This window comes from Pecten maximus, chromosome 15 (genome assembly GCF_902652985.1).
Source record: "Pecten maximus chromosome 15, xPecMax1.1, whole genome shotgun sequence".
NCBI classification, from domain to species: Eukaryota; Metazoa; Mollusca; class Bivalvia; order Pectinida; family Pectinidae; genus Pecten; species Pecten maximus.
This window is the reverse complement of record NC_047029.1, coordinates 11,696,604-11,768,692: the sequence shown is the minus strand read 5'-3', so window position 1 is coordinate 11,768,692 and position 72,089 is coordinate 11,696,604. Positions and strand designations below refer to the sequence as shown.

General features: G+C 38.4%; 3 protein-coding genes across 4 annotated transcripts; 2 read left to right on the top strand and 1 right to left on the bottom strand.

The window, feature by feature from the left end:
- Positions 1-12,072: 12,072 nt before the first annotated feature.
- On the bottom strand, positions 12,073-26,776 carry LOC117343642 (26S proteasome non-ATPase regulatory subunit 10-like). 2 transcript variants are annotated; one of them, XM_033906089.1, is made up of 3 exons: positions 26,686-26,747; positions 16,878-17,055; positions 12,073-13,409 (listed from the first exon to the last, which is right to left on the bottom strand). In XM_033906089.1, the coding sequence occupies exon 3, from the start codon at positions 13,176-13,178 to the stop codon at positions 12,315-12,317; it is 864 nt and encodes a 287-aa protein (XP_033761980.1). In that variant the 5' UTR covers positions 13,179-13,409; positions 16,878-17,055; positions 26,686-26,747; the 3' UTR covers positions 12,073-12,314. The 2 variants fall into 2 exon arrangements, with proteins under 2 accessions (XP_033761980.1, XP_033761981.1); XM_033906090.1 differs by lacking the exons at positions 12,073-13,409; positions 16,878-17,055 and adding exons at positions 18,901-19,791; positions 23,609-23,795 and having other exon boundaries at positions 26,686-26,776.
- An 8,605-nt stretch (positions 26,777-35,381) lies between these two features.
- LOC117343257 (coiled-coil domain-containing protein 177-like) lies at positions 35,382-57,307 on the top strand. The gene is made up of 20 exons (XM_033905602.1): positions 35,382-35,492; positions 37,657-37,802; positions 38,426-38,540; positions 38,933-39,085; positions 39,950-40,052; positions 40,796-40,874; positions 42,956-42,975; positions 43,223-43,387; positions 43,626-43,836; positions 44,868-44,897; positions 45,927-46,112; positions 46,329-46,448; positions 46,595-46,648; positions 47,564-47,689; positions 48,449-48,522; positions 48,769-48,876; positions 49,208-49,310; positions 50,054-50,163; positions 52,066-52,174; positions 54,645-57,307. Exons 1-20 carry the CDS (start codon positions 35,459-35,461, stop codon positions 54,789-54,791), a joined length of 2,193 nt encoding a protein of 730 aa, XP_033761493.1. The 5' UTR covers positions 35,382-35,458; the 3' UTR covers positions 54,792-57,307.
- Positions 57,308-58,759: 1,452 nt separating this feature from the next.
- On the top strand, positions 58,760-64,929 carry LOC117344072 (leucine-rich repeat-containing protein 4-like). Its single transcript, XM_033906723.1, has 2 exons — positions 58,760-58,874; positions 62,479-64,929. The coding sequence occupies exons 1-2, from the start codon at positions 58,821-58,823 to the stop codon at positions 63,520-63,522; spliced, it is 1,098 nt and encodes a 365-aa protein (XP_033762614.1). The 5' UTR covers positions 58,760-58,820; the 3' UTR covers positions 63,523-64,929.
- Positions 64,930-72,089: the final 7,160 nt, after the last annotated feature.

Sequence of the window (72,089 nt, the reverse complement as noted above, 5' to 3'; positions counted from 1 at the left end):
AGCTTAAAATCGAGTAACTTCGAAGACTTTTGCTTCCGTTTACAGGTAAGCACGTGTGGCACATGCGCTGATGTGATTTCTATCTCCGAGTCGACTCATGTAAACAAGTTAAAGTTCTTTATTGACTTTGAGTCTTCCGACTCATCAGTATCATATACATATATAATATACAAATTTTACATAACATTGACAACATAAAACAAAAAACAAACAAAAAACATCAAACAACTATGCAAACCAAAATGTGGTTTTTGTTTGCAATGCCTATCACTAGCCTTTTCATCTCTGGGTTACGAGTTCGAAACCTACGAGGGGCAGTTGCCAGGTACTGACCGTAGGCCGGTGGTTTTTCTCCGGGTACTTCGGCTTTCCTCCACCTCCAAAACCTGGCACGTCCTTAAATGACCCTGGCTGTTAATAGGACGTTAAACAAAAACAAACCAAAGTTTACAATGCCATTTCAATAGTTTAAATGTAGTTTACTTGGAGCTGAGTGGCTTTTAAAATACGCTTCAGTTCTAAAACACGTATGTTCAAAGTCTATAATTTTGCGTTGATTATTTATACCCAAAATCAATTATACGTGCAGCGATGCTGGCGATAGTTGAAGGCCATACGGTGGCTTCGGCGGTGGTTGCTGCTGTTGTTATTTACTAAAAGGGTCAAAATAGTTCGATCACAAAATGTTTCTAATTATAACCAAGAGCTAAAAATAATGTAACAAGGAAACCCCTAAATATATAATAAATGAGAAACCCCTATACCTGTAGCAACATCGATTCATAGCCCCTACCGAGGTGATACCAATAAGGCGCTCTGTGACATCATTGATCAGTACCCCCTACCGAGGTGATACCAATAAGGCGCTCTGTGACATCATCGATCAGTACCCCCTACCGAGGTGATATCAATAAGGCGCTCTGTGTCATCATCGAACAGTACCCCTTACCGAGGCGATACCAATAAGGCGCTCTGTGACGTCATCAATCAGTACCCCCTACCGAGGGGATACCAATAAGGCGCTCTGTGACATCATCTACCTGTACCCCCTACCGAGGTGATACCAATAAGGCGCTCTGTGACATCATCGACCAGTACCCCTACCGAGAGGATACCAATAAGGCGCTCTGTGACGTCATCAATCAGTACCCCCTACCGAGGTGATACCAATAAGCCGTTCTGTGACGTCATCAATCAGTACCCCCTACCGAGAGGATACCAATAAGGTGCTCTGTGACATCATCGACCAGTACCCCTACCGAGGGGATACCAATAAGGTGCTCTGTGACGTCATCAATCAGTACCCCCTACCGAGGGGACACCAATAAAGCGCTCTGTGACATCATCTACCTGTACCCCCTACCGAGGTGATACCAATAATGTGCTCTGCGACATCATCGATAAGTACCCCCTACCGAGGGGACACCAATAAGGCGTTCTGTGACATCATCGATCAGTACCCCCTACCGAGGGAATACCAATAAGGCGGTCTGTGACATCATCGACCAGTACCCCCTACCGAGGGGACACCAATAAGGCGCTCTGTGACATCATCAATCAGTACCCCCTACCGAGGGGACACCAATAAGGCGCTCTGTGACATCATCAATCAGTACCCCCTACCGAGGGGACACCAATAAGGCGCTCTGTGACATCTATCATGCAGTACCTCTACCGGGGGGATACCAATAAGGCGCTCTGTGACATCATCGAACAGTACCCCCTCCCGAGGGAATACCAATAAGGCGCTCTGTGACATAATCGATCAGTACCCCTTACCGAGGTGATACCAATAAGGCGCTCTGTGACGTCATCAATCAGTACCCCCTACCGAGGGGACACCAATAAAGCGCTCTGTGACATCATCTACCTGTACCCCCTACCGAGGTGATACCAATAAGGTGCTCTGTGATATCATCGACCAGTACCCCTACCGAGGGGATACCAATACGGCGCTCTGTGACGTCATCAATCAGTACCCCCTACCGAGGTGATACCAATAAGCCGCTCTGTGACGTCATCAATCAGTACCCCCTACCGAGAGGATACCAATAAGGCGCTCTGTGACATCATCGATCAGTACCCCCTACCGAGGGAATACCAATAAGGCGCTCTGTGACATCATCGATCAGTACCCCCTACCGAGGGGACACCAATAAGGCGCTCTGTGACATCATCAATCAGTACCCCCTACCGAGGGGACACCAATAAGGCGGTCTGTGACATCATCGATCAGTACCCCATACCGAGGTGATACCAATAAGGCGGTCTGTGACATCATCGACCAGTACCCCCTACCGAGGTGATACCAATAAGGCGTTCTGTGACATCATCAATCAGTTCCCCCTACCGAGGTGATACCAATAAGGCGGTCTGTGACATCATCGATCAGTACCCCCTGCCGAGGAGATAACAATAAGGCGCTCTGTGACGTCATCAATCAGTTCCCATCCCAAGGTGATACCAATAAGGCGTTCTGTGACATCATCAATCAGTTCCCCTCCCGAGGGATACAAAAAAGGCCGAAGGGGAGTGCCACTAGTAGGGAGGCGCCATGGAGTTGGTACTATGCTACTATGGTGATTTAACAAGAATCTCGTCCAAACGAGTGTTAAAGTGTTATTGGCATTGTGTGTTTTACCCGTTTCGGTTCATAGTCCTATTACCCGAAACGAAACTTACTGGGTTGATAATATAATGTGACACTGCAGTCGTGTATAGCGTGTGATGTTATGAAAATTAGTTAAAAAGTGGTTATATCTGCGGTGTTTACCAATCATCTAGGATTATCATTGTCTTTATATATAGGACCAACACTTTTTAGCAAAGGGTCTGTCCACGACAATGGTACATAAAGTAGGACAATGGACAATACAAATAAACATTATCCATTTAGCTTGCTACTTTGACCTGGTTTAGATAAATGATCAAATCATAATTTCAGAAATTAATTAGAAGATAGTCCAAAAGATAATTAACTGCAGACAGGTTTGTTTGTTTGTTTTTTAATTTATACGTACCATACATGTGATGACGTCAATCAATTACCAAGGGATATAATAAACAGGCCTAATTACAAAAACAGAGGATTATAATAATTCATAACATATTAATCTAATTTCTGATATATGACGTATGTCGTGAAAATCAGAGAGAATATTAGCAACAACTAATCATGGAGGATTAAAAGTCTAAATTACAACAGCTCATATGTGTTGTAGAAAGTAGGAGGGGGTGCAACGAGCAAGGGAGGTGCCAGGAAGGTGTAATTAATATGGTAACACTGAGCGTAAACGTAAATATAATATATATTCGGTCTATAACCTCATTTGTAGTTGTTTTTGTTTGGATCGTGCTGTTGATTTTAAATTATTCAGAAGTCAACATTTCCTGTAACATATTTGATAAGAGACTGGTAAAATCACTATTGTCCTGAATCGCATTGGTTACGCGTTACAGCCTTGATTCGGACATTTAAATTTATTTTTTTTAATTTTTCTGGGTTTTTTTTTGGTTTTTTTTGTATAAAATTTAAAATATGTATATATGTGATATCATGTCTACTACAAAAGCTTTGGACCCTGGCTTATTTACCAGGTTACGGTCATTACCGTACAGTAGATACCTAACACATAATCACTAAATAATTGAACGTATGTTACTTTTGACTCAACATATATTGAAGCTTCCAGCTATGACATGTAAAATAAAACTGCAGTTACACAGTGCATTGATTGTGAGTTTATTACTCTGATAGCATCAGATTATACTGAATTATTTATACTGCGATCATTTTGCAAAATCCAGAATCATACAAAAAAATTGTGATTATTGACCTACGATATCGTCGTCAAAATCACTTACCAGATTATTGGTCAAAGTATCAAATCACGTGCAAAAAGCATGTGCATGCCACATGTACGTTTGTGATATAGTGTTCGAGAACGCTTACTCTACACTTGTTTTACATATGTCACTGTAGTATATCGACGGAACTTTTCCCTAACCTTATCGTGACCGGCATCTCTCCGTGGAAGTGGTGCGCACGCAACCGACAAGAAAAGTGAAAAACGTCATTTCCGAGTTCACTTAAAAGATGCACGAGTACACACATGAGCGAAGCTGTCAGACTTATTTGCACTACCGTGATTTCTTTTTTGTTTGCTGGGTTTATCGCCCCGTGAACAGCAGGGTCATTTTGAGGCGGGGTATCTTTGTAGTAGTTAGTGACTACCTCACTGAACAACAATAAGGGAAGCCAGTCGCATGTTATTCAGAGAAATTATGGTAAAGTATCTTGCTCAGAGACACATTCACCGTACCACAGATCGGCCCGTTTCTTGGCTTACTATTTGACGGAATTCTACTAACATTTTCATTAATCGTATTATCTAAGTACTACAACATAATGCGTTGAAGTTTTATTACAGTTTCGAAAACACTTACAGAAGTAACAAATAAAGCGAGATTAGCACCCGGATATGTCTATGTTAAGACATAGGGCAACAATATAAACATAATGTAAATACAAAATTAAAAATACGTAAATGAGAGAACTCGTTAAGTTTAAACGTGAACCCAAAGTGTCCCTTTTTAGCCTTTTCAAAAATGGGAGAACAAAAAAAAACAAAAAAACACACCAACAACAATAAAATATAATAAAACAGTTTATTTCAAGTAAAGATGCCTTTTTTTTCTTTTTGGCATATTTTCTATTTTCTATTTCTTTGTTCTGTGAAATGGCTTCGCATTTTTAAAGATTGAGATCGATTTAAAACTGGAATAGGATGTATATTCTATACACGTGCTATTATCACCCTCCAACAGTTTCAGCTTGTTATTGTATCTTGTAAATTTCAAGTTGAAAAATGATTACTTGCATTCCGAAGAAATTCGATCGTTCTCCTCCTCTACCAACCTGTCGCGTTGACTTTTTTAATGGGATAAGCAAAATAGGCGATCCCATTTGTTTGTAGGTATATATGTATCGGTGCATTGAGTACATAAAGAAATGTACATGCTGCGGAGAAGCTGGCAACGAGAGTACAAACATGCGATTTGGGAAGAAAACAGCGACCAGTGACGAGTCTTTAAAACAAAAACAAACAACGTGGTGAGTTAATGTTATATTATATAATAGTATTAAGCTTACTGAGCATGGTCCCAGGGTCACACACTCAACGTGCCTATACCAACAGGTCAAATGAAAAATAAATAAATAAATAAATAACAGGCTGTAGACGCCGTAGCATTTTTGTGACAGACAGTGTAAAGCTGTCGACGCCGTAGCATTTTTGTGACAGACAGTGTATAGGCTGTCGGCGATGTAACATCTTTGTGACAGGCAGTGTATAGGCTGTCGGCGCTGTAGCATTTTTGTGACAGACAGTGTATAGGCTGTCGGCGCTGTAATATTTTGTGACAGACAGTGTATAGGCTGTCGGTGCTGTAGTATCTTTATGACAGACAGTGTATAGGCTGTCGGCGCTGTAGTATCTTTGTGACAGGCAGTGTATAGGCTGTCGGCGCTGTAGCATCTTTGTGACAGACAGTGTATAGGCTGTCGGCGCTGTAGTTTCTTTGTGACAGGCAGTGTATAGGCTGTCGGCGCTGTAGTATTTTTGTGACAGGCAGTGTATAGGCTGTCGGCGTTGTAGCATCTTTGTTACAGGCAGTTTATAGAATGTCGGCGCTGTAGTATTTTTGTGACAGACAGTGTATAGGCTGTCGGCGCTGTAGTATTTTTGTGACAAACAGTGTATAGGCTGTCGGCGCTGTAGCATCTTTGTGACAGGCAGTGTATAGGCTGTCGGCGCTGTAGTATCTTTGTGACAGGCAGTGTATAGGCTGTCGGCGCTGTAGTATCTTTGTGACAGGCAGTGTATAGACTCGGCGCTGTAGTATCTTTGTGACAGGCAGTGTATAGGCTGTCGGCGTTGTAGTATCTTTGTGACAGGCAGTGTATAGACTGTCGGCGCTGTAGTATCTTTGTGACAGGCAGTGTATAGGCTGTCGGCGCTGTAACATCTTTGTGACAGGCAGTATATAGACTGTCGGCGCTGTAGTATCTTTGTGACAGGCAGTGTATAGGCTGTCGGCGCTGTAGTATCTTTGTGACAGGCAGTGTATAGACTGTCGGCGCTGTAGTATCTTTGTGACAGGCAGTGTATAGGCTGTCGGCTCTGTAACATCTTTGTGACAGGCAGTATATAGACTGTCGGCGCTGTAGTATCTTTGTGACAGGCAGTGTATAGGCTGTCGGCGCTGTAGCATCTTTGTGACAGGCAGTGTATAGACTGTCGTCGCTGTAACAACTTTATTGAAGACAAAATAAAACTACATAGCCTATTGGAACCATTCTTGTAGACACACAACTAAGCAAGTGTTCACATAAACATTTATCTTACAGAAGACTTAAAACGAGTATAGATTTCTAAAAGTACTGGTACCGTTTTACCCGATATTTAACATATACACTGTATAGTTTTGTCATTATCCTGATACATTCTCACAAACATCGGCAATCACAGTGACAAAAGAGCAACTATCTTTGATTACATAGAAACTTGGTTTACTAAACTCCAATGAAATAGTGAATGAAGTACATATCAATGAAACTGTTAGATAGGATTTAAATTGGACGAGTCTGTCTATCAATGTACATGCCGGCTCCGTGATCACTGCATGGACATAAATCTGACAGCGCTGACAGAGTTCTGTATTGATAAAGCGGATTTGCTCCTTATGTAGTAAGTAGTGTGGGACATAGGCCAGACATGGATTGGCGGGATAATTGATTATATCTGTACAATTCAGCATAAACACACGTGCTACATCAACGAGGTGTCTTTCTCAGGCATACAACATAGGTTACATACGCATTATCATATTAGAAATGATGAATAACCCATTTTGATGCGGCTTTAAAAGTTATTTAAAAGCATCCTGGTTATCAATCTTAATCACACATAGAGGGGAAAGTATTTATTCTTCAGTATTTCAATCTAAAAATATCACCAAGTGATAAGGATGAGGATCTACCTTGTTCCAACCTTATTGCTACTTTCCTAGTGCCATTAAACCAACAAGTTGTAGCCTATTTGGGTACTGTTTATTCTAGAAGTGGAATAACCGAAATGTGGATTTTAAAGAAATACAGCTATTTATCTTGAATACTCGCTCCCTTAAAAACATATCAGTTTGCCGCTCTTTGCACCATGCCATGCCAAATCCAAACTTAAGAAATGCCTTCATTCTTTTGTCACTATCCTGCTTCCTTTTCCAAGAACGGCTAACGTCGTAAGAAGTAGACGAATGGACTATGGTGGATATTATTCGTTAGTATATACCAGTAAGGCCCAGAGGAACTACGCCAAGGATGGAATGGCTGAATTTCTGGTCGACAACGTCTTTGTTGGGTTCGGCGACAGGATCCCCCAACAGCCTTGTCGCATACCAATGAGAAACTGTGGCCCCCTCATTGCCGGCTTGTTTTCGTTTTCATGCGAGGTTGATTATAAATGTATTCCAGAGCTTATCAGAACAGGTAATCAAGGCATACTACACAGAACTATTTACCTCAATCTTTACCTACATCATAACCAGCATGGGAAGTCTATAAATAAGCTGAACGTTTACCGCGGTGATTTCAATTAACAAATTAATTTTCCATTGCCAGATAATAACATCCCCACGTCGACAGCATGATCTCGTCGGGGTTATTTCATTGTGCAATAGGAAATAAGATGTGCTCGGTGCTCGTTTATATGCAAAGTAGTTCCTCTGTAGTTACGATGCAAATCATGAAATCATGTGGCTGTTCTAGATAATCGAACCTTATCCTGGTCCTTGAAAATTGAAATATCGGCTAGAATAAACGCTATTTATTTCTTTTTTACGAGTGAATTATCGATAAATTTTCAATCTATAAAAGTGATATTTTTCACTAGTAAAAAATGTCACTTTTTATCATTTGACCATTCAAATCACTGCTTACACACGACAATGGTGAAAATAAAAATCTTATCCGGTATATTTTGCTATATAAATGTAATGAACAGAATATCTAACAATATCTTCAGTAATACCAAATATATTTCAATCGTGTGGCTAATATTTTGATATTTTTCACTCGTGAAATGCGCACTCATGAAAAAAAAAAAATATTAGCATTAGTCGTGAAATGTGCACTCATGAAAAATATCGAAATATTAGCCCAACTCGTGAAATATATTTATCACTGAAGACAATGTTAGATATCCTCCATTTCCTCTCGATTCCATGATGGCCACGGTTCTGGTATAAACGTTAATTCACTGCATCAAACTGTCTCAACACATTCTGGTTTTGATTTATTTATTGAGAAAACAATAGGTTTTGATGTATTCTTCGCGGAAGCCAAGGAATGATATTATTTCGTTATCTATATTGTAGATGAATCATTCTAACACAAAGGCCAACTCTTATTTATTAGACTGCGTAAAAGCCTTAATGGCAGTTGTGCAACTCGGTCCTAACATCTTTATGGCACTTTAAACTTTTCAGTACATTATTTTTATCTTTGAACCTTATCTTTGACGACCATGAAAATGTTTTCTCTGAAACTGCCATAAACATAGTCATTGATAGTGGTATATGTACCAGGAATGACTGAGTTCTGATCGATTCTGAGTCAGACAAAATTGACATATTTTCCTGTACCCAGATACCTCACACGAGCATGTCTACCTCAATCTGTTTACCGATCTCCAGCTAAAACAAGGATTCGATTATTGGGTACTTCCGGCGTGTTTCCATCCCTATAAAATGACACGTTCGCCGAACGACTGTTAATTAGGCATGGTAGGGTTTCTACTGCAGACGATGTCTTTCCGAAACGATAGTTCAACGTTACATCCAAAATACGTTTCCATTTGAACATCCATTTTTGTCGAACGTATTTGTACAAAAATAGCTATTGTAACGGTTCTATGAGCGATGTACAGTCTATGCAATGCATTGTTTTCATTAAGATAACAATAGGGTAGCGGGCGTCAATTGTTGTAGTTACTATAAGTAATTATATATATATAATGGTTACAATGTCCTTGTGAGGTCAGTACTCGAGCACTAACCACAAAGAGGCAATCTGCTGGGTTACCATGGGGTCAATATCGTCAGTGATTAATTATACAATGTTCATTGAACTTTCGCTCGTGGTTTGGTCACTTTGCTTTAAAGTTTTTTTGTTTTTTGTTTTTTGTTTTTTTTTCTGTATTTTCGTATAATGTTAGTGTAAAATGTTGTTAATGTACGAAATATCGGTTCATGAGAAATATCACTGAATTACAGTCATACCTGAGTAATATGAGAGATGTAACGGTAGATAGTTTGAAGCAGATTGCTTGAATTCTGTACCCGTGAACATTTACTTTTAAGGGGCATTTAAATAGCAAATCCAGTAAACAGTGATATTTTACAAGCCTATAAATCTCTACTATAGTGTGATTTAACAGAAGAAGCTCGATCAACTTTTAGTGGTCATCATGGCAAACATTGGGCCTTGCTGTTGACATGTAATTTGTTAAGTTGTTGTAAATTTCAAGAAAACGTGCGAAAAATGTGTTACAGTGGACACAATTAGCTCATTTGTATCACAAATAACCGCGCCGTTTTGCACACAAGTGTTCATAGCACACAATAGGAGCATTGGTTTGACAAGAGTATGTATGTACAGTGGCGTAGGAAGTCGTCAAAAAGTGGGGGGGCAAAATTTTTTTTAACCTTAAATTTTACGCACTAAACAAATCGTATGCCATCTCCGCAAAATTAGGCAATAATTATCATTTCAACATCCCATGATAATTTTGATAATTTATGTAGTACAAATTAAGTTATTAACGCAAATCAGGATATATTGTTTATGGCAAAACATGAATCACCAGGCCCGGCCAGGATTTTCGAAAGGGCGGGTGGTCCAGTAATTTAGTAATAATGCGAGCGCCATAGGCGCGAGCCAATTTTTTTTGCTTTTTTTTTTTTTTTTTACGAGGGGTCTGAGGGGCCGCCCAGCGGGTCCAGGGCAGCACCCTGATAGGGGGTTCAAGGGGGTCTAAGCCCTCCGCGGAAAATGAATATAGCACATTTCCAATAATTCGGGATCAGGCGCGGATCCAGGAGTTTTCGAAAGGGGGGTCCAGTAATTAAGTGATCATGCGAGCGCCGTAGGCGCGAGCCGATTTTTTTTCCCCTTTTTGCGAGAGGTCTGGGGGCCGCCCAGCGGGTCCCAGTGTGGCGAAGCCCCCCTGTGGATCTGCAATCGAAAGGGGGGCAGTAATTTAGTGATAAAGCGAGCGCCGTAGGCGCGAGCCGAATTGTTTTTTGTATTTCCTCGTACCTGTCGGTAATTAGTATCACTCTATTCACGTTAAAACCGCGCATTCTTATTCATGTTGTGTTTCTGTCTTGTTCTCATTATGAACTCAATTAACTTCACAAATTATCATCAACTTATTGAATCTATGTGATGAAGTTAAGCAAAATTTCGTATTAAGATATAAATATTGACTTACCAGGCTATTGCAGACGACCGACACACAGGTCTGAGGATTGATATACTAGTATAAAAGTCGGAATGTTCCGGATGTACAAGATACAGTTTTTATCGTTGCCTTAAAGAAAACATTATCGGTTCGAAAATATACAGATATTTATCGAAATGAATATATAAATTCGTGTTTTTTCCCCTTTTTTAGATTTTGGATGTCAAAAAGTGGGGGGGCAAAAAGATATGTTTGCCCCCCCACTGAAAAAAGTGGGGGGGCAATTGCCCCCCCCCCCCCCCCCCTGCCCCCCCGCTTCCTACGCCACTGATGTATAAACACCGATTCTATTTCGACAATGAAATGCAAATGGTTGTCGTGAATAATATCACACAAATATGACATATAAGGAGGCATTTCAAACAATAAAAACTGCTCCGATTAGACACTTTCAACAACCCTAGACATGACAAGAAGACTGATTTTAAGAAAAAGTCTCCAGCCACTTGGTGATTCTAAGAAGTTACTTATCCAAACAAACATTTTGGTATATTGCACAACCATTGTTGTGCAAATTTGTCGATTTTTACTCGTGTTTGAAATTCAACACTATTCCCCTATATAGGTGACCCTTAATATTGGCGCTTGTGTCAACACAATACGACTGGTTCGCCCGTTGTCAGTATAATGTGACCGGGTGGGGTGTGCTGCTGGGTGTCTGCGGCAGTATGCTTCAGTGAGGTAGCACTATAAATCGGCAAAAGTTCCGGCCTATCACAACGAGACTTAACACGAGCATACCGCAGCCTCCTAAAACACACATACGCACTCACCACACGCATGCATGTCGCACGCACGGGAGGCCGTCCTTAAATGACCTTAGCTGTTAATAGGACGTTAAACTAAATAAACCAAACCAAACCAAACCAACACAATACAGTCTCCGGATTTGTCGGCTAATAGATTGAAGTGGTTCTGCGATTGACTAGCTACAGCCAATCTCCGACACAGGTCTAACAGCACGTACCTTCGGAAATTGGCGGGACTGGTGGCATGCGAGAACAAAAAGTGTAATATTTGTATTATAAGACCATCTGAAACTAGCTAACCAGTTAAGTTTACGGTGTTAGTGTGACGTACTGTGTATTTTGAGAACTTAAATTGATGAAGAGTATATTGGTTTTTGGTTTTGTTTTTGTTTAACGTCCTATTAACAGCCAGAGTCATTTAAGGACGTGCCAGGTTTTGGAGGTGGAGGAAAGCCGGAGTATCCGGGGAAAAACCACCGGCCTACGGTCAGTACCTGGCAACTGCCCCACGTAGGTTTCCAACTCGCAACCCAGAGGTGGAGAGGTAGTGATAAAATGTCGGGAAACCTTAACCACTCGGCCACCGCGGCCCCTAACGAAGAGTAGATATCTATGGGTTTAGATCACAAACCCACCTGCTGCAAACAATAAGTCTCAAACTACTAACCGTTGAACCTTTCGTTAAACCGAATAGCGTATGCTTGTGAAGGGGTGCTGTACATAGATACCATTCACTAATAAAATATTTCTTAAACACTATTTAATACTAAGTTGTGTATAATGTAACATTGATTACTGGCTATGCTATTTTTTTCTGGACAACCCTAAACTGTACAGAAGATCTTTAAACAACTGTGAATACCAAAGTATTCATCAGATCATTAACGGTACTCCATATTTTAAAAGATTCCCTGATATTTTTTTTGAACACTGATAAATGCATAACAAAAATATAAAGTTGAACACAGATCTTGATCTGTGAAGGTCAAACGTCCATCTCATTGATCAGGAGGTAGCGATGGAGAAGGGGAGGCAAGCCTATCTGTCTCAGTTTTTGAAGAAATCCGGGTTTGAGAAGGTGACGTATCCGGACCCGACAATGTTGTTGTAGATACACCGGACGAACCTCAAGCTTCAGTTCTCGCTCCAGTGTTGCGTAAAACTCGCCGTATGTAAGCGTCTGAGAGATAGCAGGCCTGTCGAACCGGGCTCCCGCGAGAACGAGAACACGCGTGATCTCGAGATCACCACTAGCTAAAGCTTGGAGCAAAGGTGATACACAGACACCATCCACCCACCCGGTCAGAGTGACGTCACAGTTGTAGTAGACAAGCAGTTTCACGCACGAGATGGCTCCGCGCTGCACTGCATGCATAAGTGGCGTCTTGTGTAGGTAGTCACGTGAGTCAAGGTTTGCCCCACCTTCCACTAGAGCGCTCACAAGCTCGACTTTCTCGCGTACTACTGCGGCATGCAAAGCCGTCTGTCGACGTTTTGCGCTTGAATGGTTGACGTCGGCTCCAGCGATAATGAGATTCAAAACGGTTTCAACTGTTGGTGCATAAATTGTTGCCCAAATGAGAGGAGTAAACCCACCCCATACCTCAGCGTTCGGATTGGCGCCGTTCTGCAACAGGAGCGACACCATTTCAACATCGCCATAACGACTGGCCCAGCAAAGACCCGAGTCCAACGTCACTTGCTGGCATCCTAATTCCAGAATAACGATGGCGCGGTCGGTATCTTTGGCGTGTATAGCCGATATTAGTCCCACGTGACATGTGTCGTCCGGACATCCTTCTTGTTCCTCCCTGATCTCCCCTGGGACGATAAGCTCATCCACATCCATAGAGCAATCCACATATACACTCAGTAGCCCTTTCTACTCAGTAATTTTTCAGTTACTTCCCTCCTTGTGACAATTCCTTTCAGTGGCCGTTTTAGCTGGGTGATTAGTGTCTGTTCTTCATTCATGTGTTGATATTTCCTCTTTATAGCTCTTTCTTTTTAATAGGCCTACTTAATATTTCCTCCTCTAAATTTACACAATAGCATCCCTTTTGATGAGTTCTTCTCCAGCCTGAAACAAAAAAAAAACAGCTTTACAAGTGGTGGTTCACATATATAAAATCTCTCACAAATTATTTTTATAATTTTATACAAACAGAACAGGTAATGCTTTAGGTATCTAAGCTATACATGTTGCTAAAAAGTTCAATTGGCTGGCATACCATCCACTGGTTCACATGTCACATCACGTGTTGTATACGTCACAGACGTCCGCACACACACACACACATATACATATATATATATATGTGTGTGTAAACATAAATGACACAACAAGGCAATTCCGGTTGAATATCGCTAACGTTTTCAAGCCGTGTATCGGCTTATCTTCAGGCGATTACTTTTCAATGCTTAGTAACAACATTATGACGTAATACAATCAATAACATAATGGGGAGGTAATAATTACGTTACTGTATTTTAAGGTGTAACGACACCAATTTCTAACCATTGTGTGCCGGTTTGAAAAGTTAAGTCACTGTTTGGTTTTATTGTTTTCCGTTCTTTAAGAGTAAACTTTGCCCCTGATGAATATATGCACATGTTCCACATCGTGAATCCCCGCATGCAGACACCATAAATTCCCGTTGTTCTGAAGTATCAAACTTCGCCCTTGTTAGGATTTTCTTTAGGTTTTCCGGTTGTCGCTTGCTTTGAAGGATGTCCGATGTGTGTACTAAATTGCGCATCTTCTGACTTTTGTGTAGTAGTGGACTAAAATCCTTTGCTACTTTCACCATGTTGTTGTGACGTTGGTTATGCGTCAGAACAAATGGTACAATGTCTTCCTCTGTCGATGTGTCTTTCGGTTTCCTTAATTCGTCGACCGGTATAACGTTGGCGCGTTCAATACCCTTCGCTATTAACATGGAAGTGTAATGTTGTTTTAACAGAAATGATTTAAGTTCATCAAGTCTTTGTTTCCGTTTATCGATATCTACTACAATCGCACATATTCTCCTGGCTAAGCAGAATGGTATATTTCGTTTTGTGTGCGATGGGTGACAAGAACGGAAGTCCAGATATTGGTGTGTATCCGTTGGTTCATAGTAAATATCGGTTATGATACATTTTCCCGATTTTTGAACTAAGACATCTAAAAACGCTAGCTCTGTGTCGCTATATTCCATTGTAAATTGAATAAATGGATTGATGTTGTTCAATATATCCTTGAATGTTATTAATTCATCTTTGGACTTGGTCCATATAATGAAACAATCGTCCGGGTATCTTTTCCAGCACTTCCGTATATACTTACTGAATGATTCATCATAGGTTAGTGTTAACTTATCATTTAGTTGTTGTTCCAAAAATCCCATCACAAGATTTGCATACGTCGGTGCTACTTAAGTTCCCATTGCGGTTCCAAGTATCTGTATGAAATATTTCCCATCGAAATAGAATGAATTATTTTGCAAGATAATTTTTAAAGATTCAATGATGAATTCCAAATTAAATCTTGATTGTATTGCCTCAGGGTGTTTGTTTATCCAGAAGCGTATAGCTTCAATGCCTAGTTCGTGCGGAATATTCGTATATAAACTGGTGACATCGAAACTTACGAGTAGGGATTCTTCGTCAACCTCTGTCGGCAGTTATGCAATAAAGTCCATATCATCTCTGAGGTAACTTGGAATAAATTGACATAACGGCTTCAAAATAATATCAATAAGGTTGCTCAGACGATCTATACGACATGCAGGACCGGCTACTATTGGTCTTAACTTTATATCCGATGGTTTCAAGATTTTTATATATTCGGAATTTTGTAAATTAATAGCCTCTTGAATCAGTTTACTTTTATGGATTTTTGGTAAACCGTAAAAGTTGCTGCATTTCATTTCAAATACTGTAAGGTATTCTATTTCCTTCCGTGTAAGTAACCCGTTTTGTGATGCAAGTTTGTTGATTTTCGTCATAGTAGTTTTGTCCACATTTGCGGTAATTTCTGAGTAATATTTCGGATCGTTCAATTGTTCCTTTCCTTATAGTATTCAGCGTCCATTATTACTATGGCCCCGCCTTTGTCGGCTTGTTTAATTACTATGGATTTATCATTTTTCAACTTGTTCATTGCATCTTTTTTCAGCGCGTGTTATGTTATGTCGAGAATTATCTGATGTTTGTACCAGATCTGATAATGTGTCAATATATTTATCCAGATGTACGTCCCTGCCTTTTGGAGGTGTAAATTTAGATTTATTCATGACCAGTGAATTATCTTCATTAATTTCTTTATCGTCAAAAAATTCCTTTAGACGCAATTTCCTTCCAAATTCTTGAATATCAACATGTAGTTCCTGTGTGTTTTTACGTGGAGTAGGTGTTAAACTTTAATCCGCGTTTCAGGAGATTTAATTCATGTTGGTCGAGATCTTTGCTGGATAAATTTATTACTTTAGGATCTACTCTAATTCTATTACCTTCGGTACTGTTTCCTGCGCTATTGGTTTTTCCCGGGACGGGTTTGGTTGGTCCGCTTCTAAAAAATGAATTAGGCGTTCTGATCTTTTTCCAAACGAATTAGAGGGTGGTTTGTCCCGCCTTCTTTCTTTATTTTGTACATATTTTCGACCACTTGGTTTTTGGTTGGTATTGTTTTGTTTTACCAAGAAGTCCGAGTGTAATGCTACAAAGAGTATATGCAAGGAAGAAATGTTTGTTAAAACTTTCAAACCGGCACTCAATGGTTAGACATTGGTGTCGTTACACCTTAAAATACAGTAACGTAATTATTACCTCCCCATTATGTTATTGATTGTATTTCGTCATAATGTTGTTACTAAGCATTGAAAAGTAATCGCCTGAAGATAGCCGATACACGGCTTGAAAACATTAGCGATATTCAACCGGAATTGCCTTGTTGTGTCATTTATGTTTACATATTTAAGCGATACACAATATCATCATCAAGTTGAACTATATATATATACATTGTATATATATATGTAAACATAAATGACACAACAAGACAATATATATATATATATATATATATAAACACTTTGCATAGACAAGTGTGCAGTTACAGTCCTTTTTCGGCATAGCCGTATAATATTCTTTTGGCCCCGGATATGACGCGACAGGTGGCGTTACTGGTCAAGATGATCTTATGAAGTATGTGATTGGTCAATGTAGCGGTAAATGCAAATTGCAGATATGCAGTTAAACAAGAAACAAAGTTGAGATAGAATGCAAGCTGAATATACGTGGATGTATCTTTTCAAATGACACATTAATAAAATTATATTCCTGATTCAAATGCAGTCTTATTATCACCAAAAATGATTCAAACTGATATAATTCTGTTATCCGCGCTGAAACGCATTAGTTCGTTAATTTATTTCACCAGCACTGCAGCAGTTTTACATTATAACCACCAGCATTAAAACTATGCCGTTTATCTTTTTAAAAGATATTTCTTGTTATAAGTACTTTAAAAAGACTATTCTCTATCCGATGAAATTACTTATAATACCTGAATGCACTTTTTTATTTCTGCCTCGTCTACAAGATATCTGTTCTTTTCAAATTCCTTCCTGATCCTCTTCAGGTAGAAATTCTTGTCGGTCAGACGCAGGTGATGTCCCCTTCTGATTAAGGCACGATACAGACTTAAAACCTGGCTATACTGGAAATTCATATCTCACGTCACCCTGAAAAGAAAGCAAATCTCCAATCAAATTATATCTCACGTCACCATAGAAACGTTACACAATTACCAATCAAAATATATCTCACATCACCCTGGCAACAGAGCAAAATTGATCGGAATGGACCATAACTTTCAAAATAGTTTTCAATTTTAAATTTATTTCCCGTCATTCTGCAGTCAATTGGAAATATTTCGCTAGTGTTTAGTAAATTTGGGCTCTTCATCAGATCTAGTGGTCACGTAGACATTTTGGACTTAAATATGCTCCACAAACATAGACAAGCGAGACCAAGCAATACATACAGGGCCTAGGAAGGAGTAATAATTAAGAACAGGCTATATAGCTATAACATCACAGATAAATATAATTATAATTGCCTAATTGCTCGGCAAGGTCAGGACGAGAGAGAGAGAGAGAGAAAAAAACTTCCGTTAAAAAGTCAATGCTTACAATCAAAACTTTAAAAGAAGTCGAAGGCCACCATGACAGTGAACTTTGGCCTTAATAGCAAGAGGTCAAATTGTATTGCATGTTTTACGGCCCAGCGTACAATTTGAGTCGTTTAAGGTAAAAAAAAAAACCAACAACACCAGATTAGAATGGCGTTCACAAGAAGAAAACACATCATCTGTCACGAAACGCCAGGACCGTGGGTTACCGACGACGAGTAAAATGTAAAAGTTAAAAATATAAAATCCACTCGCATCCTAGGATAATTGCAGGGCAAATCTTATTTGATTGTGTAGTTTTAATGCAGGTAATTATCAAAATATAGGCGAAGCAGAAATTGTATAGAATAAGCTTTTCATAGGCGTACCATTAATAAAGGTCGCATGAGTCTGTTTGAAATCGGACCAGTCAGTCATAAAATGCTTCACAGTTAAAGTTTGGCTCGCATGCATGACTAAAAGGGAGAGGTGTTCTTCCTTTCGTGAAAATATATCTGTGGAAGTATGGCCGACATCCCGCAGAACGTTGTGTATGTATAGCAGTAAAGTATACCGTATCTCCATCTACCATGGATTTGCCTAGCCCGAGTTTCCTCTGGCCCTGGCACCATGTCTGGTGTCAGGGCCAGAGGAAACTCGGGCTAGGATTTGCTTGACCGTGCAATTAGCCTTTCATGATCATTTCGCATTAGATAAGCATGCTTTAACCTCCCACTAACGTTTAATTTGTTTGGGTTTTTTAAAATAATTTATTGTCAAGTTAAAGTTTTGAACTTGTCTTTGTATAATGAAATTATTTATTGACAAGAGTCCCAACGGACCTGTATTACCCACATGGTATTTACTGCTTTGATGATTACCTGCATTTCACTTAATCAAAAGAAGTTTGAAAGTAACTTTGAATATATAGGTAAGTATTTGTGTAGAGTTTCTTGGCTGTGATAGCTTAGTCAATAGAGTACTGTCTAACTAATGCTTCACTAGGTGGAGATCTGAAGTGTGTTTTTCATCTTTACAACCCCAATTAGATAGCATGAACTGGGTCATCGGTATGTTGTTAAGTATGGTAGCCACCAGCTGCTACAAGTAGACACTGCCTCAACATGACACTGCCAATTCACAGGATAATTAAACCTAACAAAGAAATAGTTCTGGCACTTTAACATACAGTGCAAAGTTTACCAGATAATAAATATGTCCTTCAATCAGAAATCGTTCATGTCCAATTAAGGAGCCTTCTTTAAAGTCTGTAATATTTTCCTATGAAATTAAAGTTTAGGAACTTCCCTGAGTTGTGGAACTGTGAACAAACTCGCCCCAGGTGTTCTGTTTAAATTGACTAATGACAATATTTCTCCATTACCTTATCGGTAGTAAATCATAATTAACAATCACGTATATTATGTAAATATAATATTTATTATAGAAATCAACAACATGAACACATGCACAGAAGAGTTATTTCTTAATGTTATAGTTCCAATTCAGCACTAAAAAGGTATGTCAGCTGAACATCTCGTGTCAGGCAAGTTTTCTGGAAACTGACTTTCTGTCAAGTGTTGACACTCTCACCCAGTTGTGAAAAGTGTCAAAATGTTGTGTTTTTCATTGGCTTTTTTAATTTGTTTTCTAGTTGTGGTTTTTTTTCATCTGAACAATGATTCTAAACTCTGAACAATTTCTATGCATAAGTTTTTCTCATTGGCCTCACGTATATAAAGTTTACTTTCAAGTTTTTTTATGAGAGCACTCTTTATGTCATTTGATTTATCACATTCTCTGACACTCATTAGAGGTTTCAAATGTGATGGAATGTCATTACACTCAACACCATCAGCATAAACTAGAACTAGACTGTCTTCTTTTCCTTCTTGTAAGAGACAATCCTGTTGTAGAGAGCGATATTCTTTATCATTCAAGGATTGTTTTGATATATACAGAAAGATATAGGTAAATCTTTTTGAAACATCGGCAAATCCAGCAAATTTTCTACTCCCAGAAATAACTTCATCAATCTCCATTGATGCTTTCACAGTGACTCCGGATTGCTCTGGTCCTCCACGCATTTCTAGTGTCTTCAGAAACTCGCAGTATTTCTCAGCATTGTCGAAATCTTCTCCAGTGCACACCATCAGAACATCACCAAATTCTTGAAAATGACTAAGGAGTGCTGAATATTTTGGTTTGGCTTCATTGATGCATTTGATCTTGCAGATATATTTTTCACGTTCCTTCGGTGAAAATAACTGGTTGATAAAGCTGTAAGTCATACCAGTCGGTAAATTTCCTGCAAAAAAATACATACATGTACAGAACAATTTATATAATTAGGACAAACAGTGATCGGATGTAGTAGGAAGGGGCATAACTCCCATTGATAAAAAAAATAATTTCCAATTGTACAAGCATGGCAGACGTGGCACTGACAAGGTTTAGAGATATCTAAATCAGTTGAAAAGCTTACAGTAAACACATAACCTCATGATCAGCCAACACCCCGCAATAAAATCAGAAAATGACATATCCCAATACTTTACTCAGTAATCAAAGGGCCAAAGGCCCTGAGAAACGTCAGGGTCTGAGGTCATATAATAAGAAATTTAAAATTGGATTTTATAGTCAGTTACATTTGTATCAGATGAAATGTCTTAATCTGGTTATTCCTATTCTATATATATTCAAGAAAGCATGTATAACATATTTATCTGCTGACAACTTTCCAATAGCTGAGTATATATATAGTTCTTTCCCCTTTTCTTTAATGCTTGTGGAAGATTATTGATATACTCCTGAATCAGTAAAGCTGCTTGTAAACTTTGAAAAAAATCAACTGAACGACAAATTAGTCTATTAACAGAACATGTTGTACAACCAAAGATAAAATCCAAGATGTACACAGCCTAAGTTTTTTTAAATTTTATTTATACTATAAGATGTTAATTAGGCCTAGCAAACATCTATTTTATGACCCCTAGTAACATATTTTAACTCCGATAGAAAATTGCGGTCGCGTTGTCCGACGAGACATATCTAGTTTTGACATCGACACCAGTACATCAGTCACGGATCATAATCATTAGATTCTTTAATTTTCAAATAAACAAATAATAACCTTATTTAATAAAATCCTCACGAAAAACGGCAATGTAGTTTGTTACAACTTGCCCTCAATTCCTGGTGATATTTCTTGCGTATTCTAGCGACATACAAATGAATATGAAACTGCGAACGGTTGTTGGTTTCGTTACATTAGACATAACCGCCATTTTGGCCGATTAGTGATGAGTCACGTGACAGCTGAAGTTATCTCGTGGAATATTCGGGTGCATTTGACTACGTAAATATGGTTGGTTTTAGGCTTATATGAAATATTCCGGCATATGAACTCAGGATGAACAAATGAGTCTTAAACATGTGGATAGTTTCTCTGTGAATGCATGTAAATTTCCACGACGATCAAACAGATTTTTTTTTTATTGCATATACTGACGAGGAAAATGTTTATATTTATACTCTAAAATAGTCTAGAACACTAAACATTCATATTTCATTTTAAATAATTGCAGTAAACATGGTTTGCATCAGTTAAATCGTGTCAATAATTGCTATCAAAATTGGAACTATATTAGGCTGCGGATATATATCATTTGTATAACAGAAACCGGAAGTTGTTAGCCGGAAACATACCGGTAAGTGTCACTAACAACATTTTCCTACCACGACTATAACGGCAGGAACGGCAGGTGCCAAAGGCATCCTGACGTTAAAAATTACAACCACATATACAGTTGTAAGATGCTGACCAATTGCAATATGAGTTATAAATAATAAATAAATTTGGCTTATTATAAAAAAACAGAATTTATAAAGTGAAATAAAGAAAGTAAGTTGCATAAATAGCTTTTTGTACAAACATCAAACCAATTTTACCAACTCGAGTGGATACAAATTGTTAATTATTTCACTTATTATATACTTTCAAAACTGTCAGTCAATTATCAAATCATATTATTTTAATGGATCAATACACATGTATCATGTTAACACAGAAAACCACACTAGCAACAGTTCACAATTATCTATAATTAGTGACAAAGCAATCTAATTAAAATCTAGATTGTCATTCTCACTACGTTACATAAACATCTAACAACATCCCATAAGGGGTCACGTCGGGATGACCTTTCGAATTAGCCAATCAAATGACTACTTCCAGAATCTTGGAAGTGAATTTTTTGTGCGAATGAGCATGACTAGAGTGCATGGCTTGAATAATGTTTCAAGTCATTTCGTCCCACAAAGCATATACATGTAGCTATACACATGTACATGCTGTGACGATATGGTTTGCTTCGATGACATCAACAAATTGACATTTCGACCAGAAAGTGAAATACACACATCTCATTATCAATGGTCATCAGAACGTGACCCCTTATGGAATGTTGTTAGATGTTCATGTAAACTTAGTGAGAAAGACCATCTGGATTTTTATTAGATTGGTGACAAAGTTAATGTCATTTCCAGTGGCGTAGGAAGTCGTCAAAAAGTGGGGGGGCAAAATTTTTTTTAACCTTAAATTTTACGCACTAAACAAATCGTATGCCATCTCCGCAAAATTAGGCAATAATTATCATATCAACATCCCATGATAATTTTGATAATTTATGTAGTACAAATTAAGTTATTAACACAAATCAGGATATATTATTTATGGCAAAACATGAATCACCAGGCCCGGCCAGGATTTTCGAAAGGGCGGGTGGTCCAGTAATTTAGTAATAATGATTTTTTTTGCTTTTTTTTTCTTTTTTTTTTACGAGGGGTCTGAGGGGCCGCCCAGCGGGTCCAGGGCAGCGCCGTAGGCGCGAGCCGATTTTTTTTCCCTTTTTGCGAGAGGTCTGGGGGCCGCCCAGCGGGTCCCAGGGTGGCGAAGCCCCCCTGTGGATCTGCAATCGAAAGGGGGGCAGTAATTTAGTGATAAAGCGAGCGCCGTAGGCGCGAGCTGAATTTTTTTTTGTATTTCCTCGTACCTGTCGGTAATTAGTATCACTCTATTCACGTTAAAACCGCGCATTCCTATTCATGTTGTGTTTCTGTCTTGTTCTCATTATGAACTCAATTAACTTCACAAATTATCATCAACTTATTGAATCTATGTGATGAAGTTAAGCAAAATTTCGTATTAAGATATAAATATTGACTTACCAGGCTATTGCAGACGACCGACACACAGGTCTGAGGATCAATCGGAACACCTCGCCTCCGTCTGCGAACGTGACGAGGGGTTCCGATTGGTCTGAGGATTGATATACTAGTATAAAAGTCGGAATGTTCCGGATGTACAAGATACAGTTTTTATCGTTGCCTTCAAAAAAAACATTATCGGTTCGAAAATATACAGATATTTATCGAAATGAATATATAAATTCGTGTTTTTTCCCCTTTTTTAGATTTTGGATGTCAAAAAGTGGGGGGGCAAAAAGATATGTTTGCCCCCCCACTGAAAAAAGTGGGGGGGCAATTGCCCCCCCTCATTATGAACTCAATTAACTTCACAAATTATCATCAACTTATTGAATCTATGTGATGAAGTTAAGCAAAATTTCGTATTAAGATATAAATATTGACTTACCAGGCTATTGCAGACGACCGACACACAGGTCTGAGGATCAATCGGAACACCTCGCCTCCGTCTGCGAACGTGACGAGGGGTTCCGATTGGTCTGAGGATTGATATACTAGTATAAAAGTCGGAATGTTCCGGATGTACAAGATACAGTTTTTATCGTTGCCTTCAAAAAAACATTATCGGTTCGAAAATATACAGATATTTATCGAAATGAATATATAAATTCGTGTTTTTTCCCCTTTTTTAGATTTTGGATGTCAAAAAGTGGGGGGGCAAAAAGATATGTTTGCCCCCCCACTGAAAAAAGTGGGGGGGCAATTGCCCCCCCTCCCCCCCCCCGCTTCCTACGCCACTGATTTCTATTTGAAAAATTTGTAGCATGTCATGATCACATTCCATCACAAAACTGATAACAGTTCTCCACCAACAGTACCTGTTTTATTAATTATTAGACCAGCTACAGTCTACTTACCACTATAAAGATGTCCAGCTGTGGAAACATGCTGGTCTGCAGACTCATTTTCCTCATCACTAATTGGAGCAGCATCAATATCCAAGGACAAGCTTTCATCCATGTCACTATATACTGTATCACCCAATAGCTGATAAAGTCACGTTTATATTGGCTTTGTTCATCAATGTAAGAACTAAGGATGTGTCTGTAATACATGGATTTTTTTTTTTTACAATTTTTTTATTTTATTCTGTATGCATCAGCATATAGGATTATAGTATATACATACAAATTATAACATATTTCATTTTACAAGATGGGGAAGAACACAGCCAGCTTAATTAATTCGAAACATTTTATGCATTGAACTGCTTTCAGTTGGAAGTTATGGGCTGATGAATGCCAACTGGACAAAGGCAAATTTAATGAAGTGTGCTAGCACTTCCTGTTGAATTTGCCTTTGTCTAGTTGGCATTCATCGGCCCATAACTTCCAAATGAAAGCAGTTCAATGCTTATATATGCATTTGACAACGATTTTTAAAGACTATATCCAGGAATTTTGCTCCGACAAATGAACAAATTATTATTGTCAAAGGCGGAACAGCCTTTTCAACAGCCATCTTTCGTTATCGCCGACGTGACAATTATTATGTCACTATAATAATGACGTCATAATAAAGATTTGGAAGTAATGGACTTGTAACCTTCAAGTGAGCTTGGTAAAGTTATATAGTGGGGCTGCAGCGTAAATTTAAATATAGCTCAATGCATCTTATCATTATGACGTCATCATGAAAAAGTACATATAAGGATTGAGTAATATAAACCCTCGTTTTGGACAGTAGGGAAAATATGTTCTTTTGATATTTATGATCACAGATAACAAAGAAACTGATGATGTTATATCTGTACTTGTAAACAACAAGACAAACAAAAGCTAAAACATAACATTAGAAAGATATCGATGGCAAATATGAACAATATCTTAACTATCTGAAAGTAATTTTCTCTTAGCTGTAGCATGAATCAAGTATTTTCCATCCATGGATATGGACCCAACAGTCATATTGAATAAAGTGAAATAGCGAGTTGATTAACTTTGCTGTTATTATTATCCTTTATAAGTATACTGTATCAACATCAGGAGGTCAAGCCAATGTTTACAAAATAATGCAGGACTTCTTCAAGATTTAGGAAGATTTATATAGTATAGCTTGCATATGGCATACAAAGTGCTTTCTATTTAGGTTGAATATCGGGAAATATTCCTTCATGCACCATCTACACTGTAGTTGCCACTTGGTATACAACTCTAGATATCTCATGCACACAGCTCTCAGTCCTTGATAAGGACTTATCAAATTCAATCATCATGATCACAGGAATCGGCCATTTGATCAGTGAATATATAATGGATGTTACTATACTGTTATTAATGTTAGTGTTATTGACATGCTCCATCGCAGTCTGCACAACAATGTCAGATAATAAATTGGCAAACTTGTGACCTCTTAAAGGAGTATATTGATCATGATTCACTTGATGATCAGAATCGACTACACTAGCCAAGGGTGTCCAATACAATACTCTAACAGATTATATTGAATAACCTTAACTAGAGAAGTATGAGCATGCATGATCAAGCTAAAAACACAACATTTGAATTACAAATCACCATTACAGTTACTCCGTTAAACCTGCGATGTCATAGACTGAAGAGTTCCAAATCAGTGTGAATGACCGATATGCTGATTAGCAGTCGACTGACAAATGAAATCGCGTATCGTACTTCGATGTGCGATATCTCAGTACTCACGATCAGCCAACCGATTTTGATGCGATTTGCGACATTCTTATTTGGTGGTAATTACATAGAATAACGTATTTGAATATCGTTTTTCATTCTGGGTACACTTCAATATAGACAACCAATCCAACAATTACTTCATACAATCCCTGTATGAATTAGCTTGCTCATATTCTCTATTATATATTATATATTAGTGGCCATAGTTTTCATATAATCTTATCAACTTTTTTATAGATATATCACATGTGAACTTTGACCCCTATCTCCCGAGTTGCAAACTTATTAGTGTTATCACTGATTAATCTATGTATGCCTAAAATATACACTACCAGAGCAAGGGAACATGTACATGTAGACCTATATACATTTTTGTATATACACATATGCATGTATACACGTAGTACATGTAGCATACATGTAAGACAACCTGTGTGCAATCTCTAACAGTCTTGACATGGACAGGTCACAAAATTGTTTTAGAGTCTATTAAATTCCTATTGTGATATATCATACTTTACATAAACTGTCTTAATTAACACCATCATGTAATACATTTATAACACATAACAGTATCTTCTTGTTTCCAACAGGTATACATGTAACTAGTAAAGTTTTCATGAATAATAATGCAATTAAAGATATTTATACAAGAGGACCTCATTGGAAATAAGCTACAGCTATATTTAGACTTGTACATATATGGGATAAAGAACCCCATGTAAATTTAAAGCCACTACAAAGCATGTGCCAATAAATTTGCATTGCATTAAAAATCTGATACCAAAAATATACTAAAATAAATGTATATTTGTGTAAACAGTTTGAATGTTGAGTAAATATATTATATGCAACCATTATAGTATGACCATGTTTTTAACCGAATAAATATTATTAGATTTTTAGAGGTCCGGGATCCCTTGTAGTTTGGTTTGTAAATTTATAAAATAATACTCTATTATATGATTATCTCCCTTTAGTTTTAAACCGAGAACTAGAATCAGAAATAGGACCTTTCCTACAGGGACCAAACTTACGAAGCTCAAGTTTATTCGTAATTTGACAATTCCAGAAACAGGGACCACTCTAATAGCAAGAGGGCGATGATCTGATGAGCATATGATTGACAGCTGCATGTACATTTACCACGCCTAATAAACGCACGCATTTATATAAGAAGGTCAGGGGTACTTTGATGTAGTTTGTCCTACTATCAATCACTGTAACTGTTTAAGATCACCTTATCTAACTGGTTAACACAGAAGGAAGTACAAAATGCTACGAACCTGCCAGTGCCTTTCGATCACGAGCCTATCGTGTGTTTCTTGAATTGTTTACATTATGTCTGGTGATATTAATTACAGCCCTGGAAATCAATATACCGCCAGGGAGAGGCCGGTTTTCGCTCCATGTCGTACGCACTTTTCTTCAACCCCAACACTACGCACGCCTTCTCACTACTCACCCAATTTTCATACTCACACTAGTCTCACTACACACCCTCTCACCTCTCACAAATTCTTACTGCAAACTCTGTCGATCACCTGTACCCACATCATCTCATTATCACACCTGCTACATGTATTATATCCTCTCACTACACACTCTCTATCCACATCCTCTCACTCCCTTCACTCCCATATAGTACTCACACTCTCTGTCTACCCATATACCCTCTCACTACTCACACCCTCTGTCTACCCATATACCCTCTCACTACTCACACCCTCTGTCTACCCATATACCCTCTCACTACTCATACCCTCTGTCTACCCATATACCCTCTCACTACTCACACTCTCTGTCTACCCATATACCCTCTCACTACTCACACCCTCTGTCTACCCATATACCCTCTCACTACTCACACCCTCTGTCTACCCATATAACCTCTCACTACTCACACCCACTATCTACCCATATACCCTCTCACTACTCACACCCTCTATCTACCACTATACCCTCTCACTACTCACACTCTCTGTCTACCCATATACCCTCTCACTACTCACACCCTCTGTCTACCCATATACCCTCTCACTACTCACACCCTCTGTCTACCCATATACCCTCTCACTACTCACACTCTCTGTCTACCCATATACCCTCTCACTACTCACTCCCTCTATCTACCCATATACCCTCTCACTACTCACACCCTTTGTCTACCCATATACCCTCTCACTACTCACACCCTCTGTCTACCCATATACCCTCTCACTACTCACACCCTCTGTCTACCCATATAACCTCTCACTACTCACACCCTCTGTCTACCCATATACCCTCTCACTACTCACACCCTCTGTCTACCCATATACCCTCTCACTACTCACACCCTTTGTCTACCCATATACCCTCTCACTACTCACACCCTTTGTCTACCCATATACCCTCTCACTACTCACACTCTCTATCTACCCATATACCCTCTCACTACTCACACTCTCTGTCTACCCATATACCCTCTCACTACTCACACTCTCTGTCTACCCATATACCCTCTCATTACTCACACCCACTATCTACCCATATACCCTCTCACTACTCACATCCTCTGTCTACCATATACCCTCTCACTACTCACACTCTCTGTCTACCCATATACCCTCTCACTACTCACACCCTCTGTCTACCCATATACCCTCTCACTACTCACACCCTCTGTCTACCCATATAACCTCTCACTACTCACACCCTCTGTCTACCCATATACCCTCTCACTACTCACATCCTCTGTCTACCCATATAACCTCTCACTACTCACACTCTCTGTCTACCCATATAACCTCTCACTACTCACACCCTCTGTCTACCCATATACCCTCTCACTACTCACACTCTCTGTCTACCCATATACCCTCTCACTACTCACACCCCTATCTACCCATATACCCTCACTACTCACACCCACTGTCTACCCATATACCCTCTCACTACTCACACTCTCTGTCTACCCATATACCCTCTCTCTACTCACACTCTCTGTCTACCCATATACCCTCTCACTACTCACACTCTCTATCTACCCATATACCCTCTCACTACTCACACCCACTATCTACCCATATACCCTCTCACTACTCACACACTCTGTCTACCCATATACCCTCTCTCTACTCACACCCTCTGTCTACCCATATACCCTCTCTCTACTCACACCCTCTGTCTACCCATATACCCTCTCTCTACTCACACTCTCTGTCTACCCATATACCCTCTCACTACTCACGCTCTCTGTCTACCCATATACCCTCTCACTACTCACACTCTCTGTCTACCCATATACCCTCTCACTACTCACACTCTCTGTCTACCCATATACCCTCTCACTACTCACACTCTCTGTCTACCCATATACCCTCTCACTACTCACACCGACTATCTACCCATGTACCCTCTCACTACTCACACACTCTGTCTACCCATATACCCTCTCACTACTCACACTCTCTGTCTACCCATATACCCTCTCACTACTCACACCCACTGTCTACCCATATACCCTCACTACTCACACCCACTGTCTACCCATATACCCTCTCACTACTCACACCCTCTGTCTACCCATATACCCTCTCACTACTCACACTCTCTGTCTACCCATATACCCTCTCACTACTCATAGTCTCTGTCTACCCATATACCCTCTCACTACTCACACTCTCTATCTACCCATATACCTCTCACTACTCACACCCTTTGTCTACCCATATACCCTCTCACTACTCACACTCTCTATCTACCCATATACCCTCTCACTACTCACACCCTTTGTCTACCCATATACCCTCTCACTACTCACACCCACTATCTACCCATATACCCTCTCACTACTCACACTCTCTGTCTACCCATATACCCTCTCACTACTCATACTCTCTGTCTACCCATATACCCTCTCACTACTCACACTCTCTATCTACCCATATACCCTCTCACTACTCACACCCTCTGTCTACCCATATACCCTCTCACTACTCACACTCTCTATCTACCCATATACCCTCTCACTACTCACACCCTCTGTCTACCCATATACCCTCTCACTACTCACACCCACTATCTACCCATATACCCTCTCACTACTCACACCCACTATCTACCCATATACCCTCTCACTACTCACACTCTCTGTCTACCCATATACCCTCTCACTACTCACACCCTCTGTCTACCCATATACCCTCTCACTACTCACACTCTCTATCTACCCATATACCCTCTCACTACTCACACCCTCTGTCTACCCATATAACCTCTCACTACTCACACCCACTATCTACCCATATACCCTCTCACTACTCATACTCTCTGTCTACCACTATACCCTCTCACTACTCACACTCTCTATCTACCCATATACCCTCTCACTACTCACACTCTCTGTCTACCCATATACCCTCTCACTACTCACACTCTCTGTCTACCCATATACCCTCTCATTACTCACACCCACTATCTACCCATATACCCTCTCACTACTCACATCCTCTGTCTACCATATACCCTCTCACTACTCACACTCTCTGTCTACCCATATACCCTCTCACTACTCACACCCTCTGTCTACCCATATACCCTCTCACTACTCACACCCTCTGTCTACCCATATAACCTCTCACTACTCACACCCTCTGTCTACCCATATACCCTCTCACTACTCACATCCTCTGTCTACCCATATAACCTCTCACTACTCACACTCTCTGTCTACCCATATAACCTCTCACTACTCACACCCTCTGTCTACCCATATACCCTCTCACTACTCACACTCTCTGTCTACCCATATACCCTCTCACTACTCACACCCACTATCTACCCATATACCCTCACTACTCACACCCACTGTCTACCCATATACCCTCTCACTACTCACACTCTCTGTCTACCCATATACCCTCTCTCTACTCACACTCTCTGTCTACCCATATACCCTCTCACTACTCACACTCTCTATCTACCCATATACCCTCTCACTACTCACACCCACTATCTACCCATATACCCTCTCACTACTCACACACTCTGTCTACCCATATACCCTCTCTCTACTCACACCCTCTGTCTACCCATATACCCTCTCTCTACTCACACCCTCTGTCTACCCATATACCCTCTCTCTACTCACACTCTCTGTCTACCCATATACCCTCTCACTACTCACGCTCTCTGTCTACCCATATACCCTCTCACTACTCACACTCTCTGTCTACCCATATACCCTCTCACTACTCACGCTCTCTGTCTACCCATATACCCTCTCACTACTCACACTCTCTGTCTACCCATATACCCTCTCACTACTCACACCGACTATCTACCCATGTACCCTCTCACTACTCACACACTCTGTCTACCCATATACCCTCTCACTACTCACACTCTCTGTCTACCCATATACCCTCTCACTACTCACACCCACTGTCTACCCATATACCCTCACTACTCACACCCACTGTCTACCCATATACCCTCTCACTACTCACACCCTCTGTCTACCCATATACCCTCTCACTACTCACACTCTCTGTCTACCCATATACCCTCTCACTACTCATAGTCTCTGTCTACCCATATACCCTCTCACTACTCACACTCTCTATCTACCCATATACCCTCTCACTACTCACACCCTTTGTCTACCCATATACCCTCTCACTACTCACACTCTCTATCTACCCATATACCCTCTCACTACTCACACCCTTTGTCTACCCATATACCCTCTCACTACTCACACCCACTATCTACCCATATACCCTCTCACTACTCACACTCTCTGTCTACCCATATACCCTCTCACTACTCATACTCTCTGTCTACCCATATACCCTCTCACTACTCACACTCTCTATCTACCCATATACCCTCTCACTACTCACACCCTCTGTCTACCCATATACCCTCTCACTACTCACACTCTCTATCTACCCATATACCCTCTCACTACTCACACCCTCTGTCTACCCATATAACCTCTCACTACTCACACCCACTATCTACCCATATACCCTCTCACTACTCACACCCACTATCTACCCATATACCCTCTCACTACTCACACTCTCTGTCTACCCATATACCCTCTCACTACTCATACTCTCTGTCTACCCATATACCCTCTCACTACTCACACTCTCTATCTACCCATATACCCTCTCACTACTCACACCCTCTGTCTACCCATATAACCTCTCACTACTCACACCCACTATCTACCCATATACCCTCTCACTACTCATACTCTCTGTCTACCACTATACCCTCTCACTACTCACACTCTCTATCTACCCATATACCCTCTCACTACTCACACTCTCTGTCTACCCATATACCCTCTCACTACTCATACTCTCTGTCTACCCATATACCCTCTCATTACTCACACCCTCTGTCTACCCATATACCCTCTCACTACTCACACTCTCTATCTACCCATATACCCTCTCACTACTCACACTCTCTGTCTACCCATATACCCTCTCACTACTCATACTCTCTGTCTACCCATATACCCTCTCACTACTCACACCCTCTGTCTACCCATTTACCCTCTCACTACTCACACCCTCTGTCTACCCATATACCCTCTCACTACTCACACTCTCTATCTACCCATACACCCTCTCACTACTCACATCCTCTGTCTACCCATTTACCCTCTCACTACTCACACCCTCTGTCTACCCATATACCCTCTCACTACTCACACTCTCTATCTACCCATATACCCTCTCACTACTCACACCCTCTGTCTACCCATTTACCCTCTCACTACTCACACCCTCTGTCTACCCATATACCCTCTCACTACTCACACTCTCTATCTACCCATATACCCTCTCACTACTCACACTCTCTGTCTACCCATATACCCTCTCACAACTCACATCCTCTGTCTACCATATACCCTCTCACTACTCACACTCTCTGTCTACCCATATACCATCTCACTACTCACACTCTCTGTCTACCCATATACCCTCTCACAACTCACATCCTCTGTCTACCATATACCCTCTCACTACTCACACTCTCTATCTACCCATATACCCTCTCACTACTCATACTCTCTGTCTACCCATATACCCTCACTACTCACACCCACTGTCTACCCATATACCCTCTCACTACTCACACTCTCTGTCTACCCATATACCCTCTCACTACTCACACTCTCTGTCTACCCATATACCCTCTCACTACTCACACTCTCTGTCTACCCATATACCCTCTCACTACTCACACCCACTATCTACCCATATACCCTCACTACTCACACCCACTGTCTACCCATATACCCTCTCACTACTCACACTCTCTGTCTACCCATATACCCTCTCACTACTCACACCCTCTGTCTACCCATATACCCTCTCACTACTCACACCCACTATCTACCCATATACCCTCACTACTCACACCCACTGTCTACCCATATACCCTCTCACTACTCACACCCTCTGTCTACCCATATACCCTCTCACTACTCACACTCTTTATCTACCCATATACCCTCTCACTACTCACATCCTCTGTCTACCCATACACCCTCTCACTACTCACACTCTCTGTCTACCCATATACCCTCTCACTACTCACATCCTCTGTCTACCCATATACCCTCTCACTACTCACACCCTCTGTCTACCCATATAACCTCTCACTACTCACACCCACTATCTACCCATTTACCCTCTCACTACTCACACCCACTATCTACCCATTTACCCTCTCACTACTCATACCCTCTGTCTACCCATATACCCTCTCACTACTCACACTCTCTGTCTACCCATATACCCTCTCACTACTCATACCCTCTGTCTACCCATATACCCTCTCACTACTCATACCCTCTGTCTACCCATATACCCTCTCACTACTCACACACTCTGTCTACCCATATACCCTCTCACTACTCACACTCTCTGTCTACCCATATACCCTCTCACTACTCACACTCTCTGTCTACCCATATACCCTCTCACTACTCACACTCTCTGTCTACCCATATACCCTCTCACTACTCACACCCACTATCTACCCATATACCCTCTCACTACTCACACTCTCTGTCTACCCATATACCCTCTCACTACTCACACTCTCTGTCTACCCATATACCCTCTCACTACTCACACTCTCTGTCTACCCATATACCCTCTCACTACTCACACTCTCTGTCTACCCATGTACCCTCTCACTACTCACACCCACTATCTACCCATATACCCTCTCACTACTCACATCCTCTGTCTACCATATACCCTCTCACTACTCACACTCTCTGTCTACCCATATACCCTCTCACTACTCACACCCTCTGTCTACCCATATACCCTCTCACTACTCACACTCTCTGTCTACCCATATACCCTCTCACTACTCATACCTTCTGCCTACCATATACCCTCTCACTACTCACACCCTCTGTCTACCCATATACCCTCTCACTACTCACACTCTCTATCTACCCATATACCCTCTCACTACTCACACCCACTATCTACCCATATACCCTCTCACTACTCACACCCTCTGTCTACCCATATACCCTCTCACTACTCACACCCACTATCTACCTATATACCCTCTCACTACTCACACTCTCTGTCTACCCATATACCCTCTCACTACTCACACTCTCTGTCTACCCATATACCCTCTCACTACTCACACTCTCTGTCTACCCATATACCCTCTCACTACTCACACTCTCTGTCTACCCATGTACCCTCTCACTACTCACACCCACTATCTACCCATATACCCTCTCACTACTCACATCCTCTGTCTACCATATACCCTCTCACTACTCACACTCTCTGTCTACCCATATACCCTCTCACTACTCACACCCTCTGTCTACCCATATACCCTCTCACTACTCACACTCTCTGTCTACCCATATACCCTCTCACTACTCATACCTTCTGCCTACCATATACCCTCTCACTACTCACACCCTCTGTCTACCCATATACCCTCTCACTACTCACACTCTCTATCTACCCATATACCCTCTCACTACTCACACCCACTATCTACCCATATACCCTCTCACTACTCACACCCTCTGTCTACCCATATACCCTCTCACTACTCACACCCACTATCTACCTATATACCCTCTCACTACTCACACTCTCTGTCTACCCATATACCCTCTCACTACTCACACCCACTATCTACCCATATACCCTCTCACTACTCACACCCTCTGTCTACCCATATACCCTCTCACTAATCACACCCACTATCTACCCATATACCCTCACTACTCACAACCTCTGCCTACCCATATACACTGTACCCTCTCACTACTCACACCCTCTGTCTACCCATATACCCTCTCACTACTGACATCCTGTCTACCCATATACCCTCTTACTACTCTCATCCTATATCTACCCATGTATATCCTCTCACTACTGACTGTTAAAATCAACTCACTACGCTCATCCTCCCACAACTCAAACCATCCCTCTATCATTTCCCTCTCTTTATCCATGCCCTCTCAACATTCTATCTCAATATCATAGCCCACGCCTTCTCTTCTCTTTACCATCGTACCCGTATAATGTACTACCCACGTTTTTCTACTATCCACACCCTCTCACTACTCACACTCTTGTAAATACGCCCTACTCTGATCCGCTTACTTAAACTCTTAAATCACACACCCATATCTTATACCACCTACCCTCTCACTACTGAAATATTCTCCACCTGTGCACGCTTTCTTCACACAACACTCATTGATAACCCGCATATTACACAGATAGTAGTTTTGCTACAGTACTTATTTTATTTTATTTTTAACACATTTTAAGTGTTTGCAAAATAAATCGGCACCTCGCGGATCGGAGTTGTCTGCCCGAGCCGTGTCCTAGGTCACTGAATTTCTCTTTTGCGGATTTTATGACACCGTATTACGCACATCTCGTTAAAACGAGATTTCACCTGCGTTTTGTTTAGACATGGCGGCCACTGAATGACAATTCCAGGCAGACGCCTACTTATTGTGTTTTATCGAAATACTCAGTTGTCATGGATCCCAGTTATCTATCAGAAGCGGCCAATGGTTTGTATCTTACTGATTTGCAATGATTTTAGCAGGAAGATTCTCCTTCTACCTTAAATGAGCGTGAATCTACCATTTGTGTTTTAAGTTGCACAAACATGTTTTTGCAAGTTTGTCCTGCTCGCGGCAGAGAAATTTGTGAATATTGTAAATATCAAAAAAACAACTTTATGTATCATATGGAACATATCAGTGTAATGTATGCTGCAGTTTATACTCCTTGTTTTCATGATGGATTGTTTATGCTGGGGAAGCTTGTCGAAATATTTACAGATTAATTAAATCCTGTTCACGGTCCGTTGTTCATATAGGCTACTGTACATATACAGTACGGACCATTTATCAACACATTTCATTCATTGTCATTGCTATATTTATAACAACTGTATTAGCAATTTTCTGCAAAAATACTCTTGTGAAGAACAGGAGAACACATTCCTGCCGACTAGTACACCCCGTCAGGAATGTGAACTGACATATATATACCGACGCCGGCCCACTCCTTTTGCACTCTGTATCATTTGCACAGGAGAAAATAATTTACGAAGTAAATAGTTATTCTGATGAATTTATTAATAGTTGCAAATGACACAACAAAGATAATTTCACATTCTAATGATCATTATATTATTATGTGATTTAATTATACACATTTTATTCCCCACAAAAGTACACTTAATTGTTTGTTTCATTCACATATTAAATCCAAAGTTTCTTGACATGACGGTCATGATCTAAACTAGAATACTGCTTTTCCCACACCCCTATTCAGAGTGAGTGATATAGGGCAGATTTTGTTTGTTTACTTGGTTTATCGCCTGTACGTGAAGCAAGCCAATTGTAAGGTCATTTTGATGCAGGGTCTGAAATTGTAGTACATTTAGTTGATGACTATATGATACCTTTTGCATGCCATCCAGAGATTTAGAGTAAATATAAAGTGTCATGCCCAAGGACACAACTTCAGCACAGACCGGCCCATTTCTCAGCTTCCCCAGAAACATGTATATAAAGACACTTGCACCTCATGATCAGATCTTCACCTCAGGTTATGTGATCAGTGCTCTATAACCAACTGAGCTATTGTGGCCCCTCTCCTGAAGAGTTGGCCTGCTATATCGGACTATGAAAGTCAGCATTTATCTCTGTTTGTGCATAACATTTTACACCCCAGCCCCAGGTCCTTTAATGCAACTTGCATCTCTGCATTGCACACCCATTCAGATTGGGGCTGATAGTGAGGTATAAATATTTTCTAGCGACTCGCCAAAATCTGGTTGTCTTCTAAGTGAACACCTCATGATCAGTAAATTTGTAGACTGCACCAGTAATAGCAACTATAATTATATAATGCATGGTCCTATAATATAACCTTACCATTGGTCGCAATAAAAGGATGGTATATATCACTGTTTCTACCACAATACACTGTGTTATTCCACTCTCAGGCCATTGTATAAATGACTCGACTGTTGGATAAATATGTGTTATATACCACTAATGGTATATGACGTTCCGGTCTTTTGATTGGTCAATAATTCGAACTATGACCCGAGCTGCAATTGTTATTGACGTCATCAATAATCGAATGACGTCACATCATCGGGTCCCGGCCGTTACCTGTACACCTTATTTGTATACGCGAAATAAGACTTGGTAACGTTTCCCCTCGATTCTAGCCAATATCATTGTGGTAGAAACAGGCCACACGACTTGTGATTTTTAGATATATATATAGCTTGTGTCTTTTGTAACTTTTAAAAAATAACTTACTCGTGTGAAATAAATTCCATATCCAACAATCACTCATTGTGTAACCTCTTTATATATATATATCATTAAACAATCCCACAGTGATGACATTATGGACATTGATGCTGAATTACTGATAAACCACATAGTGAGCTTAGACTTTAGTAACATGTTTTCTGAACTTTTCTCACTTGTATGTGTCAACATCTTTCGAATTTCCAATATTTGATATAATGTAACTTGACACAGCATTGTGAGACATTGACACCAACTATGAATAAGTTGAAACATGAAGAAATGGATATCTCCAATTTTTCATTTTTTAACCAGTATCTGTATACCTTGCTGCTACATGCAGAGTTGGCATTTAGAGTATATATATACATTAAGATATATGCATTGGTATTGACAGAGAGCCCTAGAGTAAGTCAGCTGGCCAGTCAGTTGAATGAACTGAAGATTGACCTCTATAACTTTGAGGATCCCCACTACGAGGACGGCAAATATGTCCTGACAAGTCCTAGGTCACTGGAGGCATGTGCAAAGCTGGGCGTCAAGGTTAGTATATAGAGTATTTGACTAAATGATTTTGTATCTGTAATGTTCCTCTCTGTTTGGTGATTATGTGTTTGTGAGACTCTTTTGGAAGTTACATAAAAGTTGACCTGTTGTATAGGAGTAGTGTGACCTGCAGTGTATGAAAGTATATATGAAAATTCCTTAGACAATTTGTCTACAGAAAAATGAAATCCCATAGCTCAAGTCGTTTTTCCATAGACCAATTTTGTAAACATATTGTTGAAAGCTCTGATTTCATATGATCATTTGTCAGAAAATATAGGAATGTTGTTTACATCAATTGTAATGTATGTCAGGACTCAAATTTTCATAGCCAATCGGGCCATTTATAACACTTAGAAATTTTACATAGACTGACCAGGTTTTCTATAGCCTCAGGCCATCGGACCATCAAACACTGGACCTGTAAGTCATACTAGTATTACACTATATGAATTGTATCTGTCCCTGTGTAAGTGATCTGTCACATGTCTGTGTTGGTGACACTGGTACAGCAAGTTGACCTGTGAGTCATACTAAGAGACTTTATTAAATTGTGTTTGTCCCTAGCTTTCTATGTGATAATATCTGTGTGTTTGTAACACTGTTTTTGGATGTTACAGCCAGTCGACCTGTTGTACAAGCCACTGGCAGAATTCCAAGAGGAATTACTTCCTCAAGATGTTCCTCTCCGCACAATCTACAACATCTACGATGACCACGAACAACAACGACAACGTGAGTTATTACATTGAGATCAACATGTCACTACAGTAGTTACGAAAAATCAGCTGTGTCCACATGAGACTGAGTAAGATAGATTATACTGAAGTGATACAAACTGTTGACTGAAGCACTTTCTGATTTAGAGAGAAATTTGCTTTTAAAAATCCAGTCTGAAACTCTGCAACAGTTGCTACAATTTATACAAGGTATTCCATTAAGATATTCAGAATAGTATCCAATCAGAAAGCAGATTCAGTTATATCAACATATTTAAAAGTTTATAGCAGATGACAATGATAAATCAGTGTGCAAAAAGATAAGAATTGATGGAGAACAATTCTGACATTTCAGTGATTGGTTTCTTGTTTATTTGTTGACGTTTTCACTCATGTGTGCTGTTGTAGTAAAGCTGAAAACGGCTCGTGATGAAAGGAACAAACTGAAGGACCAGGAGAATCAAGTCCGCAACAGAAATAAAAAACTTAACTCTGGGAACAAATACTCTGGCCTGGCTAAAAAGTCCCTGAGAAAATCTAGATTGTTCAAATCTAATTCTGGTAAGAAACACTAAACTGATTCCTGTGAATCACTTAGATTTTGTGATACTTTTTTTTCGCAAACTGACTTTTTCAGATGTAATTGTGAATACATGATTTTGTGAACGCTCATCTAAAAATGACTTTAAATTTGGGAATGATGAATTGTTGGGGTCATGGACCCCACAAGACTTATATTGATAATCTAGAAATCTTGAAATCTAGATTGTTCAAATCTAATTCTGGTAAGAAACACTAAACTGATTCCTGTGAATCACTTAGATTTTGTGATACTTTTTTTTCGCCCCCCCCCCCCCCCCCCCCCCTTCCAAGGTGTTATTCACATCATAAATAATCACAAAGGATTTAAATTCACGATTGACCCTCACTCCCATATGAATGCAAAAATAAATCCTACACGAAAAATGACTGATTTAAAAATAAAATTATGACTCTAATTTCTTATTACAATGAACAAAGCAATTCTCATATATCATGAGTACCAATACAATCAGGTCCATGGTAAATTCTCATACAGTCAGTTCCAAGGAAAAGTATATTCCTAATGTACTACTGTAGCAGTCATTTAAAGGGAAATGTACAACAACCAGGAACTAGATTAATGACTTCTCTTGCTATAAGTGGTTAGGCTCTTCACTAGTAACACATTCAACAAATTAAGGTGAACAGGGTTCAGATCCCAATTTGATGTGATAATGCTCAGGGTCACCTGCTTAACTAAGTGCCCTGGTTTGCTCCCACTACATAACCCCTCTCACATTCAACCAGACTAACAAGCATGATAAATATAAGCTGATATAATCTGTTTCACAATTGTTATAAAATAAAATTTATGATAATTATATTTTTTGTATAATTTATAAGATGAGGACCTGAGCCAGGTGAGAGGAAGCATTCAGCGTCAGAGGACAGCCTGGGCCACGTCTGTGGGGCATAAACGTGTCTCTGACACAGACATCAACAAAAGGTATATCGCTAGGTATCAGTATTTCAAACATAAAACTGTTATCGTTTATGAAAGATAAATTTATCAGCACAAGATATCTAGCGATTAGCATTTAAAGCTAGCTGATGAACTCTAACAGAAAGATTTTTATGACTATAAGGTAACCAGTTACATGTAAAATGTTTTGATTGACAAAACCTTTCTTCTCAATTGAAAATTCATTCAAATTTTTTACATCATAATTGGAAAAGTAATAACATGTGGAAAGGAACTTCAAAGTATTTTTAAAGGTTGAACACTCAACTACAGACTATGTGCACTGTAATAGTTGCTTAGAGACATTACATGTATCTGAATCATTTTGAAATATCTTTTTTGTTCAAAATATTTATATTTATGTGATTCCTGAATTTTGTTATCAAAAGTGGCTTTCACCATTCCAATCGTTTGATTTATAAAAACATATTTAAGGTTGTTGTACTGGTAGTTGTTTTTTAATTTTTACTTTGATAAAAAAAACAATTAAATATAGCAATGATTTTACATTGATATTTTCATATAACAGTAAATAATTTAAGTGGTAATTTCATTTCATTGTTTTTCGTGCTTGAAGCATTCCCCAAAATTATGATTGTGCCAATTGTAGTTAATTTACATTGGTTTCTATGGTAATCATTGTTGGTGCACCAAAGTAAGTTGGTTGAGTGTGTCAAATTAAGAATGTTTACAATATTAATGCTGATACCTTACATACACTTTCTCAGAGCCAATGAACTACATGAGGAAAGTCTTAAGTTACGGAATGAATTGTTGTCAAAGAAAGACAGAATAAGACCCAGACCAGTCACCTGAGACGAAGTCTCAGTTGACCTATTGCAATCGCCTTTTGTCCGGCGTCGTGCGTCGTGCGTCGTAAACAATTTACATTTTCAACTTCTTCTTAAAAACTGCTGAACCAAATTCAATGAAATTTTACAGGAAGCTTTCATGGCTGAGGGTGAACCAAAATTGTGAATTATATGGTCCCCACCCCCCAGGAGCCTGAGGGGCAGGGCCAAAAAGGGTCAAATTGACTAAAACTTCAAAAATCTTCTTCTCTACTCTCAGATAAGGTGGAATCAAACACTCTTCATAGATGAAAGGGTCTTAAGGTGCTTTACCACAATTGTGAATTTCATGACCCTGGGGTCTCATGTTTGCCCCTGGGGAGGGGGTAAACTTTACTATAGTTTATATAAGGAAATCACATTTTTGACTATTATTTGTTGGATTTGTATTGGAATTCATTCTAACTTGTATCACATTATCAGCATGGGATGACACTTTGATGGTATGTACATGTTGGCCCTAGTTGACCCCCAGGGGCTGGTGGGCGGGGCCAAAAAGGGTAAAATTGACAAAAATTTCAAAAATCTTCTTCTCTACTCTCAGATATGGTAGAATCAAATACTCTTCATAGATGGAAGGGTCTTAAGGTGCTTTACCAAAATTGTGAATTTCATGACCCTGGGGTCTCACGTTTACCCCTGGGGAGGGGGTAAACTTTACTATAGTTTATATAGGGAAATCACATTTTTGACTATTATTTGTTGGATTTGTATTGGAATTCATTCTAACTTGTATCACATTATCAGCATGGGATGACACTTTGATGGTATGTACATGTTGGCCCTAGTTGACCCCCAGGGGCTGGTGGGCGGGGCCAAAAAGGGTAAAATTGACAAAAATTTCAAAAATCTTCTTCTCTACTCTCAGATATGGTAGAATCAAATACTCTTCATAGATGGAAGGGTCTTAAGGTGCTTTACCAAAATTGTGAATTTCATGACCCTGGGGTCTCACGTTTGCCCCTGGGGAGGGGGTAAACTTTACTATAGTTTATATAGGGAAATCACATTTTTGACTATTATTTGTTGGATTTGTATTGGAATTCATTCTAACTTGGTTCAAATTATCAGCATGGGATGACACTTTGATGGTATGTACATGTTGGCCCTAGTTGAACCCCAGGGGCTGGTGGGCGGGGCCAAAAAGGGTCAAATTGACAAAAATTTCAAAAATCTTTTTCTCTACTCTTAGATATGGTAGAATCAAATACTCTTCATAGATGGAAGGATCTTAAGGTGCTTTACCAAAATTGTGAATTTCATGACCCTGGAGTCTCACGTTTGCCCCTGGGGAGGGGGTAAACTTTACTATAGTTTATATAGGGAAATCACATTTTTGACTATTATTTGTTGAATTTTTATTGGAATTCATTCTAACTTCGTTAACATTATCAGCTTGGGATGACAGTTTGATGGTATGTACATGTTGGCCCTGACTGACCCCCAGGGGCTGATGGGCGGGGCCAAAAAGGGTCAAATTAACAGAAATTTTAAAAATCTTCTTCTTACAGCCCAAATAAGGTAGAATTAAATACTCTTAACAGATTGAAGGGTCTTAAGGTGCTTTACCATAATTGTGAATTTCCTAGCCCTGGGGTCTCGCGTTTGCCCCATGGGAGGGGATAAACTTTACTATAGTTATAGGGAAATCACATTTTTGACTATCATTTGTTTTATTTGTTTTGAAATGCATTCTTTCATTCAAATTTACTGAAATATTTCAAAAATCAGGTGACCGTTAAGGCCCATGGGCCTCTTGTTATGAATATAAGGTAACCAGTTACATGTAAAATGTTTTGATTGACAAAACCTTTCTTCTCAATTGAAAATTCATTCAAATTTTTTACATCATAATTGGAAAAGTAATAACATGTGGAAAGGAACTTCAAAGTATTTTTAAAGGTTGAACACTCAACTACAGACTATGTGCACTGTAATAGTTGCTTAGAGACATTACATGTATCTGAATCATTTTGAAATATCTTTTTTGTTCAAAATATTTATATTTATGTGATTCCTGAATTTTGTTATCAAAAGTGGCTTTCACCATTCCAATCGTTTGATTTATAAAAACATATTTAAGGTTGTTGTACTGGTAGTTGTTTTTTAATTTTTACTTTGATAAAAAAAACAATTAAATATAGCAATGATTTTACATTGATATTTTCATATAACAGTAAATAATTTAAGTGGTAATTTCATTTCATTGTTTTTCGTGCTTGAAGCATTCCCCAAAATTATGATTGTGCCAATTGTAGTTAATTTACATTGGTTTCTATGGTAATCATTGTTGGTGCACCAAAGTAAGTTGGTTGAGTGTGTCAAATTAAGAATGTTTACAATATTAATGCTGATACCTTACATACACTTTCTCAGAGCCAATGAACTACATGAGGAAAGTCTTAAGTTACGGAATGAATTGTTGTCAAAGAAAGACAGAATAAGACCCAGACCAAAATCAGCACAAAGGTACATCTTATACATTTTCAGTCACAACCAACAGTTTTATATTTTTGAATTAATTGTGTGACATAATTAATGCATACATTAATCATATACAGATTTATGTATATGGCAAGCTAATAAACTTAATTACAAATAGTTATATGTAATATTTGAAATGTTTTATTTTTCATTGATTCCCAAAACTAATATCAACAGATATTTTCATTGAAGTTATCATGTTGACTTTTCTAACTGCTTTCAGTGGAAGGATTAAAAGAAAGGGAACTGGAAGGTCATCTGTAGCTAGGTCAAGGTCGCGCAGTACATCTAACTTGTCATTGAACAGCTCCAGTGGGTCTTGTCTCCTTAATAAATCTTCCGTTAAGGATGCTCGCCCCATCTCTAACCCCTCCCTGAGAAAAACTCTCAGTTCCTCGTCTGTGGACCTTCGTTCCACCTGTATAACTCCCAGGGTAAGTAATGTATCTCTTAAAAGATGTTGCACATACTTTTGAAAAAATACCTTTTAAATCTTTTTTTGTTGTGATTGTCTACAAAACCTAGATTTTGATAGGCTTTTCTATTTTGATATTTTGAAACAGTATTCAGAGTTGAGTTGTCATTTAAAGTGTTCTCAAAGTAAATAGCTTGCTTAAGGCAATGCTCTCTAAAACATAAAACTAGGAATGTCCTAATTGGAATACCAATAAATACTTGAGTTGAATGCTTTTCTTTTCAAAAATATTTGAAATATGTTAAAAATGATCTGCAGCTATTTCAGTTTTAATATTTTTACTGGTACTCAAACTTATTATCTTCCACAGTAGAATATCATTAAAACTATTTTGATAAAACTAATATAATTTGTAGATATTAATTGATCACCTAATCAGAGATGTCTAGCATGCTTATATTATGACAACCTCTTTATATATAACATAATTTCATAGTCAATCTAATGAGTGTGCTTTAAGACCTTTGATGAAATAACTTAATAGAAGAAAATAAGCCTTTTATTCTATAACAAATCACTGTAATGTTAAACAATTGTATTTGGGTGATCGGGTGGCAAAGCTAGTGGACACACTTGCCTTTCACCTAGCCAGCCACAGTTTGATTACTTGATAGGACGTGAAAAGGTTCGGGGTCACCTGCCCAACCATATGGGTTTTCTTTGGGTACTTCAGTTTCCTCCCACAGTAAGACTCCTCAATCTTCAATCTTGGCTAACAAGAGAGATTAATATAATTTGGTATAATTTATAACTTGTTTTGCAATTGTTGTAAAACAGTAAAGTTTGCATTTATAATCATTATATTTAGACATTTTTGAATATGTATCTCTATAAAGTGTTGAGAACATTTTCTCAAAAAACCTAAACAAAATATTTTATGTGAATGATAACTACCTAATGCTGAGTGGCTTTAGTGAGCTATCTGGGTCTGTCACCAGGTCCGATCACTCATCAGTATATGATATTTATTATCCATCTATTCCATTTGAGGGCCTCTCCTGCAAAACCAAGCCTCCCCAGGTATACATCAAGGACTGCTAGACCATCGTGCACTGTATTGATGCTAGTTATAGATACACTGCTAGTCTTAAAACAATGGCTCAGTTTGGTTACACTCATTACGGTAAATCTCCGGTTAGTTCAAACAAAATTAAATAGATAATGACAATCCTGTTTGATCTGAAGAAATTATAGGTTGAAAAATTAAGTTCAAAATATACGAGTCCACAACGTCAAAATAACGAAAGTTCGAACTATATAAATCGGCTGAGTGGGAACTATTACTAGCTAAAAATTATTGTTTTTCTAGAAAAAATGCAAGTTTAAACTATGCATGTGTTCGAACTAACCAGAGGTTTATCATAAGTGTTGCTTTCCAGTAGTGATTACAATGCATTTTCAAATTGGTTAAAAACTTAATATTGTTCAATTTAATTTCTCATCATCTATTTTACATGATAGCAAGTGTAATCAAAATGTTCTCACATTTTATAGCCTAACCAGACATTTGGAAAATTTTAGGATTCTATCAATAAAATATTTTTGATGCATCATTTATATTTGATTATTTACCAGCGATATACCTTTCCGACAATAATTATTGCAACCAATTCTTTTGTAACGATTATAGTCTAAGTTTTTCTTTAAACTTTTCAGTTTGATGTAATTATTAGTCCCCTACCTGTAAAACAAGGGGGCCAGGGTACTATAGGTTTCAACCCGTCCGTCATACATTATTTATGTACTACAGTGTATGTACATTGTACTTGGTTCAAAATATTATTAGCACTTTAGCAGCTTCTTTCCTTTAATATGGGATTTTGAACAAACTTCACACAAAATGATAAAGGATCATAATGTCTTCGACAAGTTTGAGTTGAGGGTTTTTGGGTCATAGTCACCGTTACTATTTTTAGCAGGGGCCGGTTGGAGACATGTTTTTCTTTAGCAATACCTGTATGCTTGTTTCTGTTAGCATCTTTTTTTTGCATGGTCTGTGGGCCATAAAACGATACAAAACTAATCAACAATTAATTTGACTTTAACCAGGACGAGAAGATCCTGGAGCTGATGATGAGTAAGGGAGAGGAAGAGAAGGCCGTCAGTCGGGACCGCTACATGGCTGATCTGGCGTGGGACCTACAACGCAAACGAGAGGAGGAGGCAAAAATAGTCTCTGAGATGAGGAGACGAGAACTGCTTGCTGAGGAAAATAGAATCAGACATCGACGAATGGTCAGTAATTGTTTTTCTGATAAACTTAAAACATTTGGATGTAAGTTATCTAAGTGAAGACATAAAACTTTGAAATTATCAGAATCTACAAATGCATGTCCACACGTAAGTAGATTAAACATGTTGACAGTGTCTGCTGAGCCTTTGATAAATGTTTGACCTAAATTTGATCAATCTTCACAAGTACCTTAGATATAAACTATTTGTGTGTCTTAGGTGGAGACAGAGAAACAGCGATTGGAAGTAGAGGCAGAGCTGCTTGAGGCCAGAGAACGTAAACTAAAAGAAAGTTCTGCTCAATGGAAACGTTCCTCCAATATTCAGCTGACAATGAGGGTAGGTATTCGGTTTGTGTGACAAACCTCATACTACACCACCTACAATCTCCTTCAGTGGTAGATATAATATTATAAATAATGTTCCAGTTAGAAACACATGTAATATTGACTGAAACACTACATTATTATAAATATCTCTTACAGAATATGAAGTTGGCTGAAATGAAAGAAAAGGAGCAGCTGAAAAAGTTATCACAGGTATTTAGTAAACAGACACTGACTCTTTGCCACACAAGCATCCAGTATTTATAAAGTTATATAAAGGTCTATTCTCATCTTGCTATATTGTCTGTACAAACCCCTTCACTGTCCCATTTCCTGCTGGTATTCCCATTCCACCCCATACACTCTGTGCATTCCCTTCTATTCCCATTCACTTTGGAAACTCCCATCCTTCCTATCTTCTTTCTTACCCAGTGCAAACTTCCTTCCTGCACCTTTCCTTTCCAAAACACCCTTCCCACCTTAGTCCATGTCCATGCCAGCATTTCCTTCCTACCTCATTCCCTGGGAGGCGGGGGAGCTCCCATCCAACCTCATATTCTGTGGAAACTCCCATCCTACCACTTTCTCTGTGGGAACTTTCCTCTAACCCCATTCTCTGTGGAAACTACCATCCTATCACTTTCTCTGTGGAAACTCCCATCCTACCACTTTCTCTGTGGGAACTCTCATCTAACCGCATTCTCTGTGGGAACTCTCATTCCACCCCATTCTCTGTGGAAACTCCCATTCTTCCACTTTCTCTGTGGAAACTCCCATCCTACCACTTTCTCGTAGGGAACTCCCATCCTACCGCTTTCTCTGTGGAGACTCCCATCCACCCCATTATATGTGGAGGCTCCCATCTGATCCCATTCTCTGTAAAAACTCTCATCCCACCCCATTCTCTGTGGAAACTCTCATCCCACCCCATTCTCTGTGGAAACTCCCATCCCACCCCATTCTCTGTGGAAACTCTCATCCCAACCCATTCTCAATGAAAAATCCCACTATGGTTTCCCTATTTGTTTTCCTTGAGCTAAAGTTCTGGTATTTGAAAACATTGTCCTTGTTATAAGCAGGGTCACATTAAACCAATGATGATTCCTTTGATGGGTTTTGTTTGTACAGGAACGCAATAGACAGTTAATGGAGCATGATGAGAATGAGATGAATGACTTAGTTCTGGAGAAACACCGCCATGATATTCACACTGCTGCTCAACGTAAAGAAGCTAAACTTTTCCAGGAATCAATGGTATGTTGGTATAGATATAGAATATTGTTCCATGGTGACTTCTTTTATTTTAGTTTAATATGATATTACTAAAACACCACTGTAGTAAAACGAAAAAATAATGAATACAGAAAACTAAAAAAAAATTGTTTAATTATCAATAGAAATGTTCAGATACCATTATTGGTCTCCTACCAGTAAAACCCATCTTGTACGTATGTATGTAAATTACTATGTACATGCGTAAAGCCAAACCGACTAGCGGCACTAGCGACTTCATTCTTTGAGGGATTTTGATCAAACTTCACACAATGAATAAGGACCATAGCATCGCAAGTTTTAGTTTCAGGGTTTTGGGGTCAAGGTCAAGGTCACTGTTACTTTTTTAGCAGGGGCTGGTAGGGGACATGTATTGCTGTAGCGGTACCCAGTAGCTTGTTTTCATAATTTTTACATAACTGGATTTACTTACAAAAGAAATAGGATTACAAAATAAGGTAAAAGCATATCTCTTTTCTATAAAACATTATGGCTAATATATTTTCCTTTACAAATATCATTGATGATATAGACAAGACATTTAAGCAGTTTATGATATAAAGTTTTAAAAAAATTATTCTGAATGTTGAGAACATGATTTATTATTAGGTATTGTTTCAAGCATTTTCTTGGGACCCCTTTGCTGATTTTCTGTGTTACTTTACTAGTTAAAATATAAGTTAAAACAAAAAAATATCAAAAACTTTCTGTACACCGTCCACTAATTTTTTTTTATTTCAGAAAAAAGTAATGGAGAACAGAAGCAAGCGGGACACATTTGAGGATAGACGCAAATTGATAGATGATTTAGCCGAGTAAGTAACTTCTGATTGAGCTTTTTATCGGGATGTACGTTCTGTAGGTGAATCATGTTAATATCTTGATGAGGAAATTCTGTAATTTTTTATCTTGAGATATCTTTGATAGATAAAAATATACAATTATATAACCTGTATTGTGATTAGAAATCTTAATTCTCACTCACATCAACATGTTACAAGAAATTTTAATTGTTTGATTTCTCACAAATTACTATTGTTATTTTCTCCAAATTATGACAGACAAGACCAAGACTACATGAAGAATTCCATCCACAAGCGCCACAGTTCTGCTGAGGTCAACCTTCATCTAGCTGCCCAGCAGAAGGAAAATGAACTGCGTATGAGTCAGTAAGTATCACAAATCCTCTTGTAAGGATCTCTATAAATATCATTACCTTATTGTCCATATCATGATGTCACAACGGATTTCTGATTGGCACAGCAAATGCTCCGGGCCTCAATGATATATTGTACTCATGACTACAATGTAAGCAAAAATATCACATGGGCAAATTTATTGAATAATAGGCTTTTTGCGATCAATAAATGTATAGGTCGAAGAATTAAATCCTTGAAACTAATGCTTGATAAATAATTTTGGAATGTGATCTCAGGGACTGCAGGACTTTCAGACTCGCTACTCAATTTAGATGTTTGACTTTCATGTATGATTTGACAGATTGGAGCGTGAGAAGAAAGCTTTATCTGCTAAACTGTCACAGAAGAAATTGGATCAGGAGCTGGAAGAATGGAGAAGTAGTGTCAAGAATCACAGAAAAGCAGTAAGTCCATCAAACCAGGGTGGGCCTGTCATTTTACTGGAAAAGAGAAACTTGTAGAATAATAAAAATTTGGAGTGTATTTTATAGATGTATCAAAATTTGACAGGAATGTTATAGTGTGGTGTTGTCCTTAAATCTGTTCAGCCTAACATTTGTTTGTCCATAACTCTTCTCTCAAAATCAAGTTATGTAGTTGTGTTTGTGGTATATTGATTATAAATTAATAATTTTGTAAAGAGTTACCTGCTCTTTGTTAAAGTATGTTAACGAATCTCCTCACTCAGATTTCGACTGACCTCTTTTAAACTTGGTTGACTTTATTGTCATGATTTGCTGAAATGTTTTCTTGAGCTACATTTTATTTTGAAATCAATAGTTTTTAAAAGCTTATAATTGTTAAATTGCTCTTTGTTTATTTCAGTATTTTAATCTTCACTAGTTTTTTTAAGCAATCTCTATGAAACTTTTCTAGGATTTGTATCCATAAAATGTAGTTATTGCGTCTAAAACAACATTTTGAATAGAGCTATTACATGTATTATTCATGTAAGAATTTACATTGGCATGAGACAGGTGTATATTGGCCTTCCCCATAATACTCTGGCTTTTAGATGTCTAAATGGAAGGAAAGCCAGCATAATAGATCTATGTACGACTAAAATATATTGATTCATTTTCAAACATCATAATCTGGGTAAAAATAGAATATTCTATTGAATCAATTATTTACTTCTACATTACAGGCAGAGCGACATGCAAGTGAAGTCAATGCTCGGAATACGGACATGAAAGCTCGCAAGGCTCACGAGGAGAGAGTTCAGCGAGAACAGGCTCAGAAGAACAGCATCAAAAAGTAGGAATTAATTTGGAACATTATTTCTGCAAATGCCTGTTACTAAAACTTCCTAAGAAAGATTTGTGTGGACTAGAACAGTGTTGATTATTTGGTTTTAGAAATGTGTGACTAGTGTTGTTGTAGTTGACTTTTTGTTGGTCATAGTGTTGGCTTCAGTAATTTCTACGCTCTGTTTTGCTTTGACACCATTTACACAATGTATTGTAACATTGTTTTTAAAGGATGTCATTGTGTTTTCTTGTATCTGCCTCACTGTATGTCGTTCGTACTCTCCTTTCCAATTCTGTGCTTTAGATAAAGTATTATCATCTTGTTTATGATTTATTTTTCCTATTAGAGATAGTGTAGTCAGTGTCTATATCTCTGTTAGAACTGATGGTTATCAGAACCTGTAGATGCACTACTGGATGAATGGGTATGAATATCAAAGCTCATGAGATGAAACCATTAAAATTTGCCATTTACAGTCAAACCTGCTCTAACGACCCCCTGTATATAACGACTGCCTGTCTATAACGACCGGTTTTAAGATTCCCCGTGAGATTTTACTATATAACGACCCTCTGTATTGCGACTACCTGTCTAATGTGGCTAACGACCGGTGATTTCGGAACGGCGGTCGCTCATTTGTTTTCTATAGCGACCGATTTCTGTCAGCCATCTTCTGATCTCGGCAGTCATCCCTCATAAAATCCCCGGAAAATTCAGACACATAGACCCTGGCTTGATTATACAAACAAAGGACCACCACAACCCTGGCCTGAGTATATAAACAAAAGACCCCTACCACCTGTAAGCCTATAATTACGATAGCTGCCCTGGCCTGGGGCTCGGTAAGAGAGGAGTCGGTAAGAGAGGGTCACCATGCGTGTCGGTATTACATTACAACTGTGCACAGGTGGCTTCATTTGACACGGTCAGTTAATTTTGTGATTACAACTAGGATACATCACTTCAATAACAAACACTGGTCATATCTGTCAACAAAATTTACTCACATGAAAGCCAATAATGCCTTTCTTAATCGTAGCTGTCGGTACTGGCGTTTGTACTGCCGCCATCTTTAATTAGTCAATACTAATAAAAAGTCGTAAACTGACACAAATATCCGGATTTCAATTTGGGTCAGAAAAAAAATATTTTGGTATTAAGAAGTAAGACTATAACACAAAATAATTAGTAGTAACACAAATATAATTAATTAATTAATTATTGTGTATTCTTTTTCTTTATTTATGAAAGAAAGGGAGATAATTTGATAGATACATATAGCATTACTTCAGAACAAAATATTAAAAAAAAAAAATATCCATAAGACCATTTTGAGTTATATTTTGTGTTTGAGTCCACAAATCATTAAATATTAAACCCTTCAGATTTATAAAGTTTATGCATTTATTTAACTTCTGACTGGTCTTCTGAATACCCTGTTCAATGACAATTTATTTATGGCAGTTTTAAGTAAATTGGTTGGTGCAATAATTTTGACCTGTCTATAAAGGCAACCTGTCTATAGTGACCGTTTTTCTGCCTCCCCTTGGGCGGTCGCTATAGACAGGTTTGACTGTACATGTAATTACAAATTATTTTCCTCATAGATGACTCCATTAGAAATCATCTATGAAGGGATATTATGTTGATTATATTTGTTCAACCAAACAGTGCATTAAACTGATAAGTGAATAAATACCCTTTAACCTACAGTTAGTATATAGGGTTAATGTGTTTTTAATTGCCATGACGATTTTAATTAAAAGAATTTTCATCATCATATATTAGATAACCATAAAAACAAAATCTGAATGTTGCGTTTTAATGAGTTCCTGTAATCAAAATGAATTTAGTATCTGGTACTTACAATTAGAAAATTATTGACTTACACAAAACTGACTTTTCTAGGATCCATAAGGAGGTAGAGACCTGGAGAAAAGAAACTGAAGCAGATCTTCTCTGGAAGGACAGGAAGGCCAACGCTGTCCTACAGGACAAGGAGGTTACGATACAACAGGTAGGTATATATAGGTATACAGCCGTAACGACATGTACAGATAGGTATACAGACATAGCGACATGAATAGATATGTATACAGTTATAACAACCTGTACTGTTAGGTATACAGCCGTAACAACCTGTACAGTTAGGTATACAGCCGTAACAACCTGTACAGTTAGGTATACAGCCGTAACGACCTGTACAGTTAGGTATACAGCCGTAACGACCTGTACAGTTAGGTATACAGCCGTAACGACCTGTACAGTTAGGTATACAGCCGTAACGACCTGTACAGTTAGGTATAGTCATAACGACCTGTACAGTTAGGTATACAGACATAACGACTTGTACAGTTAGGTATACAGACATAACGACCTGTACAGTTAGGTATACAGACATAACAACCTGTACAGTTAGGTATACAGCCGTAACGACCTGTACAGTTAGGCATACAGACATAACGACCTGTACAGTCATAACGACCTGTACAGTTAGGTATACAGACATAACGACTTGTACAGTTAGGTATACAGACATAACGACCTGTACAGTTAGGTATACAGACATAACGACTTGTACAGTTAGGTATACAGACATAACGACCTGTACAGTTAGGTATACAGACATAACGACTTGTACAGTTAGGTATACAGACATAACGACCTGTACAGTTAGGTATAGTCATAACGACCTGTACAGTTAGGTATACAGACATAACGACTTGTACAGTTAGGTATACAGCCGTAACGACCTGTACAGTTAGGTATACAGCCGTAACGACCTGTACAGTTAGGTATACAGACATAACGACCTGTACAGTCATAACGACCTGTACAGTTAGGTATACAGACATAACGACCTGTACGGTTAGGTATACAGACATAACGACCTGTACAGGTAGGTATATATAGGTATACAGCCGTAACGACCTGTACAGATAGGTATACTGTCATAACGACCTGTACAGTTAGGTATACAGACATAACGACCTGTACAGTTAGGTATACAGCCGTAACGACCTGTACAGTTAGGTATACTGTCATAACGACCTGTACAGTTAGGTATACAGACATAACGACTTGTACAGTTAGGTATACAGACATAACGACCTGTACAGTTAGGTATACAGCCGTAACGACCTGTACAGTTAGGTATACAGTCATAACGACCTGTACAGTTAGGTATACGGACATAACGATCTGTACAGTTAGATATAGTCATAACGACCTGTACAGTTAGGTATACAGACATAACGACTTGTACAGTTAGGTATACAGCCGTAACGACCTGTACAGTTAGATATACAGCCGTAACGACCTGTACAGTTAGGTATACAGACATAACGACCTGTACAGTCATAACGACCTGTACAGTTAGGTATACAGACATAACGACCTGTACGGTTAGGTATTCAGACATAACGACCTGTACAGGTAGGTATATATAGGTATACAGCAGTAACGACCTGAACAGATAGGTATACTGTCATAACGACCTGTACAGTTAGGTATACTGTCATAACGACCTGTACAGTTAGGTATACAGACATAACGACGTGTACAGTTAGGTATACTGTCATAACGACCTGTACAGTTAGGTATACAGACATAACGACCTGTACAGTTAGGTATACTGTCATAACGACCTGTACAGTTAGGTATACAGACATAACGACCTGTACAGTTAGGTATACAGACATAACGACCTGTACAGATAGGTATACAGACATAACGACCTGTACAGTTAGGTATACAGACATAACGACCTGTACAGTCATAACGACCTGTACAGTTAGGTATAGTCATAACGACCTGTACAGTTAGGTATAGTCATAACGACCTGTACAGTTAGGTATACAGACATAACGACCTGTACAGATAGGTATACTGTCATAACGACCTGTACAGATAGGTATACTGTCATAACGACCTGTACAGTTAGGTATACAGACATAACGACCTGTACAGTCATAACGACCTGTACAGTTAGGTATAGTCATAACGACCTGTACAGTTAGGTATAGTCATAACGACCTGTACAGTTAGGTATAGTCATAACGACCTGTACAGTTAGGTATACAGACATAACGACCTGTACAGATAGGTATACTGTCATAACGACCTGTACAGATAGGTATACTGTCATAACGACCTGTACAGTTAGGTATACAGACATAACGACCTGTACAGGTAGGTATATATAGGTATACAGCCGTAACGACCTGTACAGATAGGTATACTGTCATAACGACCTGTACAGATAGGTATACTGTCATAACGACCTGTACAGTTAGGTATACAGACATAACAACCTGTACAGATAGGTATACTGTCATAACGACCTGTACAATTAGATACAGTCATGACGATCTATACAACTCAACTGCAATAAACATCATTAGAATATTTTTTGGTTATCGTGATACATGTATTAATTAATTGCTGTATATGTTGCAATGTTTATTTATGTTTATTCTGTATTTTAGTCACGTCATGTTGCCCACCAGTCATCCAAACTCCGCCATGAGCTGAAGGAGAAATATGGAGCCGAGAGTTTTGACAAAAAGGCTTTCCGTGTAGAACTGTTTCATCAGATTGGTCTAGGACATCTCTCCAATAAGAAGGCAGTGTAGCAATTGTGAGACAGCGTATATTTGTGTACAATGTAAAAGATTGACAAGTTCTGGTGTATTCAGCATTTGATCAGGATACTAGTGAAATTCAATGTCTGGTAAAGCCAAAGTTGTATAATAATGGTGGCTGTTGTGTGATTAAAGACCCTGAGACTAAGTGCTGAAGATATCAAACTCTGAAACCCTTACTAGTAAAAGTAAGCATATTTTTCCTCTCAAGTCATTTATTACACTGTACTCATAAAGTACAACAACTTGCCCAAAGTATTGTAAATGATGACCAGAACATGTGGCTCGGGAGGTGAACGTTTTGTATGTGATCAGTTTGGTTGGTGGAAGTTAATTATTAGGGATAAACCACAAGGAATTCCTTCACAACTTTCCACTATTAAACAAGAATTATTTCTGGAATCTGATTCTAGTACTCCTTGATAACAGTACTTTGATTGCCAGAACATGCTCAGGATATTTTGTTCAAAATTCATTTGGTTATAATTAAGAATCCAGAACCCAGTATCTGGAGTCTATCAGTGTGTGTTATGTGTAAGGGAAGTGTATGTATTTATTGTCTGGATAAATCAGACTTTATATGTAAGAGATTGTAGGTAGATCTGATATCTATATTTCACATGTACCTGTATCAAGGTGTTTAAATTCTATACATGTACCTATTTTGTGATATGGACAAATATTATTATAACTGATATTGTGCAGAGTAAGTGTTTAAGTGTATCATTGTAAATACACATGTACAAAAAGAGAATGAGAACTTGTGTATAGGCAGTGTATGGTATGGTAGTGTTATTATGTACAAGCTTCCTGTGTTACATTTTGTGATAGAAGTGTAATGCTTTATGATAACTTGTGTAAGTCTATTTATTTGTTATAATGTTGTGTCAGTGAATTGACAGATTATACTGTAACAGTATTTATGATACATATTTTAAATATTAAGTACTGGGACCACTAAGTAGACAGAAAGTGTTCCAAATAGCCACACACCAGATATTATAGTATCACGAATATTTATTTTTGTCAGTATATTACCTATGATATCATTAAATCAGATACAAATATATTTCATTATCTCAACATACTTATTTGTGCAACTACAACACACAAATTTATTCATATGGCATGCACAGTCAATATGAATACCGCCTGGAAATAATGCTAGCTAAAGTGAACATCTTGTCAATGATTAAATCATTCCTTTCATTATTAAAAACATTGAGGCACTGTTCACCTTATAAAGCTTTACCCTGAGCAATGTACGTTTGGACTGTGTAATCTTTTATTAAATTTACCAAAGTCATAACACTTAATGATTTATGAGCACACCTGGTTTTGTACAGATATTGTTTAAGAAATAAAATAATTTCATTATCAACTTTATTAATAATGATCTGATAAAATTTCTAGCATTCAGTTCCAGTAAGTGTACAAATCTAGACTTGTGCCTTTGTTTAATGGATAGTACAGCCATCATCTAGGGAGAATACCGGATAACACTCGAAGCATTTATGATTTTCTATAGGTGTCATGGTGATCCATTTTCTCATAAAACCGTTTGTGATTCACATTACAAAGTATTTTGATATTTATTGTTTTTTAAACAGGGACTAAGTTCCTAAATTCAACTATGCAAATCTCACCATATCATCCTCGCTCTCTAGTGGTCTATTGCTTTTGGTATTTTTACAATTAGAATCAGTGTGGAAATGATTAGTCTTTTAGTTTTGTTGACAAAATTCAAAGGACATCTCTAGATCTTCTTACATATGCAGTATATATATATAGAGAGAAAAAGGCAAAACAAACACCACTAATGCTTTCCGGCCATCTTCAGGCAATTGTAACGATTTTGTCTTTTTTTCTATCTTATAAATGCACGTACAACATTCTTTCAAGTTATCATATATACATATGTATTTACACAATGAATATATATAAACATGATTTCTGCAGTAATCATATCAGTGTGGAAAGAAAGTGTTCTATGGGAATCTCTTATGTATTTAGGACAAACATTCTGTCTCTCTATCATTGCTATACTGTTTATACATGTCATTTGTTATTGCAATTATGAATACTTTTGTTTGGTGATAGGATTTAAGCATTTACATAAAATGAGATTGTTAGAATATATCTCCAACAGCAAGTATTAATATCAGATTAACAGTGATATCCTGTATGTCCCACTGTCTGGAGGGGAGCTCTTTACTCCTGACACTTTATATTATATTGGAAAAAAAACTATTTTTTTATGAATCAGATTTTAATAGAAGAGGAGGTGTTTGTTGACGGCCTAGCAACATTGAAGTCATTGGGGCCAGCTATGTTTGAAGTACAATGTACATGATTTTAGTCAGCTACTACAAACTTCCATAGCACTACACCCCTTTTGGTACTAGATATTTTTGTGTTATATCTATATATATACATCGAGAATACATGGTCAGTGTCTTAAAATATAAGCTGTATTTTGGCGAGCCAAAAATACAGCTTATATTTTAAGACACTGACCATGTATTCTATTTATCCTGCAAGAGTCATCAAAATAATCATCAAAAGTAATCATTTTGAAGTGAAACGGTGTCAAAAATGATAGAAATATGTTCGCCTTTTAAACGTAGTTTCACTTTGAAGTAGGTCAGTCGAACTGACGCACGTGCTAAGATTCCAAAATACAGCTGTTTTCCGTCACTGCCGTATACAGCAAAAATATATATGGTGGGTGTATTCCGACAATGCGATGGCAGTTGCAGGATAAATGTATATATATGTTAATTTAGATATATCAAACCTTGAAAAGAACTCCTTGGAAATAATGACTTTGCAGTTAACTTGCTGATATTTGAAGCTAACCCGAGTTTCCTGTGGCCCTGACACCATGTCTGGTACCAGAGGAAACTCGGGCTAATTTGAAGCGTACCATGTATAGATATTAAAGTAGTGCTAGCGACCCAAGGTGTCGATAGTTTTAGATTAGGGGCGTCATTAAAGTCTATCATCATAACAATGTAATCATTGTTTGCGGCAGATACACGGGAACTATAGCTTTATACACGTGATTTTGTACCACCGCATTTCTGGTGAAAATAAAACCACGCAAATACATCTTAGATACGTCTCTGTGTTTTTTTTATCATCTTCTGTCACCGTCTACATAGGACCTTTATTATCATTATTCAACACAGTGCAGTTTATGACTGGAAATTCAAATCCTTAGTCAATAACACACTAGCGTATATGGTGCATTGTGTTAAAAATTACATATATAACATAGTAATACAAATGACTAAGACGATTTTATGTCCTGTGCCATGACCGGGCCTCGAACTCGCGATCTATGCCACCTTTAATCGCCTGTACAGAAATACGCGCAGCTTATACCACTGTACCACATCCAAGTGTTGTGTATCATACGCAAAATTTGCATCTAATAACGACAGTAATGTGAAAGATGTGACAATTTAAAATGGTCACTGGTAACCTATCTTTATCATGTACAGTGTTATGTTTTGTTGAAAATTTAACACAGAATACTTACGTTTACGTAATATTAAAAGACATACTTATATTATACAGTGTATATATTTATTACAAGTATATATATAATTTAATATGATTTAACATATTAAGTATATACTATACATGATATACTTTAACATAAGTATATACTTTCCAATATATTAAGTACATAGTATTTACCGTAAGTATATATATTATTTGATTACGTTTATATATTTAATATAAGGCCGTGATTAAATGTATTTATTTCGTAACAGTTAAGTCTTCTGAACCTTTTTTTCGTCATAACACCTTATAACTGTACATACATGTATCTCCCACACCGCACAATGCTATTATTACAGGTGACATCTTGATGTATTAGGCTGGCCTGAGGCTATATATCTTACAGGTAACATGCTGTCCTAAAGGTGTATATTTAATAAGTAAAACGCCTGTTTTACTCTTTACCCTTTGTCATGTTGAAAGATATATATATTGGCCACCATCTTGGAAATGGACAGTACATGTAAATGGACGCAGTTGGTATGGGGGAGTCGTATGGGCGTGGTAAGTACCTATATTTAACAACGGTATAGATATTGTAGATATTATGAGGGAGTAGTATCGCCGTGTTAATTAACAATGGTATGTAACTTGCTGTTGTCGCACGACTGTAGTTACGTAGATTTCACTGTTGCACAATGCCATTGTTCATAATATACATCACGATTTTATACATAACGTCCAAACCTGATGAGTCAGTAATTATGTATGATATGATGGTTACATATATATACGTATAATATATCTACTGAGGAATCAATCACCTACTCAGAAGTTGTTGGCTACAAATAATATATATGTATCCCAAACCAAGGACTTATTTATATATATGTGTGTGTGTGTGTCCCCCCCCCCCCCCCATGATAACATTCAATATTTCATTTTAAATAACTGAGATCTGCTTCCACGCTTTCCTGTAACCTGTCAGCTTCGTGCCAGGTGACACAAAATGCATTTGACCTCTGACTCAACGCTTTCTTGTTACCTATCAGTTTCGTGCCAGGTGACACAAAATGCATTTGACCTCTGCTTCCATTCTTGCTCTCTTCAGTACTAATTACTGATTTGGTCTTGTTGTTTGGTCTTCAATATTCTTCTGGGACATTCAAGTAAAATATCTTTTCATCTTTGTCCAATTTTCCAATTCTTAAATGAGTGGTGTTTTAACAATGTCTGTTTAGCGGTTCGGCTTAAGTTGTATACTGTATGCAGCCCCAGATAGTCTTTCAGTCCTGTACACGAGACAAATTCCGTAAAATGTCGGATATCAAATGGATATGTTACTTGGTGGATGAAATAAGTGTTGTCATATGTAGAATACAAATCGCCCAGTTTTGTAAAATCCTATCTTATCTCGTTTTCACATCTGTTCACTGTTTTCCTAATCATCCAGCCAATGGCATGCAAGAGAAGAAATCCAAAGAGATTACATACAACCCGGGTTCACTCTTGTCCTCATCTTATTCTTACTGTATATTTGTTAAATTTCGCGGGGCTTATATTTCGCGGTTGTCTCCATCAGACCTACTTCACGGGTATTAAGTTCCGCGCAACCTCGCCCTGTTAGCATTCTGCAGTAAACACATTTATGTATTTTAGTGCAAGCATAAATATTTGCTGGATATTTATTTTCGCGCTATATTTTATGACCACGAATAAAGCGAAATTAAGTCCCGCTCGAATATTACCAACTTCATGTAACAGTGACATTCTGGTATTTCGTATGATTTCATGCTGATCCAATGGCTGTCTTTATGAACGAAGTCCAAAATTCTTTTTGGAGGTTACACATTGATGTATAGTGATGATTGTCATTCAAGATGGAGACTTGGTCAGTTGTTCCTCTGCCTGATCTATTGCCAACCTGGTTTTTTTCTAAAAAAAAAATAAAAAAATTCTATTGTCTGTTCAAACGGGGCCGCGGTGGCCGAGTGGTTAAGGTGTCCCGACACTTTAACACTAGCCCTCCACCTCTGGGTTGCGAGTTTGAAACCCAAGTGGGGCAGTTGCCAGGTACTGACCGTAGGCCGGTGGTTTTTCTCCGAGTACTCCTGGCTTTCCTCCACCTCCAAAACCTGGCAAGTTCCTTAAATGGCCCTGGCTGTTAATAGGACGTTAAACAAAACAAACAAACCAAACTATTGTCTGTTCTCTACTCCAGATTTTAATAATGTCAACCAATATTCTCCATTTATATCTTGCTTAGCACAAGTAAAGGTGAACATGCCTCCTTTCATTGGTGAATTCACAATAAGTCTTTTCTTCCATCAATCTGATGTTCTTTCCTGCCGCCATATCTCACTAAGTAGTTGTTTCACCCTCTCTGTTGTTCAGTTCCTGTGTACGTTTAGTAATTCTGACAATTAAGTCCTGTCCTACTATTTCCCCATTATTCATTACTTCGTTCACCTTCTTCTATTGAAAGAGACAGTCTATGCTTATTTCTGCAATCTCCTGTATTTCTGTGTTTTCCTCAGTGACAGAGATTTCAGGTTCTTTACTGTTAAGGATCCCACTAAAGAATGTTTTTTCACATTTCCCTTCTATCTCCAGTTTTCATCCTTCACAGACACGCCTTGTATTGGTCTGTCATTGCTGAGCACTTTTGTTAGTCCTTACCGAACTGTTCTGATTTCTCGGTGCATCTTCCGCCTAGAGTTCCTAAATGATAGGAATCATCTCTAAAGACTCGTATCCCTATGATTTTATTCTCCTTTCTCCTCACGCAGTTGAATCAATTTTTCAGTTTAAAACAAAAGCGTTTCAGCTTTTCTCTTCTCGCCTTATCATTGTCATCTTTCACTATAATCATCCCTCTTTGGTGCTTTTTCAAATATAATTTAGCTGTGTTTTCACTCTTTCACTATCATGGAGTCGGTGGCAATGTCTGTACCTCTGTATACCCTGGTGTTCCTGACTGAAGTTCTAAAACTGTTATGGACTAAAGTATAATGTATTTGGTTTCTAGTATTGAAATCCGGTTAGCCCATTTTATCTTGTGCTTATGCCCTCGTGTAGAATGCCAAATTAACATATATTCAATAAATTGAACCTATCTTCAATTATTTGAAGATATGTTCAATTAATTGAAGATAGGTTCAATTCAATTGAAGATAGGTCCAGTTATTTGTACCTATCTTTAATTATTTAAGAGATAGGTCCAATTGAATTGAACATATCTTTAATTAAATTGAACCTATCTTCAATTGATTTGAACCTATCTCTAATTGAATTGAACCTATCTCTAATTGAATTAAACCTATCTTCAAATACAACATATCCTTAATTAAATTAAACATATCTTCAATTCAATTGGACCTATCTTTAAATCAATTGCACCTATCTTTAATTCAATTGAACATACATGTATCTTTAATTCGTCCCTTTTCCCTATTTGTTCGTAATTGAAGATAGGTTAAATTCAATTAGAGATATGTACAATTCAATTAGAGATATGTACAATTCAATTAGAGATAGGTTAAATTCAATTAGAGATATGTACAATTCAATTAGAGATAGGTTCAAATCAATTGAAGATAGGTTCAATTAGTCTTATTTAAACCTATCTTTAATAGAATTGTACCTATCTTCAATTGAATTGAACCTATCTTTAATTGAATTGTACCTATCTCTAATTGAATTGAACCTATCTCTAATTGAATTGAACCTATCTCTAATTGAATTGAACCTATCTTTAATTGAATTGAACCTATCTTCAATTACTTGAAGATAGGTTTAATTAATTGAATATATGTTAATTTGGCGTTCCATACTATGACTCGTGCGGGAACAGGGTCCCTGTAATCATAAGGTTGTTCATTATATTTGAGTCACATAGCTTGGGGCATTGCCATTCCTCTCACCCACTCCATGCCTACCCATACCCTCCTCAGATGGTTCTGGTTTGTTACATACATATATAAGTACTTTCATATTCATGTCACCAATAATAATAAATATATCATGACGATGAATGTTCCCAACAGTGTCATATACATATATCTGCTCATAAAGACGTAATCTCTTGTAATATCTTGTGTGTCTGTCGTGTAATCTTGGAATATGCCATAAAGAAATGTAATATATAATTTGCTTTATATGCTTACAGAGGATGCTCGTGATTGTGGGCGTGGCTCTCATGTTATGTGCCCCGCCTCTTGTGCGCGGACACGAGGAGCAGCCAGAAGGGGAGGACTTATGCGGTCAGAAATGTTCATGCAGAGCTACTGTCGTTCGATGTTTTGAATTGGTACACATGCCCAAAATCTTTCCCCAAAACACCACGAAAATCTACTTCGAACAACTTGTGACCGAACTGGTACCAGCTGATGCGTTTAAGAGTATCCCGATGGTAAAGACAATAGAATTCAGCCGTAGTAACATAGGACGAATCGCGGGTTGTGCCTTCGACGGATTAACCGATCTGGAGGATCTGTATTTTTCAAGGACTGTCATTGGATCGATCGCTACCATGGCGATCAGTAACATTGACACGCCCACTTCTGTCGTCATGCAGTTGTCTACAATTACCACACTAGAAACTGCTGCATTTTCTAACTTGCGTAACATCTCCATGTTTCAGATCTCGAACTGTACCATTCACGAGATGGAGCCAAATGTGTTTAGTGGCATTTCAAATGTGGAGAAAGGATTCGTTATAACCAAAACGAGGCTCATAGATTCCAATGGACCGTTCCTCCATGACATGCAGTCGGTAGGGAAAATAGCTTTTACAGAAAACAGAATAGGGGCATTCCCCTGCCTCGCTTTGGACAGCCTTGCGTCATCAGACAATTTGCTCGCTATCTCGAACAATTATTTCAACTGCACGTGTGTGAACTTAGGGAAAGGTGATCACCTGACCGAGCATGAATATGTGAAGGCCCAGCTGATGAACAGTGTGTGTTTTGGCGTAACTAATGGACAGGAAATAACACTAACAGAGTATCTTGAGAAAAGTTCGTGTAAGCCAAAGACATGTTCATCATTCCAAGCCAGAGATATATCACGGTTATCGTGTAAGCCCGAAAGAGTCCGAAGAAAGAACACCAACACTAATGGTAACGTTTGGAATGCTGGAAATACGTCATTGATGACGTCACAAACATGGGCTCTACTGATTGTGGTGTATTGTCTGTTGGTATTGACTTGAGAACATACCAAAACGTGTAATGTTTCTCTAAGATTTGATTTTATAAGACCACCACTCTGTGACTAAGGATAAGATAGTTAGAATAACAGAGATCATGAATCCGACATGCTAATGTTAAACAGAGAAAGAGAAGTTCTATTTATGCATCTTCGGTCCTGTCACCGACATCTAAAAGAATGTATAGATTGAAAATGGCCAACATACATGGCATATCGTGACATCTAATATAAATTCTAAACATACTACAATTTAACAATACAAAAATAACATAGCATAACACCATCATTAAAAAACGTCTAAAAATAAACATCTCAGAATGACAATGGTAGTAAATTACAACAAAAGCCTGTGTGGGTTGCCAAACTCCGTCAAACTCAAAACAGGCATGTGAAACACAAACCAATATAGTAAACATAAAATAAGAAGATAAAAGAACCAGGGGAGGAAGTGGGTGGGTTAAGTGAGAAAACCTTAAAAACAGCATTGGAAAGCTGCTACCCATAATTTTTTTGCTGTTCAACAGGGGCACATAAGTATGTACGGTTACCTAATGTAATTAAAGGGAGATAACTCGTGTATAAATTTTAGCACATACATTATATATTTGGAAATGTGCAGGCCTTCTGATGCATAAATTAAGCTAAGTGCTTAGCTGTCTTTTACATCTTCGTGGTATTTAGTATACTACATAGGCCACTGACGATGATATATCGCTATTCTATTTAAAAAACAATTTCTAACAGATGTTCTATGACACAATTATCAGTATCATGGCGTCATTCTATATGACGTCACGCTATTGTCTCGATAATAAAACTGTCTGTCAATCCTCATTATAATTTGCGATGATCACTATTCTATATAAAAAAAACACACACTTCTGACAGATGTTCCGTGACACGATTATCAATACCATGACGTCACGCTATTGTCTCGGTAATAAAACTGTGTCTGTCAATCCTCAATAGATAATAAAATCTACAAGGATTTTCGCAACAATTAATTAGTGCATTATTTTATACGATATTGCATTTGATTACCATGTTACATGTACATGTATATGATTTCATATAAGTCACTCGACAAAATATCCATATCTCATAATTATGTAGATAACATGAAAACGTCTGCATTGTGGTGAAACGGAGTCGTACATGTACCGATGGACCTTATCGTTAGGTCTATGGTAAACTTGTACATGCGCTTAATTATGTGATGTCATCAATGATAATTTCTAAAAAAAATGTTTATTTTTGTTACAAAATACTTTTTTTATATTAGGTGAATGTATCAGCTGTTTAAACGTTTAATACTCTCATTTTAGCGATATCACTTTAGGTAAAATATTTGTAAAACATTGGATGGTAAACAATAATAAAACATTAAAATGATTTCAGTATATTTACATTCTGGGTGTTGATTATTTTTATGTACATACCAATTGAAACAATCTTCATATCTTCTGAGGTGCTCTAACTCGCACCACGGGATATGTAGATAGCTACTGCTATTTAAAGTCGCAAAGAAAATTGGGAGGGGGGGGGGGGGGGGGGGGGGGATCCATACAATACCATCGATAAATCTACCCTTTTGATATATCCATGCATGCGAAATTCACAACATCTTATTTGAATCATTCCATCGGTATTATTATAAATTACCAGGATCGTATGAACAATTTTTGGTTATTGATCTTCTACAAATTCTGCTAACGATATACAAATGTAAATACTGTGAAAAGGCAAACACGAAAACACGGCCACAAACATAAATGGGTTGACGTTAAGTAATCAAATTCCACGTTGAGATTGTCTTAATGAAGTTGATCCTCGCAGAATAGTTGTATATCAAAAACTATTCTTCCTCTTTGGAAATTTCATTTCATTTTCACATGTGACTATCTTTACGCAAAGACTTAGTAAGGCATGTATCCTTGGCTTTTCCAAAGTTTTGTTTTCTTTAAGTTTAAGGTGCTTGGTATTTTGTTGTCCTTTAGGTCAATAAACAGTTAATGAAGACAACCATGAACTACTAAACGTCCTGGTAATCTTGATGATGCTTTTCCCGATATTGCGAATTTTCAGTATCGATGACACTATCTTTAATTGCCCAACACACTTTTGGTTATATGCAAAGTCTAGGCAAGATCAAAGTTATCGACTGGTGACGTGAAAAAGTCAAACACATGTTTTTGAATTAAGTGTTTGTTTAGTATTGTTTAACGTTACAGCTATTGTCGTTTTAAGACGACTTCGCCATGTTCGATATGCATGTGTTTGGCGAGTGTGAGCGTTGCGGAAGGACGTGGCTTGTTCGTGTTTGCCTCTTTGGGGTAGCGCTTGAGGGCAGTGATGACTTGTTTATCGTCAGGGCTAAACATCCTATATTTTAATGTGAGAACTTAACCGCGCTTCATTATCTACAATACAGTACCAAGTGAAAACTACACGCGCTGCATTCAATATATACCTCTTTGGAACTAAACGTCATATATCACTTCGTAAGAACTATACGTTGCTATATACGTTATGAGCACTAAACTCTTTGCGAGTATGTTTTCCGTGAGGAACTACTGTATCCTACAGGTACGGCGTAAGAATCGTACCTGCTTCCCTTATAACATAGTCGTAAGATGCGATTTAATTTAGGATCTTATCTTCTCTCTTCTTTCTAAGCAAGTTTCTGCTTCCTAATGTCTCCGCTGACACTGCCACGCTTTTGGCCTTTAGTTGAACGTTCACACCTGTGAGGAAGGCTTTGGATTTTGTTCCCTGGCCGAGAGATACTACCCCTGCTTAGCGCTCAGCTGTTTGGGAGTGGGACGGCTGGTTTGCCTATTGTCAGTATAATGTGACCGGGTGGGGTGTCCTGCTTGGCGTCTCTGGCAGTATGCTTCAGTGAGATAGCACTATAAAGTCGGCATCAGTTCCGCGCTATCACAAGAAGAATACCGGAGCTTCCCAAACCACACATACATCGACCACACGCATGCATTTCGCATAAGGGAGGCCGTCCTTAAATGACCTTGGCTGTTGATAGGACGTTAAACAATACTTAGCTAAAACCCATGAGGACTACCGCACAATATCACCCCCTCGGGATTTTACCCGGCACATAAGCTCTCGTGAAGAATTCGGCTACCATAGTTTATGTTACGCAACTAGACACACATCCAGTTTTTCCATCGTTTTCAAGAGATCCGCATAAACATGGCCACCAAGTGAAACACGCAATCATTTTGATGGCCTATAAACCAGGCCTAAGTGCACCATAAATGTGGTTACAGCCCATAATTCAGGAGCATGGCTTTATTTCTGTTGGGGAAATGAGAATTCACACCAGACCAATAATCGATGACTGTACCCTATAAATTAGGAGACGACAGGACACACTGACGGACTTCGCTTACAGGGCATTATTGCTTTAGGATGTATCGCCATGGTCAGGCAGCATGCAACAGTTAGCCATAATACGTCACAGGAGTAATCTACAGTTCGTTTTAAATTGTGTATTAGAAATTCAATACGACAGAAAAACATGCTTAAAATTAGGTAAGAGACTCACTGAAAGGCACAATATGTCATGAGTATGTGGCATACAAAGTGTAACAAAACAGCAGTTTTAACAAGTCCTAATTATAACATCAAAACTACAACAGTAGTTTCTAATGAAGCTGCAATACTTCCCCTTAATCACAATAGCCCGAAAGAACAGGAGTTAACAAATGGCGGTCATTTTTAATTGTCCAATAAGAGCACATATATCAGCATGGTGCTTCCGGTGCCACACTCAACCAACATTCTTAATAGTTCAAAATATTAGTTAGACAATGTTTAAATTTCACCCAATCAGAAGCCACGATGTTGCGGCAACTTCGTTGACAACATCATTTTACCGACACTTTCCATTTTTATTATCTACACTGTTATACGTAGTTCCTTCATGAAAAATAATCGATGATATTTTGAACGAAATTGAAAATACAGTAAGTATTGGCTTGAAAATCCGATCAAATCCGACTACATGTATATAGATGCTTGTCATGTTGAAAATACGTCCTAGGAAATCCAAATCCAACTTCCCATCCAAATATAATACTGTAAATAATTTGTAAAGATGATAGCCAAAATATAATAGCAAAAATACCAGAGTCCCCTACATGCTACATACAATCTGATACCGTACAACCTGCAAACCCCGGTCTGCGGTCACGGCAACATCATCTGCAGTAAACCACCTTCACAACCATCAGTCTGCCGTCGTCATCAACGTAATCGAGACAATATCAACCCACGAGGCAACCAGTAGTCCCCTACGGTCAGCACCCCACTCTGCAGCGCCGGGATAATATGTTGGGTAAAAAAATCCACTTTGAAGGGGGCTGCCATTTTGAAAAACAAATACACAGCAAAATATATTTTAGAAGAAAATCATATCAATAGTGACCATACCCAGAGAGACCAATAACTACCCTGTTCGTCAGTTGTTTATCATGTCAACAGTAACGGGTAATTTGTTGTTAATAGTAACGGAAAACGCGATGTCGTCAGTAGAGTGTTGTTAGTAGTAACGGGTGATATGACGTCGTCAGCAGATTGTTGTCAATAGTAACAGGTAACGTGACGTCGTTAATAGATTGTTGTCAATAGTAACGGGTAATTTGTTGTCAATAGTAACGTGTAATGTGATGCTGTCGGTAGATTGTTGTCAGAAGTAACAGGTAACATGTTGTCGTCAGTAGATTGTTGTCATTAGTAACGGGTAACGTGACATCGTCAGTAGATTGTTGTCAATAGTAACGGGTAACGTGACGTCGTCAGTAGATTGTTGTCAATAGTAACGGGTAACGTGACGTCGTTAATATATAGTCAACATTAATATTTCACGTAACGTCATGTTTTCTGCTGGATGCTGTTATCAATAACGAACGACAGGATTGCCAATGGGTACTTTGGTCATCGTTAGTTGTAAGATATGTGTTATCTGTTGAAACAGATGAAGTCAATTTCACAAGTCGTGTAATGTACCGTGTTTGATGGGTCTGGCCGTGGCCTTTGTGAAAAGCTCCGCCGAACAAAGTGATAAAACACAATTGAATGACGGACAGTTAAGCAACAATTCCAACAATACATTATACTGTCGATGGCCACAGACTACATGGCTACTCGTTTGCTTTAAAATTGTGCTCATTCCATCAACTACTGTCTGTGACGACTTCAAAACAACCACCCACCAGTTAGGAATGGTTCAGGGACAGGCTGGGTTCTTTTTGTAGATGATAATCAGATTTTTAAAGTCTAAAGTGCTCAGAAATGTGAAGATTACTAGGAATTTTAATTTAGTCTGGGAATACTGATGTTCAAATAAAGCAGCACGTACATGTATTAAGGTTTTAGTCCCAAACCGATTTTAATGCCATGTGCCCCGGCAATGTTTCATCGCTATAAATACCGTCGAAAATGAAGTTCTGTTTACTGGTTTGGTTTGGTTTGGTTTATTTTGTTTAACGTCCTATTAACAGCTAAGGTCATTTAAGGACGGCCTCCCGTGCGTGCGACATGCATGCGTTTGATGAGTGCGTATGTGTGTTTTGGGAGGCTGCGGTATGTTTGTGTTAAGTCTCCTTGTGATAGGCCGGATCTTTTGCCGATTTAGAGTGCTACCTCACTGAAGCATACTGCCGAAGACATCCAGCAGCACACCCCACCCGGTCACATTATACTGACAACGGGCGAACCAGTCGTCCCACTCCTAATTTGCTGAGCGCTAAGCAGGAGCAGCAACTACCATTTTTAAAGACTCTGGTATGTCTCGGCCAGGGGACAGAACCCAAAGCCTTCCTCACAGGGGCGAACGCTCAACTAAAGGCCAAAAGTGAGGCATTGTCAAGGGAGACATTAGGAAGAAGAAAGTTGTTAAGAAAGAAGAGAAAAGATAAGATCCCAAGTTTAGTCGCCTCTTACGATCATGCAATGGGGGCAGCAGGTACAATTCTTACCATTGATTAAGACATAACTATATACATCCAATTACTGGATAATATTAGACAGTGGTCCTTTTTTCTCCAACGTACGATAGTAATGCATCACAGTTGATTCGGTAGTCGGAGAACCTCCGTCTGACTAATGTTGACTGTTGATAAAACAAAATATTCCACGAGGTTTTCAGTGATGCAGGTTGATGCAGACCTTTATATACGGCAAACCTGGGCCCGGTTTCATCAACGTTCCTTAACTTTAAGGAGCTCCTTAAATCAACATTTTCCTTAAATCTAAGGAAAATTCCTTAACTTAAATAAATTGCGTTTCATGAAACTTCCTTAACTTAAATATTTCCTTAAACTTAAGGAATTCCTTTAATATTTAAGGCCGCATTTTCCCAGCCTTAAATCACTAAGGAGCTCCTTAAGCTAGTAAATATGGCGTTAATTCATATTCAGCGAGCAAGGCGACGCCAAATAAGAAGAAAAAAAAAGAACATTTCGGAGATTGGGGAATCCATTGGAAAATTTGGGCAACGAACAAATATTCGCTCGATTTAGATTCTCATATACAACGTTACAGTACATTGTAACCATTATATCACCTTTGATATCACCTTTGACAAGGCGGACGCGGTCACTATCTGCAGAAATGCAGGTCCTGGTTGCACTTCGTTTTTTGCATCTGGGTCATCTTTTCGTGTAGTGGGCGACACATTTGGAGTTTCGGTGGCCACCGTTTCTACGATGTGTGACCAACGTGTCATATGCTTTGTGTCGGCTGGCCAACCAGTTCATCGCAATACCAATCGGAGAGGCAGCATCACAAACCAAACGTGGTTTCTTTGACGTGGCTGGTAAGTTCAAAATTATGTTTTCAACAGCTTTTTTTCTCAAAATCAGTATTACAATGAAAAATATACTATTTTCTGTTGAGGCCCGAAGAACCCTGCAGAACTGAAACAAAAACCAAAAGTGAGGCAGTGACCACGGCGACGTTAGAGAGGACGTCAAGACGCTGATCGAACACAATTGGCCACCACTCTGAATTTCCTCTTCAACATAGGACCTCTCATTTCAAATTTCTGTTTATAGGATAAATATATGCACAAACCTCAATGTATGAATGAAATACATTAATCAAATTAATAGCTTGGTTTTATAAATTGATAAAATCATTTTATGACTCATTTTGAAGGAATTAACGAACGATCGAATGAATAAATAAATAGCACCATAAAATAAGAAAAGTATGCTAGTGACAGTATGTGAGAGGGTTGCTTGTGTAATTACTGAATACTAAGTATGGGTGGTGAGAGTCTTCCTGTGCGAGGACAACATAAGTATGGAGAAGTAACTATGACGGTCTCCAACGATGATGAATTTGGAGCATTAAGATACATACGTATTTGCACGTTCTCTTTCACATATCAACCATATACGTCATAATAAGTTCAGTTTCCGAATGTACAGTATTCAAATCGAAAAGATAGGAAATTGTGTATATATTAGGGTAAATGTATCCAAATTCTCTGTTTTGGTATCCGTTTAGGTTCCTTTTGACTGCCGAGTATTATTTAAATTTCAGAGTATCAACACAAAATGTATTCTACATGCCATCTTTTAAAACCAATATGTTCAAAAGACCTTTTACATACCAAGGTCCTCACATATGGAAAAATCTACCTTCTTAAGTACAAAACTGTTAAAAGTCTTATCTTTCAAGAAATGTGCCAGTATTTAATGGTGTAGCAATGCGACATGCTTTTGTTTTAGAAATGTACTTATGCACATGGCTGATACCATACAAATGCCTCACTTTTGGCCTAAAGTTGAGCGTTCGCCGCTGTGAGGAAGGCTTTGGGTTCTGTCCCCTGGCCGATACATACCAGAGTCTTTAAAAATGGTAGTTGTTACTCCTGCTTAGCGCTCAGCATATTTGGAGTGGGACGACTGGTTCGCCCGTTGTCAGTATAATGTGACCGGGTGGGGTATCCTGTTGGGTGTCTTCGGCAGTATGCTTCAGTGAGGTAGCACTATAAATCGGCGAAAATTCCGGCCTATCACAAGGAGACATAACACGAACATACCGCAGCCTCCCAAAACACACATACGTACTCACCACACGCATGCATGTCGCACGCACAGGAGGCCGTCCTTAAATGACCTTCGATGTTAATAGGACGTTAAAAAAATAAACCAATCCAACCAAACCAGCCTGTGATATGTGCTCAATTAGAAATTGGTTTAATTAGTGTGGAGCGTGGTCAATCGTGCCGAAGACTCACTTGACGTGGCAAGAGTTGATATGACCAACACAGAAGCTGAACCCTTGACACGATTGATCAGGCTACTTGTCCATTGTCACCTTACCACTGAACTATTCAATAAATATATGTATTATATAATTATATGCTTAATCATTTATCATAGTGGCTATAATGATGTATATAATGTACATTTTTTATGACTTGACCATATGTAAGACGAGTCGTTGACAAAATATGTTATCGAGTTTAAATAAAGCCTGTTATTATTATGACACAACATCACTGTTTTATTGTGGTGAATGTTGAGAGTTAGTACA

What these genes read in the sequence shown, in the direction of transcription:
- LOC117343642 (XM_033906089.1), bottom strand. Translation starts at nt 13,178, where the DNA reads ATGGATGTGGATGAGCTTATCGTCCCAGGGGAGATCAGGGAGGAACAA.
- LOC117343257 (XM_033905602.1), top strand. Translation starts at nt 35,459, where the DNA reads ATGGATCCCAGTTATCTATCAGAAGCGGCCAATG. An exon ending in TGGCTTTCACCATTCCAATC is followed by an intron (nt 42,976 to 43,222) that starts GTTTGATTTATA and finishes GGTGCACCAAAG; the next exon opens with TAAGTTGGTTGAGTGTGTCA. An exon ending in CCACCTGTATAACTCCCAGG is followed by an intron (nt 43,837 to 44,867) that starts GTAAGTAATGTA and finishes ATTCCATTTGAG; the next exon opens with GGCCTCTCCTGCAAAACCAA.
- LOC117344072 (XM_033906723.1), top strand. Translation starts at nt 58,821, where the DNA reads ATGGACAGTACATGTAAATGGACGCAGTTGGTATGGGGGAGTCGTATG. An exon ending in GGGGGAGTCGTATGGGCGTG is followed by an intron (nt 58,875 to 62,478) that starts GTAAGTACCTAT and finishes ATATGCTTACAG; the next exon opens with AGGATGCTCGTGATTGTGGG.